The 72089-nt window shown below is 41.0% G+C and overlaps 1 protein-coding gene across 2 annotated transcripts; it reads right to left on the reverse strand.

Annotated features, from left to right (window-relative positions):
* Positions 1-14318: 14318 nt before the first annotated feature.
* On the reverse strand, positions 14319-42380 carry LOC148647047 (cytosolic phospholipase A2 gamma-like). 2 transcript variants are annotated; one of them, XM_088608675.1, is made up of 17 exons: positions 42232-42380; positions 41294-41351; positions 39523-39548; positions 39010-39124; positions 37227-37369; positions 36826-37024; positions 33959-34067; positions 32355-32495; positions 30724-30777; positions 24860-24937; positions 23160-23279; positions 22893-23012; positions 19842-19880; positions 18938-19060; positions 17923-18077; positions 16161-16329; positions 14319-14651 (listed from the first exon to the last, which is right to left on the reverse strand). In XM_088608675.1, the coding sequence occupies exons 1-17, from the start codon at positions 42285-42287 to the stop codon at positions 14464-14466; spliced, it is 1893 nt and encodes a 630-aa protein (XP_088464801.1). In that variant the 5' UTR covers positions 42288-42380; the 3' UTR covers positions 14319-14463. The 2 variants fall into 2 exon arrangements, with proteins under 2 accessions (XP_088464801.1, XP_088464802.1); XM_088608676.1 differs by lacking the exon at positions 39523-39548 and having other exon boundaries at positions 42232-42249.
* Positions 42381-72089: the final 29709 nt, after the last annotated feature.

Genomic DNA, 72089 nt, shown 5'->3' on the forward strand with positions numbered 1-72089 from the left:
CTGATACTCAGTGCTTCCTTGCAACCCCACAGGTTGCTAGCGAGAAATCCCTCCTTGCCCTTCTGCATCCAGCATGAGGCTTAAGCTGCCTTCTTTATCTTTTTCCCAACACCAGCATTACGATTCTGGAGTCCAGCCAAAGAGAGAAAATGCAATGCCACCCTGATAAACCAAGCCAATCATTTCACTCTCGGCACAGGACTTTCAACTTCACACACTGGCCTCGCTAAGGGTAGCTTAGATGAGAATAAAATTTATGTTCACAACATAACCCTCGAGAGTTAGACTGCTTGTCCAATCTTGTTTTACAAAGGTTAGTTTGTGACAGTAAGTAACAGTATTGGGTTCTGAGAATATCGATTCTGACGTATTATGAGGCTTAATAATCAAATGAATTATATGAATTAATCACATTTAGTCACATTAATAAAGTGAAATTTAGTTTACAAATTAAACCATATCAAATGTTATAGTCAGGGGTATGCTAAACCCTCATGTTGTTAATCTCTTTTTCAATTCCTGAGTGAAGGATTAGCCATTAGACTCAAGGCAGGATGATTCATGTACAGTAAATACTGTATCATTACTAGTGTTAACTTCCTATGCATGTTTTGTTATTATAGTAATTAAATTGTATTTTATATACAATATATCCATGCACAGATATTGCTTGTTGTGTTGTCTGACTCTCCAATTGTAGCTACAAAAGTATACTTGTAATTTACTACCATGACCACTGATTAAGATGGCTATATTCCTGAAACAATGTCATTTTTACTAATTATTTCTTTTTAAAGTATGGTGTGTGGTGGAAAACACTAATAGTACTATAGTGGATTATAATTCATTGATTTCTCATGATGCAACCCCTCTGTCTTGCAGTCAATCCATTACTGCTCCCAGTGGTCTGGTAAATACTGTAGGATGTATAGGAACTGAAATGTCTATGTTTTCTTGCCAGAGTTGAACCGCTTTATCTTTCCTCTCAAACTTTGTGCTTGGAGACTCTTCCCAGTGTCATGCCTCCTCATGAGCAAACAGAACCAGCAGCTCCACACAAGGCAAGAAGTCAGAACTCATCCCACATGTTTCATTACTGCAGCAGTGTGTTAGATAAACAGAGTTATAGTTATCACACGCCATGTAAAAATTGATCTTCTAGGCCTTTTCATTTTTCACATAGTTTCTCTTCATCTTGCCTTGCATATTTAACAACAACAACTTGCAAAGAATCATGAGAATTTTTATGAAATTGTAAAGAACAGTGTAAAGTCACCGTTTTTCTCTCATGCTTTGTGGTCCTTTAAAACTTCTTCCAATCATCTTTTACTATGTTTTTTACTAAGTACTATATTTTTCTCAAGGTCTGCGTTTAAAATTATTTTGGAACCTTGGGCTGGTTTAAGGAGTTTTTAATAAAATGGCAAAATGAAATTGCAGTTAGATGCCACTTCATTGTGTCGATTACAGGATGTACAGATGTACATTTCTCTTTTTCTTGCATGACTATTGAAATTATGGACATTTATGCAGTAGTTGTAGCTGAATTATAATATATGGAGAAGGTATTGTCCCCTGCTGGATTTTTCCACATTTTGTTGTGTTACAACCAGAAAACTTGACAGATGTACATATCCTTTCCCCTTTTGATCCATACAACTTCCACTACAGTATCAATGTGTTTGGAGCTAAAAAATAGTTAGATAAAATAAAAACAATAAAACTCTTCATGGGAAAATAATTCACCCATTTGGCACTCCTTAATAATCTCTGCCTCAACCAATTGCCTTCAATATGTTGTTTGGAATCCATCTGTGTGAAATAAAACTGGTTAATCATTCAGATTGAGCACACTTCTCTATGTAAGGTTAAACTGGAACTTACAAAGAAAGCAATATAAAGATATAAAGACCAACCAGCATCTTCAACAACTAAGGAACTAAGGAATTGTGGACAAACAGAAGGTGAGCGATACCAAAGACTTCCTCCAGGTGCTCCATCTTCCAAAGTTCAAAGACAGATTGGAGTTGTTATCAGTGTGTGTGTATTTGTCTGTGTGTGCCCTGTGATGGACTGAAGTCTCGTTCTGGGTGTACCCTGTACTGGATAAAGCAGTTTAGAAGATGGATGATATGTTCACACACTGTTCACAGTGTAACTCTTAAAGCATGCAAATCAGACTACACAGTATTTACAGAAGTATGGTCTGATCCACAGTATCAAGTGCCTTAGAAAAAAAGTATAAAGACAGTGGCATGATGATATTTATGAATACTTATTACATTATCGAATTTCAAGGGTGTTGTGTCACATATATGCATGGAACATAAATCAGATTGTAATAAAATGCAGCTGTTGTCCTAATCTTACAAAGTCAAGATAAATAATATTTTTCAGTACCAGTCAGGGTCTGTCTCATCAGCAGCCTGTTTGCAAAGTGGAAGAAAAACATCAAGAAGTCCAGTCTACTTTTTAAAAGAGACTTCGAAGCAGTGGCTCAGTAGAGCAAATCTGTATATGATCAGCAGGAAGTTTAAGAATAACCAGCAGACACATTCCTGTCAATTAAAAATATCCTCCAATTGAACTGAATTCCAAAATGCTTAGGGATTAGTTTAGAGAATTGAGGGATGGTCAGATAGTATACTCTCCCGTGAAGTGTGTTAAATTGATAGTCTGAGTGTCATCTCTGATGAAAAGTTCATACTCTAAGGAGTGCATGAGGACAGATTGGCACTCTCCTTTGCAAAGTGTGGACACTCAGTTGGGAGGTGTGTAAAACTGCGGGTAGGACAGGCATTCTGTCTTGAAGAATATATTGTAGACTCATTGGCAGAGATGTGTAAAGTCAATGGTCAGACTCTTTGTCTAAATAATGTTCTCTGGTGGACTGTGTCTGAGACTGAAAGTGAAACTATTGTACTCTGTAAAAAAGTATAGGGGGAGGGGGTGTACCTTGGTTGAGATGCTTAAGGTTCATTCCTTTTACAGGAATTCTCAAGAATGTCAATGAACAGGAATGTTCATACACAGATTCTTCTCAAAACCTTTCAAGTCTGCTGGAGATGTACAGTATGCGGCAGACAGTCAGCTCTCATAGACGCTGAGACACACCTATGGCTTTTGTGAGGCCTGCACACATGGAAAATCACGATAGACCAAGAAAATATATATTTTTTAATTTATTTAATAACAAAGAATTACTCTGGAAAAAACACACTTTAAGCCAAAGAGTGGTTCGTATTGGTGCTCACATTTACCAACTCTCTTTAGTCCACTGCCGGTAACCATTTAATAATCTTTTTCCTGGTGTGCACATAGCGTAATTGATGTAGTAATTAAAGAATACTGAGATCTTAATAAAGCATATGTTGCATTATACAGTATATTACTATTTGAAGTAGAATAAATGTCTTCCTGGATATAGGGTGTAAGAGGACCCAGGGAAGGGTCATTTCTAACCAGTATTTCCAGAACGAAACACTGAAAATACTCTATATAGACCTGGGCAAGATGCCCGACAAGGATAACCAGCAGACCCGCTGTTGGAAAAGGCCTATGCAGCGAAACAAGGAAACACAGCTAAACGACATCAGTAAACAGAATATAAATGCCCTAGAAATGGTGAGCCGGCGCAAAAGCCAATAAGGTTAATGCGTTTTGGAGGAAGGAGAGGAATAGGATTGTGCTTGATAGGAATAAGGAATAAGGAATAAGGAAGAAGGAATAAGGAAGAAGGAAGAAGGAAGAACGGACTACGGTTTACGACTACGATTTACAGATTTGGTTACGATACGGATTGGTGTGGACATACGGACTTTGGATTTTGGATTGTTTAAGGAAACTGGAATCGGATTACGGACCAGAATTGAGAAACGTATGGGCAAAGAACGGAGAAGATCAGTGTGGTGTGAGTAACATCCCTTTTACACCTGCTTTTCCCCCAGCGACACCACAAGGGATACAAAAAACCTTCTTTTAATTTCCTGCAAGTTTTGTAGAAAACCCCCCAAAAGTCATTTGGAACAGTTATAACCAGCAAACTACTGCAGCAGAATTGCTGTAGAGTACTTGCTTTCTGGTTCTTATAAACATTTTTTGTTCAACCCAACTTCTGTTATATCTATCTAAATAAATCTAGGGAATGAAAACAATACATTGGGTATACTGATTATATTACTATGGTTTGTATATGCTTCCAGTTTCTCTGACCTCTCTGGTTAGAGGTTTGATACTCAGGAATTTAAGTACTTGTGATATTCTCTTTAAATACTCTGGTAAACACTGTAAATGTTCAGTTTTTTGAAAGATGAATATAGCTATAGAGATATAGTTAAAGATAACTATGAGATGTTTTCCCAAACTTGAATTCTACCATACTGTTTTTGAAATTTCCTTTACTGTTTACACATTCTGTGCTGATCATTGTATTTTGGTAAATTCACAAACGGGACTATTTTCAACTATAATTGAATTTAAATCAATGCTAAAAATTAGGAGACCAATGGTCCTAACCCAGATCCCTGTGGTACCCCATTATTTACACCTTAATTTAAGCATTTGAGCATCCTTATTTGTAATGGTCTTTTAATGCAAGAAGTTGCACATACTAACTTTAAAACACATAATGTAGCTCCAAAGAGGGATTGAAACTTTAAAGTCCTTTGATTTGCCTATTTATTTAAAAAAAAGATACTGTTAGTGTGGATTTTAATGAATGCGATGAGATCCACATATAACAGCAAGCGAGTGTGTATTATGCCAGAAATAGGGCATACTTTCATACAATTGAGGCACAGAGGAAGAGCAAGATCTTATGCCATATAATTTTCTTCTCTAACTTCACTGGAAAACCAAATGATACAAAACAGACTCTACACTACAATGTAAAATAGTGTAACCAAATTCAACAGAACATGCAATTAACTAAATAAGTACCTGCTATAACTAACTACTACTAACTACCTGCTATAATACAATGGGAAACTCCTTAGATTACTTCTTCATTTAAAAAAAATATTGACACAGCTAAGTATTGTGACATGCTAGTTAAAGCTCTTTTTTAAGGAAATGCAATTGTATGCTAATGTTCCTTTTTTTAGGCTACATTTTTAACTCTTGTGATGACATTAAAATATCTGAGACATATTTAATTTTACTCTTTACACAAATGCATGAAAAACCCTGGTATTCAAATGCAAAATTTCCACCACCACCCCTTTGGGTGGGCTGAGAAAGCAAAGTTATTGAAAATACATGATTACTACAAATACTATAAATACTTGTAGATGCTACTTTCAACAGCAAAAACTGGCACATTAATGAATAAGGTTGGTTTCATTGATTGTGCTGTTTGGGGGGGACCAACTTAACAGAGCTATTTTCCTGACATGAATCCCACTCTCTTGAAAATAAAGTAAAAAAAAATCGGTTTTATTCCAGTAAGCAATGCCTGAATCGGGCCAGTTTGCTTTTTGTAAATTTATTTTTGTGAATTGTTGAGTCCCAACCATTTTTAATGTTTCAGGCACATTTTAATCATGTCATATTTTGAACACATCTGATTATTATTTGTAATCTATTTAGTCCTGTTTGGAAAATTCTTAGATAGAGATAATTCCTCAATTCCTTAAGATTGTAAGATGGCGCCGACAGGGAAGGCTGCCGTCCTGCGAGCTCCCATTTGTCCTTGTCTATTTCTTTTTTTTTTTCGTACTGCTAACTGCACATACTGCTTGCTCGGTGATTAGTTATGACCGACAAACACTTATGAACATAAGATCGAATATTGGCACAGTTAAATCTACACCAATAATTACTGCCGACTATATGGACTGTGGTGTCTCACCTGTACCTGTATTGGGAAGAAGACGGCGTCGTAGGAAGAGGAGCAGGCGTTCTGGTAAGATTGAGGCAACGCAGCAATCGCACCCCGCTCCCGAGTATACTTCTTGCTAATGTTCAGTCACTGGACAATAAACTGGATGAACTGAGAGCAAGGCTTGCTTTCCAACGGGACATCAAGAACTGCAACGTACTGGCATTCACTGAAACCTGGCTTGACCCATCTGTTCCGGACTCCGGCTATTCTCCCGGGAGGATTTTCTATTCACCGTCAGGACAGAACAACGGATTTGGGTAAGAGCAAAGGCGGCGGGGTATGCTTCATGGTAAACAATTCCTGGTGTACAGACGTGGAGATTATTTCAACATCTTCCTCTACACATCTTGAACATTTGACAATAAAATGTCGCCCTTTCTACCTCCCGAGGGAGTTCACATCGGTAGTTCTCACAGTGGTGTATATTCCGCCGCAGGCAAATTACTCAAAGGCACTGGATGAACTACACTCTCACCTTAACAGACACGAGAATACACATCCTGAGGGGGCATTAATCATAGCGGGTGATTTCAACGGTGCGAACTTGAAAAAAACAATGCCTAATCTACATCAACACATCGACTGCCCGATGTGCAGAACAAACACATTGGACAATGTTTACACTCCCTTCCGGGATGGTTACAAAGCCCTCCCCCGACCTCCTTTCGGCAAATCTGATCACGCCTCCGTTCTGCTACTTCCCGTTTACAACCAGAAGCTTAAACAGGAGAGGCCAGCGTTAAGAACCATTCAATGTTGGTCGGATGAATCAGATTTTATACTAAATCACTGTTTTGCTACCACTGACTGGCAGATCTTCCGCGAAGCTGCCGAAAATAATATCAATCTGTATACGGACTATGTTACTGGCTACATCAGTAAATGTATTAAAGACGTGGTTCCCAGGATTACTGTTCGCACATATCCAAATCGGAAACCGTGGATAAATGCTGAGATACGCGCCAAACTGAAAGCTAGGACAGCTGCTTTCAATTCTGGCGATATGGGTAAATACAAAAAATCCAGATACGACCTCAGGAAAGCCATCAAAAGAGCTAAATACAACTACAGAGTAAAACTAGAGTCATATTATCACGGCTGCAACACACGGACCATGTGGAGTGGTATACGCACCATTACAGACTACAAAACGCAACCCAGCTATATCGCACAACAGTCTGCCTCTCTTCCTGATGAGCTAAATTCATTCTATGCTCGGTTTGAGGTCAGCAACGCAGATCCAGTCAGGAAGATTCCAGAAATCCAAGACAAAAACCCACTGATCATATCCAGAGCGGATGTGTGTAAAGTTTTTAAAAAGACCAATCCACGCAAGGCTCCTGGCCCTGATGCCATCCCTGGCCGCGTTCTGAAGGCATGTGCAGACCAGCTGGCAGATGTCTTCTCGGACATATTCAATCTCTCCCTAACTCAGTCTATAGTTCCTTCCTGCTTTAAGAAAACCACCATTGTCCCTGTTCCTAAAAAATCCAGAGTCAGCTGCCTAAATGACTGCCCTGTTGCACTCACATCAGTTATCATGAAGTGCTTCGAGCGGTTGGTCAAAGCATACATCACCTCCTCACTGCCTGACACCCTAGACCCACTGCAATTTGCATACCGCCAGAACAGGTCAACAGAAGATGCTATTGCCACTGCCCTCCATACTGCCCTCTGACACCTGGATAAGAAAGGAACATATGTGAGAATGCTGTTTGTTGATTACAGCTCAGCATTCAATACCATAGTGCCCTCAAAGCTCGTCATCAAGCTCCAGGACCTCGGACTGATCACCTCCCTCTGTAATTGGATCCTGGACTGCTTGACTTAAGTTCCTGGGAGCTAACATCTCAGAGGATTTAACCTGGACCCACCACACCAACACCGTGGTCAAGACAGCACGGCAGCGCTTGTTCTTTCTCCGCAGGCTAAAGAAGTTCGGCATGCCATCACATATCCAGGCCAACTTCTACAGGTGCACTATTGAGAGCATCCTGACTGGTTGCATCACTGCCTGGTATGGGAGCTGCTCCGCACGGGATCGCAAAGTATTGCAGAGGGTGGTGAAGTCAGCGCAGCTTATCACCAGCTGTGAGCTACCAAGCATCCAGGAGATCTACTCAGCTAGATGTCTGAAGAAGGCCAGGTCTATTCTCAAGGACCCCAGTCATCCCAGTCACAAACTGTTTTCCCTCCTACCGTCTGGTAAACGGTACCAAAGCATTCGGTCCAAGTCCAACAGACTACGGAACAGCTTCTACCTCCAGGCAATAAGACTGCTAAATAGCCAACCTGTAGCTCCTTAGCAAATCACCTGTAATGGCTACATGGAGACACAATGCTCACTATATTCAGCATAACTGCACTACATGTATATATTGCATACACCATGGACACATAACACCTCTACTCACATTGAGTTTTATTCAATTTAAAAAATGTAACCTCAATTTTGTGATTTTTGTGAATTTTTGTGATTTTTGTGATTCTTGTAATTTTTGTGAGCTCGCAGAAAAAGACTTTTCATTGCCAGCAACTACTGCTGCACGCCATATTGTTGTGCATTTGATAAATAAACTTTGATTTGATTTGAATTCAATCCACCCATCCATCTTCAAACCCCTTTATTCAGTACAGGGTTGCTGGAGAGCAACGGGCACAAGACAGGGAACACCATGGATGTGACACCTGTCCATCGCAGAGCACACAGATTCACAACAGGGCCATTTTATTTCCAGAAACCAAATTACCTACCAGAATGTTTTTGGACTGTGGGAAGAAAATGCAGCACCTAAAGGAAACCCACGTGAACAGGAGGGGAATATTTTGAAACTCTGTAACTATTCCAGAATCCATTTGACAAAACCCATTACAATTTTAGATTCCATTCAACATTCAGAGTTGAATGCCAGTTTCTATATACTGTATGCTGTACATACGTACAGACAAACGTAAGGTCAATTAGCTTGTTCTGAAGAACAAAAAATAGAAGATACCTTCGCCCATGATTGTCATAGCCTATTAATGTACAGTATTAGGAAATATACACTCTGGACATTGCAGGACACACACAAACGCACTCATACTCACAGTATAGCCAATTTACAGTAAAAACAAGAAAACAATGAAGATGCAGATAAAATGTATATCCAAATACCCCACACACATTATACATTTTACAGACTGGTGAGATATCTATCACAAAAGGGCATAATAAAAATGAGATAACAGTACATTTACCACAGATATTCTAGTTGTTCTGTTTACTTAATGTCACGACTGCCAACCTGCCCAGACCAGCCCCCAAGAGAGCTAACCAGTGCCAGCAGCTGGGCAATAATTACAAGTGCCGCCGCACATGTTAACTCGGCACCAGATGCCCAACTGTGTGGCAGGCTGCAGTATTTAAGCCATTCAAACCTGCTTCTTGTTGCTCGGTATTGAGTCTACTCTTTGAGAGCTCTACCTGGCGTTTATTCTGTATTTCGCATTCTCCTGGATACTGGACTCCCTTTTTGCCTCTTGACCTTGGACCTTGCCTTTCGATTTGGATTGTTTGCCTCTATTTGTACTTCATGGATTTCAAACCACCTTTCTCCTTCTGACCACGATCCCGCCTGACATTCCAGATTGTTTGCCTGCCTTGACATTACCTACTCCTGTGTCTGCACAGGATCCACATATCTCTTCATTGGGATCTCCTTACAGAATACTAAGCCTCAAGATGGATCCCGCAGACGCTCAAGCTTTTCGCTCCCTCCTCCATCCTCACTTCCAAGCCCTCTCCCAGCTTCAATTGTCAGTACAGCACCTCACTAACCACGTCCCCTGGCTTTTGTCTCCACCTGTATCCCCGGCTCCCATACCGACTCCTTCAATGTCTGTCTCCCAAGCCTCTGCCCTGCCCTCCACGGCCCCGCCCACCTCTCCCCCAACCTTACTGTTGGTTCTCCCCGAGAAATATGATGGTAATCCTACGGGCTGCAGAGGTTTTATTGCTCAGTGCTACCTGGCATTTCAGTTGCATCCTGAGCGTTTTCCTGCTCCTCGGGAGCAGATCAGATTGCTCATGGGCAAGGCATTGGATTGAGCAGCAGTCCTGCTTGCCAGAGGAGACTCTCAATTCTCCGAATTTCATCTTTTTGCAGACCGGCTCCAGGCGAGCTTTTCGCAAAATAACCTGGACTTGACTCACCTTCAGCTGTCTGCGCTTCACCAGGGCAACAGACCACTACAAGATTACATGGTCGAATTTCAAACCCTTGCCGCTGAGCCTGCCTGGAACTCGGAGGCTCTGGTCTGCCTCTTCTGTAAGGGTCTGTTGGAGGACTTGAATGACCATCTGGTACTCACCCCTGTTGACACCCAGTCCCTGGAAGTGGCGAACGCTCAAGGTAGTCGAATTGGACACCCACATTAAGATTTGAAGAGCAGAGAGATACTTTGGAAGCAGACCTGTACGTCCTGAGGGATCTCTCCCTTCACTGCCTGCTCTGCCACATGCCCCTCTTTCCTCACAAGAAAAGGAAGGAGCCGTTGGGAGGGACGATGCCTTTATTGCGCTGCATCAGATCATCTACTCACTGCCTGTCCTTCAAGACCACCATATCCACCTCGATCACTCCCGCAGCCCACAGCTAATGTCAGTAGCGCCGTTTTTAATCAGGCCTCTTCTGGGTCTTTTTTCCCGGCGGAGCTGTCATGGTCGGATATTCGCCTACCTCTGTCTGTTTTTGTCGACTCAGGTGCTGAAAGGATGCCTCTTTTGCTAAAAAATTGAATATTCCTCTGGCGTCCGTGTCACCCCCAGTCAAGATTCAAGCATTGTACGGTTCTCCTCTCACTCCTGGTCAGATTATCTGGCAAACCATCCCCCTTTCTCTCATGGTCGGGGCCATGCATGCGGAGAATATTTCATTTTTACTCCTACCCTCTAATACTGGGCCTTCCCTGGCTCATAAAACATGATCCTCACATCTCCTGGGCCAGGAATGAGATAATTGCTTGGAGCCACGCCTGCCATAACAATTGTTGTCACCCCCCTGTTAAGGTTTCTGCTGCAGTACTTCCCATGGAAGGGTAATCTACCATTCCGCCCCATTATGTGCACCTGAAACAGGCCTTTGATAAACAGAAGGCTCTTTCTCTCCCCCTCCCCTGACCTGTGATTGCGCAACAGAATTGTTGACAGGAACCCTCCCACCCAAGGGTCACATTTACCCTCTAACTCAGACAGAGAATCAGGCCATGCAAGACTATATTAAGGAAGCCCTGGACTCAGGCTTTATTCTCTCCTCCTCATCCCCAGCCTGTGCCGGGTTTTTTTTCACTGGGAAGAAGGATGGCTCCTTGCGGCCTTGTATTGACTACAGGGGGTTGAACTCCCTTACGGTTAAACATCACTACCCCCTGCCTCTAATTCCATCGGCTTTGGAGTTCTTGCGGGGAGCCTCCATCTTTTTGAAACAAGATCTGTGGGGGCTTACAATCTAATCAGGATACGTGAAGGGGATGAGTGGAAGACGGCCTTTATGACCACGCATGGCCATCATGAATACCAAGTCATGCCCTTTGGCCTCGTTAATGCCCCAGCGGTCTTCCAGTCCTTCATGAATGACATTTTTAGGGACATTATTGGTAACTTTGTTTTGGTTTATCTGGACGACATTCTGATTTTTTCCACCAACCCTCAGGATCATGTCCGCCACGTCCAGGAGGTGTTGTCCAGACTGATTGACAATAAACTCTACGCTAAGCTTGAGAAGTGTGTTTTCATGTCTCGAAGATATGCTTCCTGGGCTACATTATTTCTCCCCTGGCAGTGGAGATGGACTCAACTAAGGTTGCGGCCATGAATGACTGGCCTGTCCCTTGGGATCTGAAACAGATCCAACACTTTCTGGGTTTTGCCAATTTTTACAGGCGCTTCATTATGAACTTTAGCTCCGTCACAGCACCCATCACAGCCTTGACCCATAACAGACCTGGCCTGGGTAAATGGAACCCGGAGGCTAACAAGGCATTCCTACGCCTGAAGTATATCTTTGGTTCAGCTCCACTCCTCCATCACCTGGATCCCTCCAGGCCTTTTGTGGTGGAGGTTAATGGCTCTGCCTATGGGGTTGGTGCGGTCCTCTCCCAGCGCCATGGAAAAGGGCACATTCTACATCCATATGCCTTTTTCTCTAAGAAGCTCTCTCCTGCCTAAATTAATTACGACATGGGTAATCGTGAACTTTTCGCTATCAAGCTTGCCCTCGAGAAATGGAGACATTGGTTGGAAGGGGCTCAACACCCCTTTGTTATTATCACGGACCACAAGAACCTGGCCTACATCCAATCTGCCAAATGCCTCAACTCGTAACAGGCTCGTCGGTCTCTTTTCTTTTCCCGTTTCTTTTTTGTTATCACCTCTTTGCCCGGATCCAAGAATGGAAGGGCTGACGCACGTTTCCGGCTCCATGACCCCCAGACCTGGACTACACACCGGAACCTATCGTCTCGCCCAACCATGTTGTTGCAGCGATTCGCTGCTTCATTGAAGCCCAAGTCAGACGTGCCCTGGACAGAACTACGGTTCCTCTCTGTTGTCCCTTGGATAAACTCTTTGTTGTGGATAATTTGCTTTCGGCAGTGTTGCAGTGGGGTCATGACTCCTGGTTCGCGGGCCACCCTGGTATCAGACGTACTCTGGACCTCCTGACCACGGACTTCTGGTGGCCTACCATGAGAGCTGATTATATTCGGGCATGTCCGATCTGTGCCAGAACCAAGACCCTCGGGCCAGGAAAACTGGTCTCCTTCACCACCTTCCGGTCCCCTGCTGCCCTTGGTCTCATATCGCGGTGGACTTCATCACGGATCTCCCCAACAGTCAAGGCAATATGGTAATCATGGTGGTCTCCGAACGCTTTTCCAAATCTGCCCATTTTGTCCCCCTCCCAGAATTACCCACACCCCATGAAATGGCAGCATTGTTGGTTCAGCAGGTCTTTCAGATACACGGTTTACCCAGGGATGTGGTCTCCGACAGGGGCCCCCAATTTGTCTCTGTCTTTTGGAAAGCCTTCTGTCAAGCTCTGGGGGCTCATGTGTCTCTAACTTCTGGATATCACCCTGAAGCCAATGGGCAGGTAGAAAGAACTAACCAAAGCCTCCTTTCCTTTCTAAGAGCCTTCACCTCCTCTTCATAGGATGACTGGTCGTCGCTGCTTCCCTGGACAGAGTATGCCACAACTCCCTTACATCCTCCTCCACAGGACTCTCTCCCTTCCTATGTTCTTTAGGATATCAACCCTCTCTCATTCCCGACACCCCTCCGGTTGAGAGGGTAGTCAACCCAGCGCCAAGACACTTTCGCCAACCGGAATCGCAGACCAGCCCCTCATTTTCAGAGAGGACAGTTTGTCTGGTTAGCCACTAAGAACCTACCTCCACGCCTGTTCTCCAAGAAGCTAGGTCCTAGATACATCGGTCCTTTCTGGATCCTATCCAGGGTCACCTATCGTCTCGCACTTCCCCCCACCCTCAAAATCCATGTGTCCTTCCACGTCTCCCTCTTGAAACCGTTCCACCACTCACCCCTCGTGGCTCCCCAACCTTGTCCACCACCCCTGCGTACTATTCAGGGGCGTCTGGTGTATGCAGTCCACAAGATCTTCGACTTAAGATGGCACCGTGGTACCCTCCAGTATCTTGTGGACTGGGAGGGTTATGGCCCAGAAGAGAGATCTTGGGTTCCGGAGAGGGATATTTTGGACCCGGCACTCATCAACGCCTTTCACAGTGACTTTCCCCAGCGGCCGTCTCGTGCGTCAGAAGCTGCCCATTGGGGGGGGGGGGGTACTGTCACGACCGCCAACCTGCCCAGACCAGCCCCAATAGAGTTAACCAGTGCCAGGAGTGGGGCGATAATTACAAGTGTTGTCGCACGTGTTAACTCAGCACCAGATGCCCCACAGTGCGGCAGGCTGCAGTATTTAAACCATTCAAACCCGCTTCTTGTTGCTCGGTATTGAGTCTACTCTTTGAGAGCTCTACCTGGCGTTTATTCTGTATTTCGCATTCTCCTGGATACTGGACTCCCCTTTTGCCTCTCGACCTTGGACCTTGCCTTTCGATTCAGATTGTTTGCCTCTATTTGTACTTCCTGGATTTTGAACCACCTTTCTCCTTTTGACCACAATCTCGCCTGACATTCTGGATTGTTTGCGTTGACATTACCTACTCCTGTGTCTGCACAGGATCCACATATCTTTTCATTGGGATCTCCTTACACTTAGTTATTCCATCTCTGTGTGGCACCAGCTTGAGTGTCTCTTTCTCTACGACACGGTCCAGAAACCATTTCTGTTTTTTTATAATTTTTTGTGTGCAAAAAGGTTATTTTCTGGTATCTGTGTCTTTTAAAAATCTTTTGAATATTTCCTATCTGCTGTGTTTTGCAGTGATGTCTTTATTGCTCGAAAAAATATCACAGTTTTAAAAAATAATGATTGAGTGACTGACATGTTATGATACCATACAGCATGTTGAACATCCCCCAGCACCCCAGCCTCTTCTAGACTACTGGTTCAAGTGAATCACTGAATCACTGGTTGTTTCTTTTTCCTTTCGGTATCCACAGCGTTTTGCATCTTGGCAGTGATCTTATCTCTGTTGATCCTGACATTCTCCTTAGCTGCTTTCAGGAGGTCCTGGAGCTCCTGTTTGCTGTAGGATGTATTGCTGGTTGTGTAGGTCTTCCTCATCTCTTTGACCTTTTCCTCACCTGTGAGAAGAATGTTGATGGTTAGAAGACTGAGGATCTTCTATCTTGACCCATAAGTTACACACAGACACCATTGCTCTGTAGTCTAATTTGACAGTCTGCACTGATTGTAGAAGCTTAGCAGATCATTAGTTAAGACAGGTCTTTTTTCCTGTTTCTTCAGGGCTGTGGACAAGTTTGGAAGGTAGTCTCAATAGAATGATAGAATGGTGTTGTCCTGTTTGCTGTCATTCAATATTTACGTGAAGGTGAAAGTCATACCTTAAGTGTATCAAGTCTTTGACACTGCTTTTATATATTTTAACCCATGGCAATCAATGGTGAATGAATGTCTATATATAATGGATTAAGTGTTTGTAGCATATTAATTTCCAAAACAAAAGCATGACCATTTCTTGGGAATATGGGTATATGTGCGTATTACTTTGTTGCACAATTTGTTATTGCAGTTATTGCACTCTGTGATAAGTGGACAAGTTTGGAGGATAGTCTGAGACTAAGAGCGCTTTGCTTTTTAATAACACCTATCTACTGAAGGAATGGACAGGAGGGCTGGTGATTGTGAGGATTACTGAAACAGCTGGAGATGGGATTGAAAGTTTGGAAGTTTGTGGAGCTGCGGTTTGTTTCTCTGCTGTTTATAGATGTTGTTGCCTCCTCTGCTGCTCACAGGTGAGGGAAGAAGAGATTGTGAGTGGCTCACAAGTTAAGTGGCTGCAATAATGCAGTGGCAAAAGGAAGCCAAGGTTTTGCAGAAACCTGTCAGTTTTTCAGTCAATCTGGCCATGTCTTCATCTGTGGATGATCTTTGGGAATACAGTATATTGGAAGTGACCAGAAGAATAACATCATGGTTACAAGCAGCAGAAATGAGGTTTCTCTGTAGGGCTGTTGGACTTACTCTCTGTTACAGGGTGAGTAGTATCTAGTGAGGATGTTGTCCCCAGAGTACCTCCTGCTGGAGACATACCAAGCATGGTTCATTGGGATGAGACTCCAGGGCAGACCTCAGATACACAGGTGAGATTATATCTCTCAGAGGTCCTGGGAGCACCAGGAGGACCTGGAGACTGTTGCCGGGGAAAGGGAAGTCTGGTCTGCCCTGCTCAGCCTGTCACCACCACAACCCTCAGTTAGAAAATGAAATGAGAAAATGAGATGAGGTGGAGACTGGCTGAGAGTCTGCTGAGATTGACTCCTGATCCAATGATCTTGCAAAGGCTCTGAGTGTCAGTATCTAAGAGTTCTTCAGTCATTTCACAGAAATTTGGACAGCATTGCCGGTTCCTTACATCACGTAATTCCCAAAACATCTAAGCGAGTGCAGTCGGACTCCAGACTCAAGCTACTTTTCTTTGGTAGCTCTCAGTGCCCATCTTGAGTAGTCTAAATGAACCATATGTAAACCCACAGTACCACCTTGCCAGCGCCTTGCATTCTTCACCAGCCAAAGGTGACATGAATCCTGTAGCTAAAATCTAAAATGCCTGCTGGCTGTGGTTCACTTGCCTCCACAGTTGTTCTTGTTGAAGAGAGGGAAGTGCATAACAGTGGGGGTGTTTTCACCCTGGAAGATGTAGCAGCTTGAGGGACAATTCTTCTCCTCCTTACTCACTGGTGGGATGGGTGGGAAGGGAATATTGTTCTTCTCACAGTACTCAGCTGTCTCAGTGACAGTCTGAGATGGGAGTGGAAAGGTGAAGAGAACAGAAAAAAATTAAAGTCCACCCTCATTGTCCTCAACCTATCACTCTACAGTATCTGTTTTTATCATTACATGCTAATAAAAATGAAAAAAAAACAATTTCTCACTCATTATCCTGGCAAATAGTGGAAATGCTCCTGAAATAATATGAATGCAAAGACCCAATGCTAAGTTACCATAAGGAATGTACTGTACAGTATGTACTGCATTAACAAATATACAAATATATATGATATATACTCATGTTTATCAGAGATTGATGTTTAAATGTGTATCTGGCAAAAACTTAAAAGATGGGTGTTATTTTCACAGGGCGTGTTTCACCTAGAAGTCATATTGCATCTGGTGGTCTGGTTATGTAAGTCCTGCTTAGTTTCTGCTCAGAAATTCGGGACTGTGTCACTTACAAACCACCATAGTTCTCAGCAGAGTTCTTCTTGCTTTCTTCCTGTTCCTTTTCTGCCTGAATCCCTCATGTAGCCTGTTTGATACTGCTCCCCTGCCTGTCTGGATTTCCTGCTTTGCTTGCCTGCTTCCTGACCTGCCTGGATTGTACTGTCTGATGTTGTGCTCCCCTGATCTGATCCTGAATGTAGAAGTGTTGTCATGTCTCAAGATGGTGGCGGCTCCACATTTCTCTGTGGGTTTGGTTTGGCGGCTGCCCTCAATTTACACTTCTGTCCCCTGACACACACTTCAGTTCCCCTGGTGTTGCATCAGACCCACAGTCCTGGTGTGATGCTGTTGTTGTCTGTGGGCCCGATAGCTGAGATATTCAGCCCTGCAAGCAGGATTACAGAACATCCTATGGTCCTGGTGATTCTTCATTCCTTCAGCCCTGTTTTCTGCCTGCATTTTAGCCCTTTTACCCACCAACCCACCAACCCGCTTACCACATGGACACTACCTTTTGGTCTCTGCCTCAGCCTGCCAGCCCCTCCATCTGTCTTTGTCCTAACCTGCCTTTGGAACTTTGCACTGATTCTAATCTTCAGTGTGCACACAGATTAGCCCAGTCCCAGGCACACTTTCTTCAGTCCTCCTTGATAGCATGCTCTTAGCACAGTCCTGATATCGCTTGCCCAGTTCAGCCTATTCCTGGTGCACCCAACCCAGTCTTGTCCCTGAATCTCCTCCCTGCACTCCTTCCAGCAACTCAGAGTCCCTTCTGGAGAATGCTGGCTACTACCCCTACATGGAATTGTGACGCTCTTGCTCTAGGGCCCGTATCTCCTCCTTGCCCGCCCTCGCCATTCATGTGGGCAGCACAGTTTAGCAATAGGTACTTCAGTATCCCAGTTTTTTTTTTTTTTTTTATTCCTATTTAAAGCAATGTGACATACAGATCTGGCATTGGCCCACTTCACTGAGGGAATAGCTCTGTAGACCACAGGAGCTCCTACTAAGCAGTCTGAGCCTGACCCATGGGTGTGTGATCCCCTTTGAAGGAAGTTACTATAACACCAACCAAATGCTTGCATATGCAGGTAATAGTGCACAATTTAAATACATGCTAATATCATGCAATGCACTGGCTAGACTTCACCGTAGTTTTATGTACTTTACCAAGAATGGGTCTCTAGCGCTGAAATCAAAGGACAAAATGAGCTGCACTCCCCTGTCTCTTCTCAGGACCAGTGGGTAGGCGCTGTTGATGGACAGACCAGCATCTAGGAGGTAGATTGTGTCCTCACTGAGCAATTCACTGGGGAGGCCGTTATCTGGGGAATGTGTAAAGAAGAAAGTTTTCAGGAGATGGCAAGAAGGAATCACATGCTCTGTTATAATGACACAAGACGTTATTCAATTCAAAACCACACAGACAAAAAAAACAGATACAGAGTGAAGGATCTCACACTTTGAAAAACAGAAAAGGTTACTATAAAGACAATTTATTAAAAAAAACAGTTTAACACTATTCGGTATAATGTAGCAAGTTGGTCTGTTATTTTATTTGTGTTGAGTTCTCTTACTTTACCACCCTATGATGAACAACATTTCCCTGCTAAATTTTATAGTAACTGAATGACAGTCCTGGATAAATGCACCGTCATACTACATTTTCATATTCCACAATAATAATCATAATACTGTATCATATTATGGGGTGTTAAATATATATATTATTCAGCTCAGGGTTTCAGCCATCAGCTCCTCTCCAATGGGTTGAAAAAAGATCAATGGATAAGCTCCTCTAACATGTCCATCCCTTGGGGCCATTCACTAATTTTACTAGTTTTCCACAGTGCCTTACAGGAGAGTTTGAGCTGATGGGAGGAGAAGAGTTTCTCTGTGAGGTGCCTTGTAGGTCTTGAATAGCTGTTGAGCCAAAGACAAACGGAAACCCAATGGAAACCTAAACCAACTAGTCTAGCCAACTTCATGGGCCCCTTGAATTGAATTGGCCAGTTGTGTCCTGCTGTCACCGCTTCTCTAATCCTGAATCACTGGATCAAAGGGGACTGAGTGAACACTATTAAAGGTACAGAGCCTTAGGAGGCCAACAAGTTAACATCTACTTTATATTGGACTCTTACAGGTATTGCATCGTCTGTGCAGCTGCACTGTACTGGACTCTCACCTGTGTTGGGGTGCTTGTACAGGAAGTTGTACCTGGATCCCCAGGTCCAGGAAAAAGAGGCCTGTAATAGTTTAGCATGTGCATTGAAATTGAAGGATGGGAGCACCATAGATTCAGGATTAGCTGGAAGAAGAGAAAAAAAATGTGAGTGCCTTAATCCAGTACTCAATATTGTTGTGGTTACCAATTACTATTCCCAAAGGAATTCTTAATCTCTTGGTCTTTTTATCTTCTTAATGTCTGGTTTTGGCATTAAAGCCCTGGTTTCCTGTTACATGTAGGTGCAACCAATAATGACCTCTAACCTGCAGCCTATCTCTGTGAGTAAAATGCAGACTTCACACAAATTTCCCATTTGCCCTTACCAATCATGGCCTCCTAATAATCCCCATCTTAAATTGGCTTCATTACTCTGGTCTCCTCCCCACTGATAGCTGGTGTGCGGTGAGCATTCTGGCACACTATGGCTGCCAACGCATCATCCAGGTGGGGCTGCACATTGGTGGTGGTGGAGGGGATCCCCATTACCTGTAAAGCACTTTGAGTGGAGCGTCCAGAAAAGTGCTATATAAGTGTAAGCAATAATAATAATAACCCATAAGGGCAATTGGCATTGCAGCTAATAAAGTATATGACTGCCTCGCTGAAAATTGACCTTGAAATTAACTCATACAACACCTTACCTGTCTTAACTGTGTTTCCTCATTGCATGATAGACATGTTGAAACTGTTTCTGTATGAAAACTCTTTGAGACACACGGCCATTTTGTCAAATAAACATCATCAGAGCCTCTTTCTCAGCCAGAATGTCCTGCACCTCAAACTTTACCGATGCAAGCTAAACCGAAATACTCCAGTCCATTTGGGAGTGTATACATGATAAACTCTCTGTGGAATGACTTACATTGCAGAGTTATTCCCTCCAAATGTGTATCAGCAGTTTCTTGAAAAAAGCAGAAAAAATATGTTGATTTTGATTCTGAAAATGGACTTTCTGCAACAGACCTCTGGAAACACCAAAGGGAAATATCAGTGTAATTTCAAAATCTAACGTTTTGAAAACAAAAAATTAACTGCTGTGCTACTTTTCATACAAACATATGATTGCGAACTGAAAGTTGTTTTTAACAGCAAAATGTACAGCAAAAAGTATACACTGCTGAAATGAAAACCTGAAAAATATTACATTCAATAATTGATAACAAAAACACAAAAAATCCTAAATAATGGCATTTTAATTATTGAAATTTGGAACCAACTGTATATACATAGTATATGTACTGTATTTACCTGTATACTGTATATGCATAAACGTGGCATTTTAACAAAGTGACTAAACATGTTGCTGCATATGTGTCCATGTGAGACTGAATTATTGATTTCCTGGAGCAGGGAGAGTGGAACACATTATGTGATGGAAACAGTCCAGAGAAGAGTAACCAGATGCAGGTCCAGACCTTAAAGGAATGACTTGTACAGGCAGGCTGAAGAATGTGGACCTCTTTAGTCTTGAGCACATGAGAATTTAAAGGGAACTTGGATCAAGTGTTCAGAATTTTTAAAGGGCAAAGTCAACTCATTGGATTTCTTCAGAATCAACAGTGACCAGGGGACACAAGTGGAACCAAATTGCTGAATCTGTACTAGGACCACTATTCTTCCTAATTCCTTTCAATGATATAGATACCAGCATATTTATCAAAGTGGTTAAGTTATTAAAATAAGAGGGTTAGCAAATGCTTTAGAAGAAATAAATGAAATGTCAAAATACTGTATGTAAATTAAACTCATGGGCAAACATGTAAAGAAATGCAGTTGGGATTATTCATGACTTGTTTTCTGATTTCTGAATGTCAGCTGTGTGCAAAATATCTATCTGTATAGATAATTGTATTTTAGCTGTTGAGGTTCAATTCTTCATATGTTAAAGTGTCTTTTGGTAGCTCCATGGAGATTTTCAAAGGTCATAAGATTTGTTTCTCCTGGGTGATCCAACTGTCTGCAATAGGAAATATTAAAATAATGAAATAAGAACTTGTTTCTCTTAATGTCTCTTTTCTTAGTTTTATCTGAAATCATAAGAGGGGTAAAACTATATATATTTGATGTATAAGGAAATGGAAGAGAATGTTTTTTTAATCTCTTTTGCACATTTGTGTGTTTTTTGGGACTTATGTGCTCAATGTGGCAAAGTATTGTACATGACATATTCTATTTTATAATGAATAACAAAAACTCAACCTGATTTCTCCGTGGGAGACTAGTTTCATGTGATCTCCACTAACACCAACTCAGAATATAGATGTGAAATACAGGTGTGAAAGGGTTATACAATGATTTACAGTGCTGAGAAAACGTTTGTGAACCCCAAAGATGAATATGTAAAATTGCCATAATAGCCTTCTTGAATTGAAATCCCCCACAGTCTTAAAATATCCAATAGGGATTATATTAACCAGTTCTGTGCCTTTTGAAACAGAATGATGTATGACTTGAGCAAACAATGAATACATAAAGTACAGGGGATGTGAAAAAGTAAGTGAACTCCTATTTTCAGTGGCTGAATTAAGAGAATAATAGAATCAGGTGCCTGTATACAGACCTACAGTATATAATTCGATCTTGGGGACTGAGTCTCGAAGATTCCAACTTAAGTAAAATTCAGAAAAGTTATGAGTTTGGTCTTCACCATACACCAATCTAAGCAAATCTCTGAGAACCTCACAAAAAGAGTTGTTGATGCTCATCGGCCTGGAAAAGAGTTATAAAACCATTTCAAAGGATTTGCGTCTCCACTCATCCAATGTCAAGCAGATACTCTATAAATGGAGAAAGACCAAAGGCGGTGCGGTGGCTCTTTGGCTAACAATCTGTGCCAGTGGCTGGAAGGTTTCTGGTTCATATCCCCTTGGCCTACTCCGTTGGAACCCTGAGCAAAGCCCTTAACCCCAAGTGCTTCAGGGGCACCGTATAAATGACTGACCCTGCACTCTGACCCGAAGCTTCTCTCCCTGTCTGTGTGTCTCATGGAGAGCAAGCTGGGGTATGTGAAATGACAAATTTCTAATACAAGAAATTGTATATGGCCAATAAAGTGATCTTATCTTAAGACCATCATCACCCTACCCATCCTTTCAAATCTCTTCAAGAACAAACCAGAAAATCAACAAGGAAGTCACAAAGAACCCCAGAGTAACAACAAAGAAACTGCAGGCCATTTACAGCTGGAGAAAACCACCAGCTCTCCAAAAAGAACACTGTTGTCCAAGTTCATCAAAGATTATATAGACCCAAGGCATCTGAAACAATGTTCTCCAGACAAACGAGTCAAAGATAGAACATTTTGGCCTTAAAGAGAAATATTAGGTTCTGCAGAAGAAGAAATTCCACTTTGTGTCAGAATCTGAAATTATCTGTCTATGCAAGGCAACCCTCAAATGTAACAGAATTAAAGGAGTTCGGTAAGGAGGAATGGGACAAATTCTGATGTGAGAGACTGAACTACATTTACAGGAAAAAAATAGACACAGTCATTGCTGCTCAAGAGGGTGCCACCAGTTACTGAATCTAAAGGTTCACATCCTTTATTGGGTATTGAATGTTACATACCGTAGTTTGAGAAATAAGAAAGAATATCTTATTTTGCATCATTTGTTTCATCAGGTTAACTTTATCTGTTACTTAGATTCAGAGACCTAATAACACTAAGCGCTTTCAAATACGTGAAATACATGAAAATACCCTCTATGGGTTTGCTTGTGTCATTTAGAAATGACAGAAGCAAAAGTGCACTTTAAAGAAAAAAAAAAACACATTCAAATAATTACTCTCATAGAGGGTTAAGGAATTTACATGCGTTTACTCAGCACTGTACCTTCTAAAAAACATTTTGTGATTCAGAACTCTGACAGTGTTACAGAAACTGGAATCTGTATTTCCAGTGAGATCGAATTACCTTGGAAAAGTTGAAGGATAATATCTGAAAGAGCTGAAATCTTCATCTCCTGGACATCCTTTTCGTCAGTGTCCCATGTATCGTACAACTGCGAGATCAACTCGTATACCACCTTTTCATCTGGGAGGCAGAGAAATCAAGATGAAACAAGAGGTAAGAGCCAAGCATACTGTAAGAGTCAGATGGAGGAAAAGATTCCCTTCGATTTGTAATCCTCCTTATATTCTGAAGTTGCAGTATTTCACATGTACGAATGGCTTATTGTACCTTTAAAAATGATCTTCAGAGAGTTGAGAATGGGTTTGCAGTCTTTGTCACAGTAGAGGTTTTCATGGAGGTCTAGCAGGCAAAGCAGGGTACTGCACCTTTTACAATTACACTGTTCACCTGTGAATGAGACCCACCGTCCAGGACAAAAAGCTACAATTTTAGAATGGAAACAGAAAAGGTCACATTTTGTGTACTTTCCTGGAGAGCTAAAAAGTGACTAGTTAAAAAAGAAATGTCAGTGTTCTGCCTACCTACACATAGGCCTGACAATTTCAAAGCTAATAATGAAATTTTGAAATGTGCAAGCAATTGCAAATTATCACAATTTAAATTAAATCTGTCAGTTCATTACTTATGTTTAGAAATTTGGTTATAAGAAGCAGCAAATGCATTAATTCCCTATGGAGTTGCATTAGAGTGTCTTCTATCTCTTACTGCTGACTTCATTGCTTGACTACTGTCACTCTCGCTGTTTCCAACATGTTACACATTACCAGAGAGCTATTGGGCATGTACTGAGGAGGTAGCTGAGGTGGCTAAAAAGATTGCAATTGTTTAGGGTAAGCAGAACAAAATATTATTTGCAAGGGAAATACAGTATTACTAGGGAGATTGAGTTTAAGTTACAGTTATATTAGATACAGCAGACCTATTCTCAAATAAATTAGCCTTGAAGTGGTAAAAAAACCCAGAAAGATTTGGGAACAGGTTAGGGCCTGCAAATTATGAAGTACAGATCTGTCCCAGAGAAAACACAATATTAATGGGGTGTTTGGAGAAGACCGGGCATCTGTGAACCCTGATAGTGGCTTCTTCTCTTGTAGGTTGATTTCTAAACAAATTCCAGCAAAACAACTGTGGGGTTCTGGAATTTTGTGGATTGTTGGTTTGGACAGTGAAAGTTACTTAAGCTTCTTCGGTGAATTATCATGTTTGTCCCAGTTGGTCAATGGAAATAAAAAAACAGCAAATTATTTTAAAAACCTTACATTATACCCACATCACATCACCAAATGCATTTCTTCACTCCTGGACTGGGAAAGAAACAGGGGAGTCCCAATATTCTAAAAATACTGTTCAGAATAGCTTTAATAGCACTGTAGCCTCACTGGCATTCTTTCTTGTTCCACAGAACATCATTACAGGGCCCTTAGGATTCTAGGTAACCTAGAAACTCCAGTCTTCAAAGCAGCAGAATTGATCAGTAGCTGATCCAGGTGTGAAGACTTCAGTGCAGGAGACCAGGAATAGGAACCACTGAGCCAACATGTAGATCTCAGGATTCAGGGACAGGTTGAGCAATCAGAATCCAGAAGAATATACTTTTAATTTAGGATTGTTTGGGCCTGGCAGTGGGTGGATTTACATTTTGTAAGGATATTAGGTCAAACCTTGTACCAGTTTAGATTCTGTCTTTATTGGCTAGTATTGACCCTGCTGGACAGACAAGAGTGGGAGCCACTGCTAAGGAGTCTTGTCTTGAATGAGAGAGGCTTGGTGAAGGATTGCTCAGGATTATCTGAAGACCTTCCCCTAAACAACCACACCTACACTAAGCCCCCTTTACCTGGAGCACGGTCATCCTCATTTCCCTCCACATCACTGAATACCTACTGTAACTCCAACACCTGCTGCAATATGTAAAGGCTATCAGGCCACTGATTGTGGAAAAGAAACAGAAAATAAGAGCATCTCACCTGCAGGAATCTCTGTGTTTCTTGTACGTGCCATCGCCCTGGTTTCAGAATGGAAGGATAAGATACTGAATATTGTATCTGGAACAAAAAGAGCTTCTGATTAGAGTTTAAGGTCTGATCCAGTGTTCAAGATGTTTCCAGTTTCCACCAGGTCTGTGTCGTCTGCCACGTATGACCAGGACTTCCTTGAGCTTTACTGGAAAATCAAATCAGATACTTGAAGGACTAAGTGAATTTACTAGGTTAGCCTCAGCTTGCTCTATTTTATAATAATAATAATTGCTTACACTTATATAGCACTTTTCTGGATGCTCCACTCAAAGCGCTTTACAAATAACGGGGACTCCCCTCCACCACCAATCTGCAGCCCCACCTGGGTGATGTAACTGCAGCCATAGTGCGCCAGAACGCTCACCACACATCAGCTATTAGTGGAGAGGAGAACAGAGTAATAAAGCCAATTCATAGATGGGGATTATTAAGAGGCCATGATTGGTAAGGGCCAATGGGAAATTTGGCCAGGACGCCAGGGTAACACCCCTACTCTTTTTGAGAAATGCCCTGGGATTTTTAATGACCACAGAGAGTCAGGACCTCGGTTTTATATCTCAGCCACAGGTCGGCACATATTTTTTTACAGTACAGTGTCCCCATCACTATAATGGGGCATTAGGACCCACATACAGATGCAGCCATTCAAAACGAGCAGGCGATACCGCATTATTTTGCAGTGCGCTTTATGCAATCTACCGCGAGTTACCGTAAATTCTTGTATAGTACCTAATGTAAAATAATAGTATCCGGAATTTCCGCAAGGTGGAGCTAATAAAGCTCAACCTCTCATGTTTGAGCTGTCGCCATCAAAGTCTTTAACGAAGATATTACTAATAGTATTAATAATGAATGACCTTGGATAAGCTGTAAACTCAAAGTATTGCCCTGGTCCACATTCTTTTTTTCATTGACCATCTTTGTAAAAGTAACACCACAGCATTTCGCAATCACGCATTTGTTTCCAATCATGCAAAGTACGGTCATATTTGGGAATCCCCGATTCACCATGCCTTTCACATGCTTATAAAAGAGATTGATTTAGGAACATAAACATATTACTGTATGCAAACTGTACTGTATACAGTATGCATATTTAATGTCTTTACTGTGCCCGTTTTAGTATTGAAAATTTATATGGAATTTTACCACTGAAGGGAAATCTTAGCAGCCAAGCATAAAAAGAATAGGAGCATACTGCAACGCGTGTGAAGGCCATAAACGATATTAATTTTGAAACATAAACATACAGTATATGGCTGGTCTCGGTACTTTTAAGAAAAAATACACACCAGTATTCCATTTCTCCCTAAATATTTTAAGCATCGAAGTCTTTAACTAACATGATACCGGAGTCAACAAGCATACGTTTAGAATTTGATTAAAAGGGAATATAATATGGAATCGCGTATCTAAAGAAATGAATAACGATATAATTATATTCAAGCACCGCAACACAAGAATAGTTCATGCTGTACAATGTCTGCTGATACTGTTTCTCTAGGGCTTTTTCAACAGTCCTTATATGACCTTGCCAGTGGTGCTGTGGGTTAGGTTCCTAACTCACATATCATACGTTGGGTGTTTGAATCCAGCCAGAGCTGTGACTTTTTTTTAACAAACATTTCTTTGAAAAAATAAAACTTTTCCCTAGGTCAAAGATTAAATAAATTTTGATTCACAATCAGACAAATGCAACATAAATTGATATCTTTGTCTTCTAGGTATCTTAATAAACTTTCAGCATAGCTTTCTCCCCGTTTAGATTTATTTTTCTTGGGATCTTGGGATCAAACGTGGAAAGATTAGATTGTAATCGTTTTTATTTTTTAAATACATTTTAGAAAAGTGTAATCTATACTAAAAAGCTGTACACCACCTGCTATAAAGATACATATTGAAATACTTTCGGGTTCGGATAGGACGGACACAAGAACTCAGACTTGTGGAGTTAAAGCAAGTTAAAGCCTTGATTTTATATATCACTTTTAAAAGTGGCATCTCAAAGCAATACAGTAGATGTAAAAACAGTTAAAAGGACCACAGATTACAAAGTAAATAACCAACACTGATTGTACCCATCTGACATGCTAATAAAGCACCTTGAATAGAATTGAGAGAGAGAGAGAGAGAGAGAGAGAGAGGAGGGCGAGCGAGAGAGCACAGCCAGGACAGACAAATAAGATACACTCCACAGACATTCACAACAGCGACATATCATAAAACTTTTGCACATATTGTTAAATTATTACTTGTTTTTCAGGAAGTTAAAGAAACACTTGAATTACTTATCCAGTCTCTCGAAATAAAATTATTTTTCAAGCAATGCAACTAACGTCGGGCAACGTATTTTTTTTAATCCAACATTGACAGCCACATCCTAAATCTTGTCAGTCAGCTCTTTTTTCTGTATTTGAATTGTGGCGATTCAAACAACTTGGGATAACAAGTGGTCTCAAAGTCACCGAGCTCACAGAGCTTTAACAACAGATGACAACTTCCTTAGTCCCTCCTTAGTCTTCCTGAAATTGTCAGATTATGAGTGAATAAAAGCATTTTATTAAAAACACGTTTGCGTTTGTTTGGGAGCTATATTATGTATTTTTCATATGTAAGATATAATGATGTGTTCCTGCTTACACATCGCACGACATTAAAAGCTAGAAAAACAGGTTACAGTAAACAGGTCCGTTACAGTAAAAGAAAATGCCTGACAAAGTAGGGCTTGGACAGATTCCAAGTGAATTTTTGCAATTTACGTTGCATTGTGCATTGTGCTGCTGTAATACAGTTGAAAATAATTAAAAGTCTAAACAGTATCAGCTTTATTTATGGGTTGCAATTTAAAAAAAGTCAAAAACCGCACTCAAAATGCAATATAGAGCTTTCTGGCAAGAGGAGACACCCAAATTAATAATGTAACATGCCACTGTTTGTGCATGAATAAGGTTATACTGCTATTTCCTTAGATACGCGATTCCATGGGATTTTTTTTTAATCCCCGGCGGAACCGGGCATCCATAAGAATCAAGTAATAGGTTTATTCCATACTGAAAAAAGAAAAAAGAAAACACATTCCATAAGAATCGGCGCTTTTATATAGCACCTTTAAAGGTGGCTTCTCAAAACGCTTTACAGGATAAAAACAACAATAACAACAACAACAATATTGTATTTCATTGCACTTTGACAGATCGTCCTTAAATCAATTGTTGACTCTTCTCTCTTTACTACTTGTATTGAGCGACTGAGCTCCGCTCTGTACCACACAATGATCCCCCCAGAGTCTCTGCCCCGAGTGATTTGGGTTTTTTTGACAGAGGGCAAAAAACTCTCTCTCTCTCTCCCCCCTGTGTATTGTCTGTTTAGGGTTCTGTAGCATTCCACATGGCTGGACAGCTTGTTACCCCCTCCCACCCCTTACTGTGTACAGTAGAGCCTCCTGTCCTGACAGGTGGAGCTCATACAGCTGTGTAAAAAGACATTTAATTAAACACGGGTTTGCGATTTTAATGGAAATGGGGGTAATGGGAACTCTTAATCTAAATAAAAATAAAATAAATAAAACAGGTTTCGATTGTTAATAGCCACTTTTCATGCGTGAAACACCTGGTTACCCAGAGAGGACAGGCTGTGCTCCCACTGCCAGCAAGCAGGGAGAAATAGAGACAGAGGTGCACTTCCTACTTCACTGTGACAGGACACGGGAGAAATGGAATACTGGTGTGTATTTTTTCTGTGAAATACGGTACCAAGACCAGTATTCAGGGTTGTCCCTATACCAGAGATTATGGTAGGCTTCAGAATGGTGATTGGCTGACACCATCTGAAACCCCTCTTAATGGGGAAAAAAGACCTGCTGATCTGTTCTACATACCAGGAAGAGGATTACTTTCTATTCGAAACGTGTATTTTAAACGTTTAATTAAGACGGAATCTTAACGGGGAGAAAGCTATGCTGAAAGTTTATTAAGATACTTAGGAGACAAAGATATCAATTTATGTTGCATTTGTCTGATTGTGAATCACAAAACACATATATTTAAAGGTGATATATAAAATCAAGGCTTTAACTTGCTATAACTCCGCAAGTCTGAGTTCTTGTGTCCGTCCTATCCGAACCCGAAAGTATTACAATATGTATCTTTATAGCAGGTGGTGTACAGCTTTTTAGTATAGATTACACTTTTCTAAAATGTATTTAAAAAATAAAAACGATTACAATCTAATCTTTCCACGTTTGATCCCAAGATCCCAAGAAAAATAAATTTAAACGGGGAGAAAGTATGCTGAAAGTTTATTAAGATACTTAGAAGACAAAGGTATCAATTTATGTTGCATTTGTCTGATTGTCAATCAAAAAACACATATATTTAAACACGCGTTTGCAATTTAAATCAAAACACGATTTAAATCAATATAAATGTTTATATTGTAACGCATAGGTGACTATTCATTGTTATTAAAATGACTTAAATTCGATCATGTTGTGATATTTAGAAATATACATTTGTTTGGTGCGAGTGAAGTTTTATTTAATCTCTGACCCAGGGAAAAGTTTTATTTTTTCAAAGAAATGTTTGTAAAAAAAAATCATGGCTCCGGCTGGATTCAAACACCCAACGTGTGATGTGGAAGTCGGGAACCTAACCCACAGCGGCACTGGCAAGGTCACATGAGGAGTGTTGAAAAAGCCCTAGAGAAACAGTTGACTCAAAACAGTTGCTTGTTGACTCCGGTATCACGTTAGTTAAAGACTTCAATGCTTAAAATGTTTAGGGAGAAATGGAATACTGGTGTGTATTTTTTCTTTAAAGTACCGAGACCAGCCATATACTGTATGTTTATGTTCCAAAATTAATATCATTGATGGCCTTCACACACGTTACAGTATGCTCCTATTCTTTTTATGCTCAGCTACTAAGATTTCCCTTCAGTGGTAAAATTCCATATAAATATTCAATACTAAAACAGGCACAGTAAAGACATTTAAATCTTTCTACAACTGACCAACACACCACAAGTGCCCCTGTCAGTCAACCACTCATGTACCACAGTATTTTGCATCACAATGCATGAGGCCATAGCCAATTACCCACAGTACATGTCTGTGTTACATACTTTGAATGGCTGCATCTCTAGGCAGCAGGGAGAGCCCCTGCTGGCCCCACTAACACCTCTTCCAGCAGCAACCTTAGGTTTTCCTAGGAGGTCTCCCATCCTGGTACTGACCAGGCTCACACATGCTTCACTTCAGTGGGTTGCCAGTTGTAAGTTGCAGGATGATATAGCAGAGTACTAAAATTTGCCTAGTATCTGAAAGTTTGCAGTGTTCTGTTCTAAATGATTCAGCGTTCTCATCCAGCTGTTTCCTTAGGGAATCTGGGGTACAGGCCTCCACAACATTGCTATTCAGGAAGTATGGAGTGAGGTATCAGCCATGGTGTTGAAGCTGATACCCTGTCTTTTTTCAAGAAAAAGCTGGATGAGATTCCTGGATTATATACTATACTGTAGCTACTAACTGCCAAATAGGCTAGAGGGGCCAAGTTGCCTCTACTGTAGCTGTTTTTGTGCTCTTAATTGAGAGCATCACCACCGCTCCTGTCACACCCTGTGCATCACTGTGGAGTGGAGTGGACACTGGGGTGTGTAATACATGTATGTCCTCACAGTGGGGCCCACTGTCCCTCTTTCCACTGTGCTGCTACCAGGGATTTAGAAGCCTGACTAACATGTGAAAATTACAAATTGGGTGGTCATTAAACAAACCATGGATTTTTGCTTAATAAAATGCACAAAAATGAAAATACCTTTAACAAACTTTATGTTCTTCTCCATATCGCCTATTGCACTGCCACACAATCCTGAAAAAAACAGAGAACAGTATGAACTGAGCGACAAAGATGGTTTGGAGTTGAACTAACTTCGACTTCCTCACCCCACATGAATGCTAGCAATCCGTGACGGTCAGCAGTGACTTGTTTTGAAGCTGTCACTCAATTACACCTGTAAAGTCCTTCCTAAAGAAATACTTGGATTTGTTCACATCCTTTTTCACACTTTTCAGTTTTATTAGCTATATCATTTCATAGGTTTTTCCCATGAGAAATGTGTCACTTACTGTATATTTACTGATATATTACTATTTATAAAGCAGTAAACACGTCTATATTCTAATCTTCCTTACACATCAGGCCACTTTACATACATAATGAGGAAATGTATTTAACCACCAATCAATAAATCCCAGGATTTCCATTTGATGCAGCAAATGAAAAGGTCCAGAACAGATTTCAAATATAGAAAAACTCTTTAAATTATTCATTCTTATTGTGTGTATCTGTCACATTTTTAAATAATAGTGTTAGTATCAGCTTTTAATATAAAAATATGGATAATAACTATAAATATGCATCATATAGATGTCATTATACCTGGCATCCTATACAAAAAAACATTCTGAAAATAGGTCACATAAATAATGTAAGATAAGATCACTTTATTGGCTATATACAATTTCTTGCATTAGGAATTTGTCTCTTCACATACCCCCAATCTGCTCTCCATGAGACACACAGAGAAGCTTGGGGTTAGAGCACAGGGTCAGGCATTTATACATCGCACAGGATATGAACCGGCAACCTTCCAGCCACAGGCGCAGATCCTTAGCTACAGAGCCACCCAAAAGCAACTATTCTGGCCCGTACGGGGATCGAACCCACAACGTTGGCATTACTAGCACCATGCTCTAACCAACGTAGATAACCAATAAGAGAGAGAGAGAGAGATGAATATGTACAGTATTAAAGTATAATACTGGTGTGACACATCTAACTAAGGGAATGGCAGTCTGTCTGGGGGCTGGATAGGTTACCCAAACCCCCTCACTATTCAAGAGAGCTAAGGAGTTTACTGCAAGGGTGTAAGATAAGATAAGATAATTCTTGCATTAGGAATTTGTCCTTTTGCATACCCCAGCCCACTCTCCATGAGACACAGACAGGGAGAGAAGCTTTGGGGTCAGAGCGCAGGGTCAGCCATTGTACAGCGCCCCTGGAACAGTTGGGGTTAAGGGCCTTGCTCAGGGGTTTCCTCTGCCAGCCATGGTATATGAACCAGCAACCTTCCAGCCACAGCAGCAGATCCTTAGCCACAGAGCTGCCGCTTCAATATAATCCTCTCTACACACACACCAGAAGCACTTTCCTGACAGACGGAACATGCCCTGTAAACCATGATATTGAAACGGAACAGCAGTCTCGAAGGTGGAGATTCTCTCTAGAGCCCTAAAGTGAAACACAGTTTACATCTGTTTGGCATGACACTGCTCTGTCTAAACCTTTCTCAGAATCAGCTGCCCGACAGTAAGATCTCTGTCCCTAAATCTCACAGATGAACTGTTTGAGAGGACACAGTGTTTCAAGAAGGAAGAGACAGAGACCTTGCAAGTATAGAATGTCCATCTCATCTTTGTGCTTTATCTTGTTTCCTCCACTGAACTGACTCCCAAGGACACTGGTGTCCACGAAGGCTCCATACTCAGGGTACCCTGCTTCATGACGGGTTATTTCAAACCAAATCCCTGCAAAGGGAAGAGACAGGGAGGAAAGGAAGACAGAGAAACAGAATTAGAGAAACTCCTTAGAATTGTTATGACCAAGCACCCCCCCCCAGGAAACGAGGGATGATGCGGAGGTGTAATGGACCCAAGAGCAAGGGCATCACAGTTCAGGGGGAGTGGCCGGTCACTGCACCTTGGGTGGTAGACAGGCTCACGCAGAGCAGTGACAGTCTGATGTGGATCTGTTGCTAGCGACCAGGCTCCAGGAGCAGGGACCACCCGACTCATCGGAGACTCTACACTGTCCGGATTCCTAACAGCTAGGCTCCAGGAGCAGGGATTGCTCGGATATCGAATAGTCCATTGGGACTGCCCAGGAAGTGGGATGAAACTTGACGTAGGACAGGAGTGTAGGGAAAGCAGGTGCAGGAAGGCCACCAGATCCTGGAACTGTTCTTTGTTCCAGGGCACAATGCAGATCTAAGGGGTCCAACCCTTGGGCTGGGTAGGATATTCCCAGTCAGGGAGGACACAAGGCTGATTGCTGGGCTGACCAGGACACACACACTCTTTCGGGCTCTTCTCCAGAGTCCAGGCCAGCGCATGCTGTCAGGCTGGGCCAAGGGTCACCTGCTGAGGTCCAGTACAAAGCTGGGTCAAGACCACTGTTCCACAGTCAGCAGCCAGGAGGAGCCCTGGACAGGATAGCTGTGAGCAGAGCTCCCAAGCAGAGCCCAAGAGAATTGGAAATTATGAACAGGAAGGGCTCCAACTGGGAAGCTGGAAGATAACTCAGGAGTGAACTGTTGAAAAGGTCAGTGCTGATTGCCAAGGAGAGACAGAAAAGGTTGTAATGGCTCAGAGCACCTGGTACCATGTGACTTCTCACTGCAGCTTGGTGCTCTGCACTATCCTGTCTCTTCAGCATTCCAGGCAGAGCGGAGATGTGGCTACAAAATGCCCTGCTGTATTGCAGTGGGTCAGACGAAACTAGAATAGTTCTAAAGGTAGACATCACCAGTCCACTGCAATCTTCTCACTCTGTGTAAAGTTACACCACTTCCTCTAATCCAAAAAATCTGTTGGCTGTTTTGTAGTGAATTCAAAACTATCCACCTTCTTGCCCAAACACAAAAACAGCTTATTTCACTGCTGCTGCTTCTGAAGCACTGGCTACTAACACTTCTATAAGCACTACCAGGGAAGCGTAGTTTAGTGCTCTGGAATTCTCTCAGGGAGACTGGGAGTTCAGATCCTAACTGAGTCACTGCAGCTGTGTCTTTAATAAGATAGTTTACTCAGGTTTCTTCAGTGCCTTGCTGTATTAGCACAAAATGTTATGGAAAACAATTTACTATTGATTTTATGTCTCGCTACTGCTATTGTCGCTTCTAATTTACAACTTAGATTAATCCTAATACAATATCATAATTCTATAAAATATACAGTATTACAGAATTATGGCCTCTAGAACAAATATGTGCCTTTGTTGTGTTTTTCCTTTTTCATTTGTGACTTGTCCACAGCTGCGTAGATGGGGTAGGGGTTGGTCATGTCCACATCTTCTTCCTTTGAAAGTTTGCGGTCATCCATCTGGGAAGAGACGAGCATGTGTGAATAAACATTGAAGTCCATAGATGAGCCACAAGACATGTCCCAGGTCTGAAGATCAGTTATGATAAAAGCCTGAAGGAGCTACAGAGGACTAACACTACAAATATGTAGCATACGCTTTCTGAGAAATTAGATTTTAATGGTGGTATGGAGACATAAACACACAAATGCCAATGAAGGTGGAGACCAATATGCTCAGTGTGAGCTGGGTGACGTGGTTTATCAGCTGGCTATCACACCTCTCTAATAAAACACAAACACCAGCTACACTATCAAAACAAGAGTCTCAAAAGGCTTACATCCTATAGACCCAGAAACACATTCCACATGTTGCTGACAATGGGTGATAAAAATCTGGATTTAACCGCCTGTAAGGGTGCTGTCTGTCCTGGAGAACTAGAATCAACTTTGCAACAAGGTGCCACGTGACCTGACTGGGATTAGGAGACAATGTGTTTTGAAACTCCTAGAGATGAAGACCGCTGTACAGTGAAAGGAGACTGATGTAAAAACACACCAGGCCTTTCTCCTTTTTGCTCCTCTCAGGAGCTCCAAGTAACACTACTTCCTCATCACCATACTCATTGTTTCAGACAAGTCAGAGTAACATTCCCTTCCTCTTGCAGATAGCACCCCAGGTCCAGAACTGAACCCAGCACCCCAGCATTGCAAAACTGCAAAACACCATGCCATTATATTAGGTTTGTCGCTCTTTTAATTGTAATAATAATAATAATAATAATAATAATAATAATAATAATAATAATAATAATAATAAAAAATGCCTGTTACTGTATTGTGTTTTGGTTCCTGACAGTGACAGGTACTTCAAAATGATGGCTGCTTGGGTTGGTTTTGGCACAATATTAATAATTCTCAAAACATCTCACAGTTCACAGTTTGAGTAGTATTTTTCTCAAACTACACAAGGCATGTGTGATCCTAAAACACAGAAGAAGTTGCAAGCATCCCAGCATTAAACTATATGTTATGTAATGGTTATATATGCACATTGCATTCTTTTTTTTCTTACTGTTTTTTCTAAAACTTTGGAAAACTTAAAGACCGCTGAAGATAGTTATTAACGAAACAATGTGTTAATAGAAAGCTTTGTTCTTAAAATAACATCAAAGTAAATGTCATTTTACAGTATTTGTGTGTCTTGGTCTCATTCTGTCCTCAAGAATATACGGAAGGGATAAAAGGTTGTCCTGTCCAATTTTGTTTTTCCTGTTGCTATAGCTTAGTGCAGCTGCTTCCTATCTGTGTTGTCTACACGCTCAGAACAGAAAGACGGTACCCGACACTGGCTGTGTGCCCAGGGACATGACTGGGTCACTGTGCCTTGTACTCATCCTCCTAGCTAACCGAAGGAACTTTAGCATAAAGGCAGCTTGTCATCAATTACATGGGAGGTGTACTGAATATCCCGCATTACAGAACTTTGCATAGAAGCTTCACACAATAAGACCTTACATAGCCATACTTTAAGTAGTAGGAGTGCCTTTTAACTTGTTTTGATTACACTGTATAAAAGATCACCTTTGTGCTGTTTTTCTTTGAGTCTGGCTTGCAAGAGCTTGGCTCCCATATGTTTATGTAACAAAGAAGACTACTGCTACATGGACACCCGAATTGCTGTCATTTTGTTTGGCACGACAACACTGTAACTGCATTTAAACCAGATGAAGTTCTCAAAGCACAATGCTGCAGGTGTTGGCCTGGCTTGGGCACACATTCAAGGAGGTGAACAGCGATGACAGTGAGGTTGAAGAGAATCTTAACTCATTAATTAAGTGCAAGAAATGCAACTCAAATTTAGCATCCATCCAATGAATGGATGTTACAGCTTTAAAATGTGTGAGCTGTGATTGTTAATACAATAATAGCAATTGTACACTAGCAGTTTCCTGAACAATAACTGTCTCTAACAGAAAATGAGTTTTGTATTTTTTTCTTAGTTGTTGATCTGCATTAACGGGAATATATATTTTTACCAGTATTTCCAGTTGTGTATTTTGCAATCAGTGTCTACTGTAAAAGTAAAGCAGATATGAGCATTTTCATGACAAGATGCATATGAAAAACCTAATGTTATTGCTGTAGACGATTTCTGGTATCTGTAGGGTAGCTGGGATTCTCACACTTCAAATTCAGCTGAAGAGATCCCCTTTTGCTAGATTACAGGTAGGTCATCTGTTTAAGGTGTAAATGAGGGATACAAAACTGCAATTTTTCAATCCAGCTTCCCTGCAAGCCAAATCTCTCTTGAATGATTAACTCTCTAGAATCTCATCTACACAGAACTGTCTCATGCTAACAACTAGTGACTATTCTGGTTTACTGCACTCTCTTGTACTAAACACCCTTTCCCTCATTGTCCAAATGTCTTACTTTGCTGCAGTGTTTTATAGAATCATCATGTTTTCATTGTTATTTTATCATTAATGATATTTTATTTAGTTCATTTTATCTCCAAACACATGAAATTGAATACTTAATCAATCCCTTCCCCTCACAGACAAATTTGTGAATTATGGCTCTTGTTTTAGGAAAAAGAAGTATTGATGAAGTAGAGATAGGCAATAGACTCCTACAACAAGTTGTATTACCTAAGGACTTCTGTAAAACCAGTTCACAAACACAAACAGCCAGATACAAAGAGACACTGAGGAATGAGAAAAGAAAGAGAGCTGGACTCACATACAGACCGATACACACAAGAAGCAATGCTGACCTCTTTCACAATTTTGTAAACAACACCTGCAGCCCATACATCTGTTAAGGAAAACTTCTCATCCTCTGTTGATTCGTTGATTTTTTGCCTCATTTTTAAAAAGCTGAAATTGTCCATGTTGAGTGTTTCCACCATCTTTGTCTCTGCCTCCTCCACGTGAGAGGACCACTGTGGGTCATGGTACAGAGAGGACATACACCTGCAGAGTTAAACACACAAGGACACAGATCAGGAAAGAAACTGAAAACATTTCACCAAGGTATTCACTCTGTGCAGCTAATTCTATGGTTCTCTTTAAACATTCTGGATTACCTTCTGAATATCCAGGGTTACATTACACTAAATCTGAGCTGAATTCACAGGCTCACAGCTGATCTCGCAGCCCAGTGTCTCAGACTCACCAGGTGGATCCTGACACTCCACACAGGTACATGATGGTGTCCAGCAGGTTCTGAGCCCCCAGCTCAGTTAAAGTCCCCATGAGAGCCACCATGGCACGCAGACCCCCCCCAGAGCCCAGCACGGCGATGGGGGGGACACGGTCCTGATTGAGGAAGAGAGGAGAAGACAGAATCTAACACGGGGGAGTCATGTGGACCAGGATAGTGACTGCTCCTTTGCTAGTTACTCGCTCTTTCAGTTTGAGGTTTTCAGATATAGCAGCCCATTGTGATTCTTACAGATGCTTTGTGTTAAAATACTGATAATTAAAAATATATATTGTAAACCTTAAAATCTGATTTCTCTTTATCTTTTTTTTTTCTCCAGAAAACACTTCTACTGGGAGAAACTCTGGTTATTTCTGAAGTCTTATTGTTCTGCTTCAGTGTGCCACTATATCCCGCACAGGCAGTGTGCAGCAGTAAAGTCTCTGGTCTTGCAAACAGAGGGTTGTGTGATCACTGCCCCATTACTGCACTGTCCTGCTGCTATGTGTGAACAGGGCACTTCACCTGTACTGCTCCAGTCCTCCCAGCTGTATAAATGGGTGCAGCATTGCTGAGGGTGACCCTTCGGCAGACTGGCCTCCAGTCCAGGAGGAAAACCTTCAGACCTTCTATCAGTCTGGATACCAGGGGGAGTTTGAGGCTGAGCAGGTGTTAGACTAATGTGGGGACTTTATCTCACTGCAGTTTAGGGTGGTGTAGTGTAGAGGGTAAGCCCCTTAGATTGATTACTGACAGGTTGTGGGTTTGAATCCTCTATGCAGACACTGCTGTTGTACATTCACTCTGAGCACTGAACTGCTGTGGGTAACATCCCACAGCTGACCCTCCCTGTAGGGGAGTCATGTAGTTTCTAGTCCACATGATGCTATAGAAAGCAGGATGAGAACTGGTCCAGTGAGCTGCTGTGGCTCTGGGATGGACTGTCTCTTTTACATTTATTCAGTTAACACACAGAGTGCTTACATTGTCTAAAGACAGAATTTGTACATTCTGGAGTGAATAAAGAAGCAAATATTGTAAAATGATGTTTAGAGATGCAGCGAGGTGCATCCTTATTTTCTTAAACTGCTCATTTGACTACTTTGAGCATAGTTAAGGCAGTATTCTATTTGGGCTGATATGACTGAAGTTCAGGTTGTATCCTGTTTGGAGTAATGTGTAACGTTTTGTAGTATCATTGTGGTTTGTAATGTAGCTGTACCATATTGCAGATTATAATTAATAAAGGGCCTCAGTATCTTTATTAGTAATATATACGTATATATTTGTTGGTATTTTTCAACAACATTCTCATAAATCATTTATTTCAAATGCCAAAAAAAACAATTGATTAGGAGTTCAAATTAATCAGCTACATGTATCTGTATGTTACTTGTACAGTATGTTGACAGTAATTCCTGTACATTCTTCTTTAGCTTCTATACCAGCCTGACTCCCACAATACCCATCTATGACATTTCGTGACAATGAACTCAATTAGAATCTGTCAAGTCATCTTAATTGAAATATTATTAGAATTTTAATACTGTATAGGAATAAATATACAGTAGGTTAATTCCATATTGAAAAAACATACCATTCCTGCTTTTGCACTTCAAGATATTGTGAGACTAATAACTATATATGAGATTATGTCAAGTCATTACACATCTCAATTTAAATCATTGTACAACAGAAGTACTGTACAATACAGATAAAAAAAAACCTATCACAATGGAATATCAGAACTCCTTACCCCATCACAAGTAATCTGTAGGCTGCTCAGGGCTTTCTGAATTTTGAGTTTTCTCTTTTCAATGGCTTTGCTCTCCCCCTCACAGAGAGTGTGAGCAACTCGGATGTAAGAAGCACTGAAAGAATGAGCGAAGTGACAGTGAGAAGATACTGTGGAAACATGACTGTCACATTTGTGACACACAAACCCCCCTTTCACCTCACTGTTGATATACTGTAATGGACACAATGACATCTCTGTGATATACTGTACAGCACTACACACACAGTGTCATTACAGTTATATACAGCACTGAACATAAACAAAGTGACATCACTGTGATAGACTACACACACAGGGACATTGCACTGATACACTGCACACACACAGTGACATTACTGTGATAGCCTGCACACACACAGTGACATCACTGTGATAGTCTCCACACACACACAGTGACCAAATTGATACATATAAGTGCCCTACTGCCAGGTAACAGTTTCCCATATTTTAGCTAAATTTAAAGAAACTTACTTTTCAATAGGTGTGGTTTCCATTGCCTGTAATGGTACACAAATAAAGAAGCAGTTCTTATTATTCCATATTATTATTCCCAGATTGGGGCGGTGCGGTGTCTCTGTGGCTAAGGATCTGCACCTGTGGCTGGGAAGTTGCTGGTTCATATCCTGTGGCCGGCAGAGGAATCCTACTCTGTTGGACCCCTGACCCTGTCTGTGTGTCTCATGGAGAGTAAGTTGAGGTATGTGAAAAGACAATTTCCTAATAGAAGAACTTGTATATGGGCAATAAAGTGATCTTATCTTATTATTACAGTTCTTAATCTTATTTCCAGACCTCAGTGGAGAGTTAAGGTGTTCTACTTTCTGCAGTTTCTATATTTATTAAATATTCTTTTTTTGGAAAAAAAATGTATATGGTTATGTATATTTTTATTTTTTCTCCCCCTCCTGTGTTGATTGACAGTTACGTCTGACTTTCGTGATTCAACCTCTGTTTCACACTGGGAAAATGAGAACCTGCAGACTCACTGTTCTGACTTGTCCACTTGTCAGAGGTATTTCACACCCTGCTTACAGGTAGGGTGTCAAAAAGATTTGACAATCACAGGTTAGTACCAGTTATAAGAGCAGAGAGTCTTTTATTGACACAAGATAAGGTTAGAAATCAGAGGAGTCAAGCCCATCTACCATGTCTTAGTCAGTAGTTCTTTGATTGGGGGATCTTATTCTGCCGTTTCTCAAATGAAGTCAGACTATTGGCCTCAAATACATGGATCTGTAGTTAGTCCCATACTCACTTTGTGTACAGAAGTGACTCCTGTTCTCAATTTTAAATGTATATAATTCTGTGTAGTTTTCACTTATGACTGACTATAACAAACTAAATTCAGAGAGCAAAACATACAGTTGTGTGTGTGGAATCTTAATTGTGCCTGTGTATTAAAAGGATAGGAGAGAAATGAGTGCATAACATTGCATAGTTTTTATTTCCACAAAAAAAACAGCTTTTCTGCAGTCCTGTTGTTCTGCTGATTGAGTGTGGATGGATATACTGTACATCCACACTCAATCAGTGGAGTGGAGTGTTCATGGATATGCTGTACATTTACTTTATATCCTGCATCCGATGCCATTTTTCATTGCTTTTGGTTTTCCTTTTTGATATGTGATCCTTATACTGCAGTGAATTTTTAAAAGTTAACTTAAAAAAATAAAACTCTTTTAAGGCAGGTTGGATGCAGGGAGTTCAGCACTGCTAGGTCAGAGGGAGAGTTGTGGTTAATTTTGTGTGTCTTTCACTGTGTGTTTGTACTGTACACATTACCAGACCCTATTATTATTATTATTATTATTATTATTATTATTATTATTATTATTATTATTATTATTAGACCCTGTTATCACAGTGTCTGAGTGGCTCTGGAAGGTGCCAGTGCTTTTCAGAATCGCTGGTTTTTGTTTGCTTTCATCGGACTGTCCAAGAAAACAAAATGACCCCAAACACATTACCAAGACACTCTTATCAGCCTTCAAGTTTGAGTTGTATCATGTTACTCACTTTTCAAAAGCAAATAACATCCTTGCTTGTGTGCAAAGCCTAATTAAAGGGCACTTCTGGGAATTTCTAAAAAAGCAAAAGTACATACCAGTGTAGAAGGCTGAGGCATCAGGTAATAATTTTAATATCACATTCTAAGCCTCAAAAGTAAGTTGATCCCTTGCTTTTTTGCTAGATCTTTTCCAATATTAACTTTTAGTAATTAAGATGATAAATACTAATGTACCGTGAGGAGTTCCATATTGTTCTTGAAGAAAGTGTGCTGTTTGCTTGCTTCACTGGATCTGCCAAAGAAAAAATTCAACTTGTCAGGAGACGACTCTGTACATCTAGAGGACACTGGGATACAAGTACCCAAGAACAGGCTGGTTTAGATCAGAATAAAGAGAGGCATAGGCTTCCTGACACTGATTTTCAACCACATACAGTACTTCCCAGTGCCTCATAATTAAAAGATGAGCCTTCATGTCATATTCTTTCGCTTTCAGTCTGGACTGAACATGGTGCAGGAAAAGTGTCTCCTGGCAATTTGACTTCTTTTCACAAAAAAATGATGTTTTGATTTACATCTCTGAAGTGTAATGCAGTTTATCAATTAATGATATTAACGATAAACCAGTAACTTCAATCACCAGATGCATTCATTTCTGAAATTTACTCCCTAGTTCTCTGTGTCAGTTTTTAAAAAGATCATTTTCTCATTATAAATATTTAAAAAAATATTGCTTGACAACAAAAGAAATGCCATCTTGCAATTTCAGAAGTATTTAATAATTGCATTTATTTAAATTTATATTTGGTATATTTACATTGTTACTGTGAATTACATTTAAAGACACATTAGAATGTCACTTCTGAATCAGTTTCCCTAAAACCCTGTGCAATATTTTTAATATATTCCACTAAGATATCTAACATGAATTATTGCACATTGGAAAAATGATCTTGAACCAGACAGTATTTAACACCCAACTTTTACCTGAACATTATTGCTTTTAATTTCCAAGAGGATTCATCAGTAAGTTAAAGACCTAGAACTATAGAAATTACATACAGAGTATAGTAGTACAGTCATAGACAATCTCAGAAATGTTGCTCCAGTAGGTTCATATGTGATCAGTTTTACAGTAGCAGGTTATAATAATGTGTCCAGTACATACTCACCTGTCTCTGATGTACCTGAGGAGCGAGATGTAGTCCAGCTGTTCCACACAGATCATTTATACTCATCTGGAGGTTGAAACATTCCCAGCTGTGGCGTCAATGTGTCACGAGATACAAGGCTGAAGTCCTGAGCTGGAAGCCAGTTTATGATTTGCACCATAACCTTTAAATCTTTATTTAATCACAATGTGTGACAAATAAGGCAAGCCCAGACAGAAAAGTAGTTTCTGGTTTCATCCCTGAACACACCTTGGTCTCACCCTTTCTTTTAATCTTTTTCTTAGCTTTGTTCTAACCTGAGTAGTCAATTCAAAACGTATTATTATTTTATCATTTAGGTACAAATATATTTTTGAGGTCATGCACAGTTGATTCTTCAAAATCTTAGCATTAAAGATAGTTGTCACAGTTCCTAGCTGGAGGTATTACAATCATACTGTTAATGAAACAATTAGATCAATTATGCAACTCAGAGCTCAGTAGGCAAAATGTAGGACTTGGTAGGTAATACATATTAATTCTTACAATTTCTTATTTCTGGAAAATGGCAAGTGAAGTGAACAAAGTGCTGAATGCTCCCATCAAGGGAGGTTGAATTTTTTGTTCATGATGCCTGGAGATGAAAGTAATTATGGTTGATGTGATTCTTCATACTGACGTTCGCTGTTTTGGCAGGATTCTGTGATTTGATTAAAAAAATACAATTCTTCCATAATGAGTTGTAAATATATATATCTAACACCACGCTCATTCGGGGCCCCTCAGGGCAATTCCAGATCACCCAGAAGGCATCCTGTACCTCCAGCAACCTCATTAATGTATCTCTTGCAATAAATGCCTATCTACGCCTATCTAAAAAGCTATCTATGTTGGGGAACCTAGAAGGAGACTAGGAGACTGCTTCAGAGAACATGTAAGGGCTGTGAAGATTAAAAATTTCTCCAAGCCCATAGTTTCTCATTTCACCTCAGATAGCCATGATCACACTGATCCCTCTGTCTGTTCTCAAAGAAGAGTTTCTCAACTCCCACAGCAGAAAGACAACAGAAACTAAACTCATCCTGAAACTAGGTTCACATCTTCCCCATTCTCTCAATGAAAGACTTATTTTCGTGTAATCTCCTCTATTCTCATGTAGGTTTTGACTTCACACCTTTCTTCACCCTTCTCCACTTTGCACTTCCTGAGTGACCTCTCTGCCTCTCCTCTCTCCCTCCACTTTTCCAGCTTTTGTTCTCCTGTGCTATTTAATCTTTGCCAACTACCCTGTCTTTCTCACACCTGAAGAAACCTCCTCAGCCAAAACGTTGTGTTTCCTTTCTTTTCAGTATATAAAAAAACTTTTACCTGTTCCTTTGCAGCCTACACATGCTGACGCAGCTACCTACTTGAACTATGTAGCAGCAATGCTTGTTAATAAGACAGAATTAAGCGTTGCTGTGCTTTCCTAAATGAGGCGCCATCTCTCTCTCTTCATCTCTGTGGTGCAGCCACAGAGAAGCTATTCATGCAGTCTGATTTAAGGTGTTTTCTTTCTGATAAGGAGCAGCTCCCAAATGGGGATGCACTTAGCTATGCCTGGCCATCATGACCAATGGTCATCCCTAGGGACATCTGGATTGCTGTCCTAGGTGTTAGGGGTCATTGACTCATCTCTCACCTTTGTCAACCAATCAGGGACTTGCAGGGTGTGGTAACCCCACGTAGGTCTCCAATTTCCACTAAACTCTAAACCAATAGCACATCTGTGTTTGGTTAAAACACTGGCACAAGCTCAGGTCTTTGTTCTCCTCGGCCATTTTTGCGTAATCTCAGGGACAATCACGTGACAACCGGTGTTGTCTGCTCTGGGACTTGGACTTTGTTCTAAGTGCGAGGCCAAGAATTCTGCAACGACCAACGTGAATGCTCCCCTTGATCAACCACAGCCTACAATTGGACGCTCGTCGACAACCTGAATAGTTTATTCAGAAGCAGTGCTGGACCGGGAACAAACCAGTTTTCTTCCCGTGTAAAAGAGTGACTAGCGAGGACCCGCAAGTCTGTGCATAGAGACTTTCTACTAGTCAGCCGGAGAAACGACTAGTAGACCCCTGTGAGAAACGACTGCACTACGTACCGCAGTTAGATTCCTCCGTCCGTCCTACTCTGAGCTGCACCTCGACTGGTCGACCAGTTGCCAGAGGACGCCGGGACGACGCCTATTGGACGACCGCTGGGACAGAGTTTGCAACAGAGCCTGTCAGCTGGTTTTGGTGCTCATGCTGGGAAATCCAAACCCATACACAGTGGATAAGTAAACCCCATGTTCTACATTGCGTCTCGAGAGTTTAATTGTTACCTCAACACAAGTTGTTATCAATTTAATCCATGAGTCATGTATTTACCTCCGAGTCTAGTGTAACAGTGGGTAATGACACCGATCTTTGAGATTATATACCTTATATTTTTGATAACCCTCACCTGTATCCAGGCATACTGATATACTGTATGTTTGGTGCACAATTTATGTTTAAAAAATGTATCTCGTGTATTGAATCCGTGTGTGTGTGCATGCTAGTTGTTCTGACGATTAATTGTCTAAAAGCCATAACGAATCACCTCATGATTACTGATACAATTAATAATTGTCTCAGTAAATTCACAAAACTCCTACAGCTACTTCAACCAAATATTATTAAGTAATAATAATAATAATTCCTTACACTTATTTAGCGCTTTCCTGGACACTCCACTCAAAACGTTGGATGATGCTACAGCAGCAATAGTGCATACAGCACACTCAATACACACCAGCTATCAGTGAGGAGGAGAACAGAGTGATGAAGGCAGTTAAGAGATGAGGATTATCAGGAGGCCATGATTGGAAAAAGCCAAAATATGGCCAGGATATCAGGGTAACACCCCTACTCTTTTCAAGAAACACCCTGGTCTTCGGAATGACCACAGAGAGTCAGGACCTCGGTTTTACATCTCATCTGAAAGCGGTGACTTTTTTCAGAATAGTGTATAGGGCATTAGGGCCGACACAGACTGCAGGGTGAGCACCCCCTACTGGCCCCACAAACTCCTCTTCCAGTAGCAACCTTAGTTTTTCCCCAGGAGGTCTCCTATCCAGGTACTGACCAGGCTCACACCTGCTTAGCTGCAGTGGGGTGCCAGTTGTTAGTTGCAGGGTGATATAGCTGCTGGCAATTATGCAACTGAGAGCTAAGGTGGCAAAAAAGTAGGACATGTTAGGTCTTACAGGAATTGAGTCTGAGACTCCTGACTTTGGCCATACATATCCACCACAGGACAGATGGCCATCTTATCTGCCCATATTTGTTAATCAGCACTTATAACTTGACTGTAATAGTACTCCACTCATGAAATGTAAGATTAAACAATTCCCCTCCCTCTGGTGATCACCTGGGTGGGGACTCTTCAGGGCTCATAGTGCAAAATCAAGCAGATGGGTCCCACAGTGCATTGTTCTTCATAGCAGTGGCAGCTTCATTGAAAATTAGTGGATGAGTAGAAAAATAATAATTACCAGTCACAGACACAAATTCTATGTATAATCAAAACAGGTTTAACCTGATTTCAGTGAAAGTGCACCTGTCAAGTTTCCCACAGATTTATATCATAGATCGTAGATCATAAATCATAGCAGTGGCTTTGTGAAATGCAAATTGCTTGAAGTAATAAAAGAAAAAAAATAGTGTAGCTGAAGCATTTCATTTTTTTCTCAGATAAACAGAGAGAAGGAATGTGGAAACACGAACATAACGCTAAAGGAGAAGGAAGACATCTAAAGCCGCAGGATACCCACTGACTAAACCGGAGACAGGACACTGGACAGACCTGTGGGTGAGGAGATGGCATTGAGCTGGGGGGAAGACCCGGGGAAGAACTGGAAGCTGGGATAGTGTAATCAAAGGATGGGATGAGGTAGGATGGGATGCTGAACAGACATGGGGCCAAGAAGACAGCATCAGGGGTAACAGGGCCAGGAGGGGGAATCCTGAGGCTTAGATGGACACTGTGGAACAGACGCAGAAGAGAGCAACAACCGACATTTTAAGTATGAAAAAGCAAGGCGAATGTGAAACAAAACATGTTTTTGTCTCTTTACTGTTTGAAGCACATATAGAAAGCAAAAAAGGTGCCAGGAATGCAAAAAACAAATGCAAAAAAAATGGTTTTACTGTGCTTTAGCTTCCCAGCTTGTTTGGAACAAAGTCCACCTATAGCAGCAAGGCGATAAAAAGTGAGGTGATAAGAATCACTTCTGAGCCAAACTGATTTATCTGCTAAAACTGCTTTCACTCTCTAGTTTTGATTGCATGGTGGAGGGGAATGGGGTGCAATAGCAAGCAATGTATTCGAAACTTTCCATTTGAGCATGCAAGTGCAGAATATATTAAATAAATATTTTAAAAATACTTATTTCAAAAAATGCCCTGAACCCACCTCCAGTGCCTTTACAGAACATTATCCTAGAGGTTTTCTGATTTCTTCTTGTTCCTTATAGTACACTCTTTATTTTGAGACACACAACCTAGCAGAGGAGACCTAGAAGATTATTTTATTCTGAAATCTTCAGAATCACTACAGTTGGGCTCTGGTAGAGCAAGTTGGAACAAGCTATGCATTGTCTGACTCTTACACACCTGTTATTTTGCAATAGGAAACAGTGTTAAATTATGTCTTAAATTTGCTTTTCTGGTGGGTTGGTACTCTTTTGGTGTCACTGTCCACTTTCTGGCTACTTTCCATCCATGGGTTTTGAATAATAATATTCTAAAATTCTCTCTAATATACTTAAGAGGGCTGTGGAGTTCCCCGTCTGCTCCTCACTGCTGAGGTTGAAAATGCATGTATTGTAAATCTCCCCCCTTTCAGTTCAGGTGCAATTCTGATTCTGAGGGAAAAGTATATTCCTAACACATAACATAAAAAGTGAATACATAAAGTAAGTGACATGTCTAGACAGATATGCTTCATACTTGTGGATATATCATATTTAAAACTTAAGGATTTTTGTTAGTCATCAAATGTATGTTTAATGAGCCTAACTGCCAAATACATTTATTTTCTGAGTGAAAAAGACACGGCTTACAACCTGCATTCTTTCACCCATACACATTTGTTTCCAGAAGCTATACCACAATCTTCCATCTTTAACAACTGTACCAGTCCCTCTGGGAGGGTTAGACTCTTCCACACTTCCAACACTCAGTCAGCCTGACCTACACCCCCTCAGAGTCTGCTTCTGTCTGATCCCACACTCTCCCAGTCTTTCCATTTAGTTTTAATTCTCTTCTTTCCAGCTCCCCTTTGCATCTGTTTTTGGAGATCTGGCTGCTCTCCATCCACCTCTTTAGATCAGAACTTGTCTTCCTTTGTCTAATCGAATAGAAGGCTGTGAAATTGATTTTATTTGGCCACAATTATTCTCAGATTATCTTTACTGCCAAGCTTGTAAGTGAATGTCTTAGGGGACTGGTTTTCCATTTGAATATTTTTTTTTTATCTAGATGAATTTATATTGTGAGGGAAAGTGTTCATATGATACAGAGCTGTGTGTGTTTAATATACCTCCTCAAGTCAAAGCAGTGAGTTGACCAAGTTGAGGACTGCAGTGGCATGTTCTGCCTATTCTACACTGTACCCGTATATGTTTTCTTCAAATCTAATTTATAAGTTGATAAGCACACAAGGCGAATGTTAGAAAGAGGAACAGAATCACCACTGAATGAAAAGACAGAGAGTGTTTGGAATAATCAGTCAACTCTAAAAACAAGTGATCATTCATTGTCCCTGTGAAGTCAGGCATGTTGAGTCATGACTTGTTTGTTTCTCTGGCAAAGGTTAAAATGCAGGTTCTGAAAGATATTTCCTCAGGAGCACAGGGTGTATCATAGAAAAAATTACAGATTAGCATTCTTTTACATGATAATATTCTGTTACAGTACATCTGGGTTGAATATCTTAATCTTGGGGTTGAATATCTGGTAAAGATTAAGGTCTCATTTTTCTGATTGAAAGGGACAGATTCCAGCCTGGAACGAGGCTGGACAATATCATCAAAGTTTAATCCATATTGCCGTGCAGCTCAAACTTGTACAAAGTACTGTACATTGTCTACAAATATACCTAAATAATTACTAAACAGTCCTGGGTTATCTACTCCTTGACAGTGTAAAAGAACTAAGGTGAAATAGAGCAGATTTGTAATTATTTCATTTCAAAGGTCCTACTGCAGAAGGGAAATGTACAAAGAAATGAGACTAATATTCTAAAGTTAAGCTCTTAATTATGAAAGACTCCCTACAGGCAGAGTTTTCATCTCCTATAAACCAATATGGGAACAATATACGTGATATTAAGCTCTGATCACTAGTGGATCATTTTAAGTTTACGGCTTTTTAATACAGAGTCTGTCTGCAGTCTGACTCTAATCCTCTTCCCTTTGGCTGTATGTATCAAAGTGAGGGACAGAGGACAGATAGTATATTTCATTTTAACTTAAGTAAGAAAATTAGTGTACCCTGGTCCAGGATTTAATAACTCCACTGTGTTGGCACACTTGCACACTAGCGGACAGAGCTAAAAGAACTAAATTGTCACACCTTCATCCCACCACATTCTCACACGGAAGCACACTCGCACTAATCACACCCAAGCCCTGAGCACTTCTGCTAAACGACACCACTACTGCCAATCAGCCAACCACGACACTCCATCAATCAGCGCACCTCCTCCCTCGCACAACACTTAAACCCTCCAGAAGCCCCTGTTCATTGCTGGGTATTGGTTGTTTGTTCACCTACAGATGCAGCCATTCAAAATGTGCGGGCGATACCGCATTATTTTGCGGTACGCTGTACGCAGTCTACCGCAAGCTACCGGTAAATACCGTGAGTAACCGTAAGTTCTCCTATAATACGACAAGCAAAATAATAGTATCTGGAATTTCCGCAAGGTGGAGCTAATAAAGCTCAACCTCTCATGTTTGAGCTGTGGCCATCAAAGTCTTTAACGAAGATATTACTAATAGTATTAATAATGAATGACCTTGGACAAGCTGTAAGAGTAAACTCAAAGTATTGCCCTGGTCAACATTCTTTTTTTCATTGACCGTCTTTGTAAAAGTAACACCACAGCATTTCGCAATCACGCATTTCTTTCCAATCATGCAAAGTACAGTCATTTTTGAGAACTCCGATTCACCATGCCTTTCACATGCTCATAAAAGAGATTGATTTAGGAACATAAACATATTACTGTATGCAAACTGTACTGTATACAGTATGTATATGTATATTTAATGTCTTTACTGTGCCCGTTTAAGTATTGAAGATTTATATGGAATTTTACCACTGAAGGGAAATCTTAGTAGCTGAGCATAAAAAGAATAGGAGCATACTGCAACGCGTGTGAAGGCCATAAACGATATTAATTTTGGAACATAAACATACAGTATATGGCTGGTCTCGGTACTTTAAAGAAAACATACATGAAACATGGTTTCATTATGACCAGAATCAGTCTTGAGATATTTTTAACTTGATTTACAGTATTTGAGAGGTATGTCTTAACACTGATACTACAGTGCTTAAGAACTGCTCACGTATATGTTTCTAGGTTTATATTATGCATTTCATACGGTCAAATTACTTGCGTTTTAGTTTCGTTTTGTGCTGGGACCCGTGGATTGATTAGAGATATCAAGTACATACAAGTCATTTTTTAAATGTTGTAGTTCGTCTTGAAAAAATGTTACGAGTACATCATCTATCAACAATTACACAGGTTCTGTTTCCATATTGCGGATTTTGGTTACGTAATATTATTTTCTAGATTTCGCGTTGTGAATATATGATTTGGGCAAACAGAGCCGCAAAGAAGTACATTATGGGTTGTTGTTTTTTTTTTTGCAGTTTTATCTAGAACAAGCGATGCTTAAACCTTTGTCTGATTCTTGTGAAACTATCCACACGACAGTTACAGTACCTAGGAGTTGACTTCAGTGATGTCACTGATGGGATGTTTCTAAAAATCCATCCTCTGTAAAACGTCTTCTCTAGTTGTCCTGCATATGTATTCGCTAATGAAGCTGTGTGTTCTGAGCCTGGATCTCTACATTTCTGTATGAACCAGCTTAGAGGGCTAAAGACAGCTTGTGTTTAAATTGAGTGTAAGGCAATTTATGCTTCTAAAGTCATGGTCAGCATTTATTATTGTACTGTGCTGTAAACTTGTTCTGTGCCAAGTCACATTATTTTATAGCGTTTTTATAGCGTTATCAAATCCCGTGGCGCTGTGTGTTAGTTTCCTGACTCCCATGTCACATGGTCTGTGATTGAAACCTGTGAAACCGGTTTAATTCGTCACAGCCAGCACTCCGGTTGTAAAGCAGAAGCAGGTGAGATTTCCAGCGAAAAACACCTCCCCCTTCTTCAGGTGTGAGGGTCTTCTGCTCAGAATGAAACGCTAAAATGTAATGTAGGCTCTGAATGGGTTCAATTATGATTTGGGCTTGATTAAGGTCGCTGCCTTTCATCTAAAACCCTACTTGAATCCTAAAAAACTAAAAATCAGTGTTAGTGAGTTCTAAATAAAGAGGTATCCAGGTAACAGTGAAACGGGCGGACAGTCTGGGGAGATCGCCCGTTTTCCATGTAAATAGTTCCCTGGTTCCGCACCCCTTGGTGTTTCTCTCGCTCTCTCTCGGGTCACCTGATCATTAGCTCGAAAGATTTGAGTGCTTTGTGTATATTCTAATGGTAGTGGGGGCAGGGTGTGTGGGAACAGGTTTGGTTGAAATTGCATTGGAGATCTATGTTCTTCACACCTGAAACATTTTCTCTGAAAGCATTTTCTTCGCAGTTTAACCAATCTTTTTACAGCATGTTACAGTTTACTATTATTAACCATATTAATTTTAAGTGCTTAATGTAAAGTCTTGTAAAAATATATTTTCATTGTTCAAATATACATTAAGTCTGACTATCATATAATAAGTTAAATACAAAACTAAAGAAAAAATAGGGTTAAATATAATTCAAAATATTTTGCTAACAATGTTAACTGTTTATGAATAATAAAATGTATTAACTAAGGAGTAGGATGGCACAGTTGTTAGTATGTTTTTTGTTAAGTTTCTTTTTCATAAATACAACAGTAGTACCTGATGTCTCAGTGGCTTTCAAAATTAAATTATGCATGCAAACCTGTGAACTAGAAAGATAACTAAGATATCCATCCATTTATAATGGTGGCGAAGTGGTTAGCATTGCTATCTTGCAGCACTGGGGTCCTAGGTTCAATTCCTGCCATCCTGTGTGTGTGGGGTTTGCATGTTCTCTCTGGGTTACATGGTTTTTCTCCATATGTGTGATATGACTCCCTCTCGCACTCCAAAACATACTGGTAAGTTAATTGGTTTATGGGAAAACTGGCCCTGGTGTGTGTGTGTTTGTGTCTGTCTGTCCTGTGATGGACTGGCGCTATGTCCAGGGTGTATTCTGCCTTGTGTCCGTTGGTTACTGGGATAGGCTCCAAATCCTCTGTACTGGATAAAGAGATTAGAAATGGAAGTAAAGGCACTGTGTGGATGGAACTATACACAGTGTTAGAAACCCACTATGAAATGGCAGCATCTCACTGAGAATAAAATATTTTATAGTGCTGGCTTAAGGAAACAGCCTTTCCACCTCTCTTGCACATCAGTATCCATACCTAGTTATTTAAACAAATTGCCTCTAATTATAAACATCTTAATATGCTGGCTCTGTGGATCCGCATCAGCTATGTTTGCCCATTCCTTCAATTCATGTGCATCCAACACACAGTTCAATGCCAGCAACTACACATAATCTAAAATACAATCCTTATTTCAGTATCTATGTAAACATATGGTCTGTTAACTTCATCGTCTTCATCAAAAGTATGCCTAACCCCATTAGGAAGTGTTCTTGTTATAAGTGTATTCCTCAGCTTTCCCCAAATTATCTTCTTCTTGCCAACATCTCTAGTCTTTTATCCTGCAATAACTCAGCCAACACTTAAATCTCCAAAAGCTGCTTGTGTTAATTTCTTTAAATCACAAATATCATGTGTAAATACTGGCCATGTAATACTCTGCATTGTGGAATAATAGTTTATTTTAAAGGGAACTAGAGAAACTAAGAACTAGAGAAATCAAGAAAGGCTTTTTTTCTAGAATTAATAAATGCACATCCTGTTCACTGGGGAAATTAAATCCACACTGAGCAATCTTCAATATGTTCAGAATATGACAGCAAGAATCCTATCAGGGATGCATTACACCTGTTTTCAAGTCCTTGCACTGGTTACCTATCAGATTTCGAGTCAACTTCAAAATCCTTATCCTCCTTATATACTGTCCTACAACTGTTATTATTGATCACCGAATTATTGTACTTGACATGACTTCATTCAGCCTTTCCTGAACGTCTATGACAGGCAGAGAGAGTGCTGTTTCTGGTGTGATCTTTTGCAGCTGACATTTCACCGTTTTAAACGAACAAGAAATTAGATTGCTCATAAATCACTTATTCTATATAAACACAGCATAATTGCCCTCCGAAAATCCTTTTTCTTGTTCGTTTTAGAGACCTTGATCGAAACTGATTTTAGATGTCAGAAAGGATTTATTTTCTCTGTATTTCCTACATTGCTTTGTCGAGATTTTAACTTTATATCTAACTTTATATCTAGGCTCAGATTTCAACTATAAATCGTACAGTAATTAATAGCAGTAAATACTGATGTTTTGCGCCCTCCTACCACAAAAATATATGTTTAAAAAAATGTCATGTTCCCATAAAAAAGTCATGCCTTGGAGTATAGACCCCCAAAGGAATGCCATAGACTCAAACTGCAAAATAAACATACAGAAAGAAAGTATTTGTATTGTAATTGCAAATCCTGGTACTGTATGAGTGATTGGTATGACTTTCCTCATTACAAATCTCTTATTAGAATTTAAATTTCTCTGTAACTCCAGGTCAGAACAGAGAAAATGTAACTGCCTTAAGGAGTTTACGATTATGAAAAATAGAAGGATAAGCATGATACGTATGTCTTCTGTCATTTTCTAAGTCATGTTACTGAGCACCAAATCTTATTGAGAATATGAATCCATTTAAGGTTTATACCATTAAAGTAACGGTTTATTCCATGCTGAAAATGTTTGTACCAGACTTTTTTGACGCCTGTTTAATTGTCTGAAGTCTGATGTTGTAAATTTTATTGTTAAAAAGATCCATGAAAATGTCACTACTAAAGTTAGCTGGTACTGTTGGTATTGTAAGTGGCAAGTAGAGCTCATATTTTAGATTTTGTGTAGTTGCTAGCGTTGAACTGTGTGTTGGATGCACATGAATTGAAGGAATGGGCAAACATAGCTGATGCGGATCCACAGAGCCAGCATATTAAGATGTTTATAATTAGAGGCAATTTGTTTAAATAACTAGGTATGGATACTGATGTGCAAGAGAGGTGGAAAGGCTGTTTCCTTAAGCCAGCACTATAAAATGTTTTATTCTCAGTGAGATGCTGCCATTTCATAGTGGGTTTCTAACACTGTGTATAGTTCCATCCACACAGTGCCTTTACTTCCATCCATTTCTAATCTCTTTATCCAGTACAGAGGATTTGGAGCCTATCCCAGTAAGCAACGGACACAAGACAGAATACACCCTGGACATAGCGCCAGTCCATCACAGGACAGGCAGACACAAACACACACACACCAGGGCCAGTTTAAATCTAACCTCAGAACCTTTCTTTTCAGAAGACTTAGTGTCTGTATCTGCTTCATTTTCTAATTTTGGTAGCACCTCTAACTGCTTGTCTTTCTTATATGCATTTACTTTGTAATCTGTGGTCCTTTTATCTGTTTTTACATCTACTGTATTGCTTTGAGATGCCACCTTTAATGGTGATATATCAAATAAAGTTTTTTATTATTGTTATAGGGAAACATGATCAGATTATCCCTGGTTCAGAAAAAAAGATCTAAAGTATACTAGTTTGTCACTCTTCTCATTCCCTTTGCTAAATGACTTTTCATACTAATCTGATCAATCTAACTGCCAGTTTTCTGTGCTTTCTCTATCCTGCTAGATTTGCAATTATTCTGAAAATTTTCATCTTGAAATAACTCATTTCTAAATACCTTTTTCACTGTTAACATCTTGCAGCAACTCTGCGACAAAATATACACTCTGACAGTTCATCCTGCTACCAACATTAAATAAAACAAATCTTAAGATTTCTATATTTATGTCTTTATTTAGTGGTTTCATTAGTGACAAAGGCTAAACTTTCTTGGAAAAATGTCTTTTATGTGTTGCGGAAAAAACTGACTTGCTTTAACAAAATATGTTTACAAATCCTTTCACCTGGCATTTTCGTAGTTAGAAATTATGGAACGCTCTGTTAAAAGCAAGGGAGTTTTTATGTCCGTTGCAGTTCTTCTGCAACATGAATATAATTATATCGTTATTAATTTCTTGAGATACGCGATTCCATATTATATTCCCTTTTAATCAAATTCTAAAAGTATGCTTGTTGACTCCGGTATCGCGTTAGTTAAAGACTTCGATGCTTAAAATGTTTAGGGAGAAATGGAATACTGGTGTGTATGTTTTCTTTAAAGTACCGAGACCAGCCATATACTGTATGTTTAAGTTCCAAAATTAATATCGTTTATGGACTTCACACGCGTTGCAGTATGCTCCTATTCTTTTTATGCTCAGGCACTAAGTAAAAGGAGATGCTTCATATTGCTTGACTTATTTTAAAAACTAAGTTATAAATGCAGACGCTCCCTCGGTGCGCTGCTCTGGTGCGCCGGCTCTTACACAGTGCCTGTCTGCCGTAAGCGTTACAATATACATACCCAACACTGCTTGTACCCATCTGTCATGCAAATAAAACACCTTGAATTGAATTGAATTGAGGGGAGAGGGGGGGAATACTAAAGCCAATACTGGCTCAATACCCTCAATGGGCTTTGACGTGCTAATGCGTTGGTTTAACAGTCCGGGTGTGGCAGGCTTCCAATGTCAACTCGACTCGATTGGAAGACAATGAACGTATTTTAGCCCTAAATGAATTAATAGCAAACATGGTTTACATAAAATACATTTTTCCAAGAAAGTTTATAATAATACGATCTATAGTTGAAATCTGAGCCCACTTTAAAAATAAAGGAAAAGCATTTTCAGAGAGCAATCACGCTGTGTTTATGTAGAAAAAGCGATTAGGTTTATGAGCAATCTAATTACCTATTCGCTTAAAACGCTATATAAAATAAAGTTTATTTAGAGATGAATGATCAGTGTCGCAGTTTAAATAATGGGAGTCAGGAAACTAACACACAGCGCCACCGGATTTAATAACGCAATAAAAACGCTATAAAATAATGTGACTAGGCACAGAAAAAGTTTACAGCACAGTACAATAATAAATGCTGACCATGACTTTAGAAGCATAAATTACCTTACACTCAATTTAAACACAAGCTGTCTTTCTGTATGAACCTCTAAGCTGGTTCATACAGAAAATGTAGAAATGCATTAGCCTGATTATGATTAAAAAACACATATAATTAATCACGCGTTTGCGATTTAAATCAGAACACGATTTAAATCAATATAAATGTTTATATTGTAACGCATACTGTCCAGGCTCCATTTCTCTATAAAAATTTACTCTGTTGCACACACACACACAATAGAAGCAGGAACCGCTGTCAGAAGGGAAGATATGTTCAAAATATCACAAATATCGATCATGTTGCGATATTTTGAAATATAAAAGTCAATTGATTGTCCATAATATCGCTTTGTTATGTTTGTTAAAAGAAAAGTCCAGCACCAGTTGGATTCGAACACACAACCTGCCAGTTGGTAGTCACACACCTAGACCAGTCAGCTACAAGACAGCTCGCATGAACAGGCAGGCGAAACAGCCCTACACAGCCCTGTCGCAGCACACGAATACCGTTATTAAATTCTTTAGATACGCGATTCCATATTATATTCCCTTTTAATCAAATTCTAAAAGTATGCTTGTTGACTCCGGTATCACGTTAGTTAAAGACTTCGAAGCTTACAATGTTTAGGGAGAAATGGAATACTGGTGTGTATTTTTTTCTTTAAAGTACCAAGACCAGCCATATACTGTATGTTTATGTTCCAAAATTAATATCGTTTATGGCCTTCACACGCGTTACAGTATGCTCCTATTCTTTTTATGCTCAGCTACTAAGATTTCCTTTCAGTGGTAAAATTCAATATCTACAACGGGCACAGTAAAGACGTTTACAGTAAGTCTTTCTACGACAGACCAACGGACCACGAGTGCCCCTGTCGGTCAACCAATCACGCACCGTGGTACCCCGTGTCATCTCACCTGCGGTACGTGTCTGTACCGCTCACTTTGAATGGCTGCATCTGTACCTTGCCTTAGATTCTCTTTTCCTTCTTGCTCTCTGTTACTAACCACGGAAGGGGTCAAGAAGAGCTACTTCCTCGTAGTGATTCCTGGGCAACGTTTCTGACGGCAAAAAGCTCTTCAGATTGAACTTACCATGCAATGCTTACCAGTAATGAATTGTACTCCGCAAGAAGAAAATAACCTAAGGGTCTTTCAAGAACCTACAGGTCCGTGTATCCTGCAAATCAATGTGGAAGGCCTAACTAGAGCCAAATGCGTGGTCATCAACCACCTGGCTCAAGAACACAACGCTCAAGTGATCCTTCTTAAGGAGACTCACACCAAATACGACAGCAATATCAAGATATATGGCTGAGTACTGCTCTCCTGCCTGGCACAACAGCAGCCACACGAAGAAGGTAGACATAGCCCTGAACAACAGTATGCGCATTATCACCGGGTGCATTAGACCTACACCCACTGAACTGCTACCGATTCTCAGTGGCATCTCTCCACCAAATATTCACAGAGAAGCACGTTGCATCAACCTTGCGCTGAAAGCCTCGGATGACCCCAACCACCTGCTGCACGATGCCATCTGCAACCGGAACCCCACGATCCTCCGACTAGAAAACCGGCACTCACCTCCTAACACAATGAGGCGCCTCATGAAAGAAGCAAACAACGACAATGGCACCAAATGGGCTAACAAAAAGTGGCAAGATGCGTGGAATAATAACAACCACAGACTGAAACAGTTATCAACAAAGTATCTCACAAACCCGCTGGAAATGACCTACCCAGACAAGCCTGGGTCAAGCTGAACCGACTAAGAACCGGACATGGCCATTTCCGGGCCACCCTACACAAGTGGGGTCTCACTGATGACCCAATTTGCGAATGCGGCTGCGGCAAGGAGCAGACGGACGATCACATTCTATACCCCTGCCCTCGCTTCAGGTGCCCCGGCAACTTCACCGATTTGGATGATGCAAGCCGCGACTGGCTGAAGCACCTTACTGTGACAATATAACTATGTAACTTCTGCATGTTAAGCTCATATGAATAATAATACTAACCATGGAACTCTCTTTTGACTACGTCTAATGTCTTGCCCCTTCAGATTTGGAAGCCTATTCGTTAACCTTTTTACTCCTGGATCTGCCTTCTCGACTATGACTTCAGCCTTGCCCTTCTCTGGATTGGAAACCTTCTCTCCTGCCTTTTCCTATGATCCTCAGAACCCGACTCTGACTTTGCCTCTCGCCTAGCCCCTAAGTACCGCATAGGGTCCATCCTCCTGTTTTCTCATGGTGGTGTGCAGATATGTAACTGCCCATTCATATCTCCTTTGATCTTCATTCACATTACTAAACCCCGCAAGGTCAACATGCTCATAAACATAGTTTGAGGTTTATATCCTGTTCTGTGGAAGAGGTACACCTAAAGTAAAAAAACAATGCAAAAATCAGTGTGTCTATCAAATGCCTACCACAGGACATAGAAATAAAACTTCACATATGTGTTTTTTTTTTATAAGTACTTGAGTGTACGACCTGAAAATGATGGGAAACAATAGAATTAAGTTATACATAGAGAATGTGCAAACTTAAACCGAGATATACTTCACTGATACAGATCAAGGTGTCTGTAAATTCAGTTACAGAAACACTTTGAATGGACTCAGGACAAGATTTCATCCAAGTCCTGATCAAAACAGAGTAGCTAAAGATAAGCTATAAACTAAGATGTGATGAAGGAAAAGGTGCCTGTGAGTGTGTTCCACCTTTGTACAAACCAAATCTCCAGTTCGGGCAGGCTATTTGAGGACCACAATGTGTTTGGGCATGTACAAAAGTATAATTAGAAACAAAAAGCTGAGTTTTTTATTTTATTTCTGAGGGATGATGTATTTCCTTGAATTACCTGACTGACAGAGTTTGTATGTTTGTGGTATATCTCGAAATTAGATAACACTCTCTCAACAAAGACAACAGAGTATACACACTTGATCAAACTTGTTAGGGGCGTGTACTTGGAATATACATTGAGAAATAGTTACACTTCCTCAAACTGATTTGCATATTTGAAATCATTGAGTCAATCAATATTTCTGTCGTGAAATAACACTACAAATATTTGTTTTTATATAAGTACATGTGAAAATGCCCTAAAAGTTAGAGGTAGGGGAATTAAGTCACATGAAGAGCAGGTTTGTTTTACGTGCCTGTGCAAACACACACTCAGATATGTTACTGAGACATTACTGAGAAACATACCAAAACAGCATATATTCTTACTTACAGTAATCTTAAATAATTGTATTATCTGGGAACGTATAAACTAACTTGGACAAGAACTTTCAAATACACTTCAAAATAAGTATGTCTCAATGTTTGTCTTGCATTCCATACATACAAAGAAAAAATATATTTAGCTGAGTCCTATCTATGACATCTTTTATGTCATTAATGTCTAAGTTCAAGTTTGATGTGAAAAAAAGATTGAAATGGTGTGAGAACAAGGTAAAGATGAATGCAGATAAACATTTAAAAGACATGTCATAGACAGGACTCAACTAAAGATATAAATTTGTCATTGTACAGTACGTATGGAATACCAAATAAACACTGAAACATGCACTTACTGTATGTTGAAGTGTATTTGAATGTTCTTGTACAAGCTAGTTTATCTTGCATTCTTCATTCTTTGGTGAACATTGCTCTTAACAAGACATTAAAAATTGGTTATGTTGAGAAATGCCAAATGTTGGAGGCCTCATTGAAAAGCTGTTACTGTGTTTAAAAATGTTTGTAAAATAACTATCATATACAAATATATCCAAAGGATTTGTAACAACTACAGAAGATTAAGTTCACTTGGATTTTAATTTAGTCTAAATAAAAAAATAATAATTAGTGCATTTTGTCTGTCTTTCTGACAATTTCTATAGCAGCATACAAAATGTGAGCATGAGAGTGAGTCACTTACTTGATTGTCCCAGATGAGAAATTTGCATTGCTTGCAGGTAAAGACCTAACACATCACACAATACCATTACACAACATGAACCCATTAACAAATAAAAGACATACAGTACATGTATGATGAGAAATTAAATTAAGGTATATAAATAGAGTAAAATATACAGTCAATTGTCCAAACTGAACAGGTTAATAGCTGTGGGAATAAATAATGACTTAGTTATATTGCTCTTGAATCTAAGCAGTCTAAATCGATGCCCAGATGGAAGGAGGTCAGATTCTCTGTGCAAGGGGTGGTCTTGAAATTAATGATTATAATGGCCTTCTGCACTACAGTGTTTGGACGTACAGTAGATGTCTGAAAGCTGTAGTCTCTGTGCACCAATAATTTTTCTGGCTACCTTCTCAATCTTGCTCAGTCTGCTTTTATTGCATGTACAATATTAAGGTTACCAAACCAGGATATTGCAGTGAATATGAGAACGGATTCAATGAAAGTTCTAAAGAATAAAGTCATTGTTGCTGTACACACATTAAAAGAGCAGAGTTTTCTTAAGCAGAACAATTACTGTTGCCTCTTCTTGCATGTGGCATATGTGTTTTCCTCGAAGGTTAATTTATAATCGACAACGGTGCCAAGATGTTTGTAACTGGTGACAATTTCAATTTCTTGCACCTCAGTGACTGTTGGTTTTGCAACTGGAGGTTGTTTACTATAGTCAATGATCATGTCTTTGGTTTTTGCTGATGGAAGGAGTTCTTACACAAATCAGCAAATAAATTCCACTACAGGTCCATGATTAGTGTTGTTGTAACAGAAAGAATAAGGTTCTTGATCCCGAGATGAAGTAAAACAGATGAGTTTATTGCATGCAAGGAACAATAAAGCCGAAGTCTTGTTTCCCGCAAGAAACAACAAAACTGAAGTATTGTTCGATGTGCCGGTACAAACTTTTAGGTTATATAGTCCTTCCTTGCTGTTTCGGACGTCATTCGGTGTTATGGTAAGGGGGGGGGGGGTGATGGTATTTGGCCAGTTAAGAGACCCTGGCCAAATGGTCAGTTTAAGATTATGCCCCCAGGGGGTTCCTTGCTCACATCTGGAATCCTTATCAGTTAACCCCCTTTCCTGCCATAAACCCCTGTTGCTTAGAAGTCTAATTTTCAGGCAGAATTGACTTAAGTTAACCCTTTTTACATCTTGTCTCTTACTTCATTCCCCCCTTATAAAATATGGCATACGCAGGACTGCCTATTTTTACACATACAATGTCAGGGCAGATCTTTCCTTTTTAGATATACAGGCATGCATTACCATGACATTGTGCGTTCCACGGTTACAACAAGATGTTATTGATGTTTTTGTACAAGTGATAGTTACAATTATACATATAAAACAATCCTAATCCTACAAATACATAAAGTCCTACCCCAGGACCCAAACGCTGACCTCAGCCATGTGGAGATCTATCGTCAGGATCTTGTAATAGCAATATTGACCCAACTCCGATTATAATTTTTTTTGGCTGATAGATATGCCAACACCCGGAAAGTATTGATACCATATCCCCAGTAATACTCCTCAGGCCTAACAAGCACACTGTTGGTCTTAGGAAGCATCAGACACAGAAACAGTAACAACATCCTTCTTTCTGTTCACTCAGTCTCTGGTGCCATGGGTCGGTGAAAGTGCGATGCGCGGATCCAGCGATCTCATCCTGTCACTCAGATGGCACAATCAGTAGTTAGTGGCACTTGATATGGTCCCTCCCAGCAGGATTGCAACGTCTGGCAGGGTATCTCTTCTTCACCTACACCCACTCGCCAGGTATCCGTTCGTGTCTCCCCTCTACTGGAGGTCCCCAAGCGTCCGGCACCTGTTCACGAGCCCTGTGCACCGCTTCAGTTAACAAACCTACGATACTTTAATAGAGAGTTAGTGAATTCATCAGTGCGTTAGCCAAACTTGGCCTCCAGGGAGTTTCTTTGGCTGCCCGTGATGATCTCAAATGGGCTCAGTCTCACAGTTCTGTCTGCTCCAGCCCGCAAACCGCACAGGACTGCAGGTAGAGCATCTACCCACGGTGTTCCTTCAGTTGATATTTCCTTAGTTGGTCCTTCAGACTGTGGGTGATGGGGGCAATGTGACTTCCAACTTACCCCTAGTGAGGCAATTACAGCCTGGCACACCTTCCCAGTGTAGTATGCCCCTAGATCAGTATCCAAGGGGCAGGGCAGTCCGTACCACGGGATCATCTTTGTCATACACTTGGGTATGCGCCAGCCCACATCCCATCATTATACCACCCCACATTCTTTACACATCTTTTCTAACCACCATTAAACATCTATTAAAGGCCTCAACCTGAATTCTCCCTTTTCCCCAATAGAGGTTTCACAGGGGTCTCAGACTCCCGCTCTCCCAGTGCCGCTCGTCTGGCATCTGCATCTGCATGGTTGTTACCTTGAGTTACTGGAATTCTTTATTTATTGTGTTATTTACACCTTACTCAAGCTGCTTCTTTCGGCAGCTGTAAAACTACAAATCAGTTCAGAGACAAGCCCAGTATTCTTAACTGGAGTCCCTGCCGTTGTGAGAGAATCCTATTTCTCCATAGCCATCCAGAATTGTGGCCTACATGCAACAAATACATACATTATATACGTATACAGTAACCCTTTAACATCTTTCTTTTTACAATCTCCCATCAGTGCTCTTAACTGGCTTGCTGCGCTGAGGCAGTGGAGGGGCATTTTTCCAATTGTTAGCACCTTGAATTCTGTTGTAACAGCTCAGCCTGTTCTCCGTTCTCCCTCATGCATCAGAGAGGACCCATCAGTAAACAGTATTACATTTTCTTAAATTTTCACGGTCCCCCACCCTTTGGCTACAGTATCTAATGGTTTAATAGTGCCTACCTCCATGCTCCTGCGTCAGCACAGCTGCCCAGAACCCTTTGTCCACACTTACATACAAAGGGATGGTTGATCCATCTGAGGAAACCCCAGTCTCAGCACCTGTAAGAGAGCTTGTTTCAAATTATTACAGGCGGCTTTTGCTGCGGGAACCAAGGCAATCTTGTCCTTGTACTGCACTCCCCCCTTAAGCAGATCTGTTAAGAGTTGTGCTCACCCCGTAAAAACATTGCACCCAGGCCCTGTTAAAATTACACAATGCTAGACACAAAAGGGCCTTATCATAACTGCTTCTATTAGACACTCTAAAGCTGAAGCAACTCAGACTTGTGGGTTTCCTCATCAGGGGAAGCACTCAGAATACCATCAACATACTGATTATCACAGTCAGTTGAAGCCACGTGATACCCTGTTCTGGATAGTCATTCTTTGTAATGCGTAATATTCCAACCCAATAGATCTGGGATAAAACCACCCATTAAAATCTGGTACTCGGCAAGTAAAGCTTGCTGCCCCAATACTCCTGTGGCTTCCTGCCGTCTTCCCATATACATTACTCTGTAGCACACTGTTGAACAGAGGAGTGAAACAAGCATGACAGTAGTGCTCCAATATCCCCTAACAGAGAAACCAACACTCCATTAACAGTACATTTTTATCCACTGGACTGGAACAGACTTAGGGAGGCTACAAGGGATTTACAGGATCTAATCGTTAGGTAAACAGATCTTCTCACAAGACGTTATTCTCCCCAGTCTCGATTCTAAACCTACAGCGTTTCAGCATGTCTGGTTTCGAGACATTCGAATAAATCCAAATTGTTTCCACTATTGCAACTAATTGTATAAAAATACAAAATCTGTTTATCTAACTACTTTTACGTCCACCTGTACTGTACTTATACGTTTCAGATGCTCTTATATTTTCCAATCTCCTTAAGTTGATTTTCGTCAAGTCTCTTTAGTTACGTCTCTAGCCAGTCCCGCTGGCTAAACACACTCACACCGTCATTTAGTATACCAAAACTCACAGTTACACACATACATGCCGGCACACGAATTCATAAAACACACATACACATCGAGAATATATTTTTCTCTTCGTACTACAATGTGCTGTATTCTTATTTTACTTCTACATTAATCCTTTTAATTCCTGAAGCGCACTCCAGGTTCGCTGCATTCTTAATTTCGGGTGCGGTACTTTAGCCCACCGGTCAATATCTTCCGGTTTTGGATTTGATCGTATGGGGGAATCAGGGAAGGTAGGTCCGAGTGCGGACCCCCTCGACGGGGTGTGAGACAGTTAGAGTGTTGTGTCATCAACAGCGCCATGCCCCACTACATCAAGTCCTTTCCTACTTCGGGTGAGAATACAGGTCTGCGGGCGCCCTCCCTTTAAGAGGGGAGTCCCTGTTCCGTCTCTATCACACTCGTACCAGGTGTCATCCCACTCAGACCCCCCGTCTCCATATGGCCAATGTGGGAATTGATCCCAATTATTTTCATTTCCTGCCTGTCTGTTCCCCTATGGGAGAGCAGGATATAACACATTAACTAGTGCAGTGCGACCAGGAACTAATTCTTCTTTTAGTTTCCGATTCTCCTGCACTGCCTCTTTTCGCTTTTGTTCATACTCTTTCGTAGCGAGTAAAGTATCTTTTCTTCCGGGTTTTGTTTTCCCCATAAACACACTTTTAAGAAGTCACATCCCAATTTCTTTTTTTTTTTTCCTCATGTATCTGCCACCACTGGTGCCGGCCGTGCACCAGGGTGGGAGCTACATGCTTGTGCTTTTGCCAATCAATACGCATATGCTTTCTTTACAGGCGTCTTCGCCCCAAACTCCCTCTGACAAACTCAGCTGTTCGTATATTTTTCTCCTTTTTTTCCGTCAACTTACACTTTTCCGATATATAAACGGACCCTTCCACCACTTTCTCAAACCATCAGTTAGTACACATCTTCGGTCTCTTTTACTTTTGTCGTGTGTGAGGTAACAGCTCATACAGTAAGGGGATGCTTTCACTTGAAAAACCTGTGCATTCCTGCACTGCATTCAGCCAAGGGCGTCTGTTACCTCCAGATCTAAATGCCTCTTAGAGACTTTAGAGAGGACTTACACCGCACTGTTCACAGGTAAGGAACGAGACCTCGAAAACCCCCTTTCTTGATCAGTAATTCACCATCCCCAGAACGCCAGCATTGCTGCCTTTGCCCCGGGGTGGACTTACACACTGAGCTCAATCAGGGCGATTCTCGGGTCTCAACATCCTTTAAATCCTGCTTAATGCTTTGCTCTTTTATTATGAGGTGTGTTTATGTTAGTGTCGTGCGTGTGTATATGTATTTCACAAACAAGGAAAACACCAAAAACATACATATATATATCTCCTACTTCTGTTTCCTTTAAAACAAAAAACCACGCCACGCCAATCCGTGCACGATCAAGGCGTAGCTAATCTCAGGACCCCGGGCGCAATTAAGGCCCACACCAATCCTAGATTATACGTGCATTTAATGCACCACTCAGCTCCAGAACCCCGGGCGCAATTAAGGCCCACACCGATCCTGAATTCCGTGCATTTAATCCACCACTTGCTCCAGAACCCCGGGCGCAATTAAGGCCCAAATCAGTACTGAACTTCAGAACTCCGGGCGCAATTAAGGCCCACACCAGTCCTGAACTTCGCGGTAAAGGTCCAAAACCCGTTCAAAAACTCCACGCGCAATTAAGGCATACACCAGCTTCGAACGCCTGTACACAATACCGCGGACCGCCTGCCAGACCAAATTCTGGGCTTACAGCAAACAACCCATTACATACACCGGTGTCTTCCCTGGGCCAGAGGAATTCAGGAACTCATGTTTACTCTGTCATCTTGGGCGATTCTCGCAGGGAGCAGAGACTTCCCAATCGGTCAGAGAGAGTCGGGACTTTTTTTTTAAAAAAGAGGAGTCCTTACCTCTTAGTAATGTGAGCGCTGACCGTCTCTCCTGCCGATGGGAAGTTCTGCGCCTTCTGGAGCATCCGCCGACTACGCCAAATTTGTTGTAACAGAAAGAATAAGGTTCTTGATCCCGAGATGAAGTAAAACAGATGAGTTTATTGCATGCAAGGAACAATAAAGCCGAAGTCTTGTTTCCCGCAAGAAACAACAAAACCAAAGTATTGTTCGATGTGCCGGTACAAACTTTTAGGTTATATAGTCCTTCCTTGCTGCTTCGGACGTCATTCGGTGTTATGGTGGGGGGGGGATGGTATTTGGCCAGTTAAGAGGCCCTGGCCAAATGGTCAGTTTAAGATTATGCCCCCAGGGGGTTCCTTGCTCGCATCTGGAATCCTTATCAGTTAACCCCCTTTCCTGCCATAAACCCCTGTTGCTTAGAAGTCTAATTTTCAGGCAGAACTGACTTAAGTTAACCCTTTTTACATCTTGTCTCTTACTTCAGTGTCTATGTCTTAGAGGAGGCCCATAAGTTAAATTTCACATTTATTTGTCTGCGGCGCATGTGACAGGGCATCCAGACCATTACTGATTACAGGACTACCCCAAGTGTGTTACGGTGATGCCTCCCTCCCAGATGTGCTGAACAACTTCTATGCACGATTTAAAGCAATGAACGTTGTGCCTGCGAGGAAAACTAAACTTCCTTCCAACAATCAGGTGCTTTGCCTGTCTGCAGATGATGTAAGGAGGACACTAGCCAAAGTTAATCCACGTAAGGCAGCTGGACCCAATAATATACCTGGTCACGTGCTCAAGGAATGTGCAATACAGCTAGCTGACGTCCTCACAGATATTTTTAATATCTCCTTGTGCCAGGCGGTCATCCCCGTATGCTTCAAATCCACCACTATCATACCAGTGCCAAAGAAGTCAGCTGTGTCCTGACTCAATGACCATTGCCCCGTGGCACTCACACCAATTATCATGAAGTGCTTCGAGAGGGCAGCCATGAGTCACATCAAGTCCAGACTCCCTATCCCTTTGGACCCCCTTCAGTTTGCATACCAACCCAACCGGTCTACTGATGATACTGTATCTCTTGCCCTTCACCTGGCTCTGTCCCACCTGGACAAGAAAGACACTTCTGTAAGAATGCTGTTCATTGACTTCAACTCAGCATTCAATACAATCATCCCCCAGAAGCTGATAGGAAAATTGAGGTTGCTGAATCTCAATGCCTCCCCTCTGTAACTGGATTCTGGACTTTCTGACCGAGCGACCTCAGACAGTCTGGATTGGAAAGAACATCTCCAGCACCATCACAATGAGCACTGGAACTGTGTGCTCAGTCCACTGCTGTTCATATTGATGACTCATGACTGTACTGCCAAGCACAGTCCAAACTGCATCATCAAGTTTGCTGATGACACGACAGTGGTGGGCCTCGTTAGCAACAATGATGAGGCACCATACAGAGAGGAGGTGGAGCAACTAGTGAACTGGTGCACAAACAACAACCTATCTCTTAACATAAACAAAACAAAAGAGATAATCATTGACTTCAGGACGGTCCATGCTGATATGCTTGCAATAATTGGTGTCTTAAGGATTATCAACTTGTACACCAGGCAATACATTTGGGCAAAAATTGTACCTGATGTGGTTTTCTTAGCCAGGCTGGAAAGAGTTTATTACTATTCCTATCAACTTAATTTAATCACTGGTTATTCTATTCTATTGGTAAATTCAAAACCTTTACGAATCTGGTGTCGAAATGGCAGTAAGATTTTGAACTTTGAAGGTGAAGGAACAATAAAAAGAATGACATTTATAAGAGCTGGTCTGAAAAGCCATCTAGGTAAATAGAATAACCAGTGATTAAACTGGTGTTGACAGAAAGCTGCAAACTATGACAAGCATCATAGTGAGTGGCTTCAGAGAGGTTTGGTGCATAGGAGGAGAAACTTGCTAAAGCACTATATTCCATGAACCAGAGGTCAGAGAAGCTCCATAAAGTCAGGAAGGAGCTAAAAACCCTTAAATGTCAGTTCAAGAGTGCGAATGAGGAGCAGTATGCAGCCTTGGCTGAGTTACGGAGCATTCTGGGGGAAAGGCTCCTAGTGCTGAGGCGAGCAGAATGGTGTCCTCTGTGCTCAAAACAAGGAACCATGGAGCACATCCTGAGCAGTTGCTCTAAGGCTCTAGGAGAGGTGCCATGACCAAGTTCTGAAGGAAATTGTAGAAGCAGTTAGCATAAGGATACATGAAACCATCCCTATGCTAACTGCTATTACACAAGCCATCACATTTATAAGAGCTAGAGAACACCCTAAACCCTCAACAAACTCATCAGTAGGGATCTTGGCTTCTGTCGGGGACTGGCAGTTGTTGACAGACCTGGAGAAACAGCTTAAATTCCTCCAACACAATGCAAACACCACCTCGAGACCAGACATCGTGCTGGTCTTGGAGATCTTTATCTTCCTGGAGCTCTTCCTGGAGCTCATTCCCTTGGGAAGATTATTTGGAGGAGGCCTTTGAAAGGAAATTCACCAAGCACGTAGGGCTGGAACGTAAGGTGCATGCCAGCCAAGGTTAGATTTAGAGGTTTTGCAGCTTGATCACTGTTTAGGATTCTCAGTGCACCAGGCATTGTGGTGAGAGAGAAGGAGATGAGTCATCCATAAACCTGAAGCTGCAGAAAGAGCCTCAAGATGGCTCTGGCTTAAGAGTGGAGATTCTTGAGGTTAAGTTTAGTGATCAGACACAAGCTGAGATCTGATCAGCCTCACCTGCAGGGGGTTGTATGATGTTGAAAGACCTGAAACACCCCGTGAACCCAGGAATGTCACTGATAATGTGTCTAGGTGCATCAGTAGATGTATTAATTAAGTGGTTTGGTCAACTAAAAATTTACTAAAACAACTTACTTCTAGCCAACTAAAACTGAAATACAGTTAAAAGTATATGTAGTCATATGAAGTATATGTAGTCAAATAAAGATTTAACCAAATCTGGTTGTGTTGTGTTTGGAATATTAAGAAAATTACGTTTTGTCCTTTTTTACTGAATGGTTCTAATTTTAAAGCATTTAAATCTACATTTAGCAGATTTCAAGATATGTGACAAATAATGCATGATAATGCAGTATACATACAAACATTGCAACACATTTTTGAAATAATCTGGTGCAGGACTGCTTGTGGAAGTTGGGCTTTCAAGCAAAAACACCTTGTTTAGAATCCCTGTCAATACTCAGCCCCGTGGGGACAACCTTTTTCCAGTTACAGAATTTTATTAACATACTGTTGTAGCGGTGAGGCTTATTAATAAGGCAGAATTAAGTGTTTCTGAGCTTTCCCAAATTAGGCCTAATTTCTCTGTTCATCTCTGTGGTGCAGCCACAGAGAAAGAATTCATGCAAGCTGATTTAAGATGTTTTCTTGTGATAAGAAACCAGCTCCCAAAGGGGGATGCACTTAGCTAAGCCTGGCTATCATGATCAATGGTCATCCATTGGCGCCTATCTGTCTAGGGAGTGCGAGTTGGACATCTGGATTGCATTCCTAAGTGTCAGGAGTAAGTGACTCATATCTCACCTTGATCAACCAATCAGGGACTGGTAGGGCCGAGTAACCCACGTGGGACTCTGATGCCCATGGAACTTTCAGCCAATCAATGAGCTGAAGTTCCTCCAGGTAAAAACAGGCAACACAGAGATTCAACAAGATTCTGAAGGGATTCTGGAGAGGATTCTGTGGACTGTTCTAAAGGGAATTCAAAGGAGAATTCCAGGGCAGGACGGCCCAGGAGCAGAAGGCTCCCAAGGGCAGGACATCCTCGCAGCGTGCCTCCTGACCATCCTGAGACTCAGCCCGGACAACCACGGAACGGCCAGTGTGTCCGAGTGCCAGAACTTTCCTTTGTTCTAAGAGTCTAGAGTGGAGGTTGCCAGAGAGTAACCAGCAGCAGGCCTCGTGAACAGGTCGGAATTGTGGACAGCTGAATCACTATTCAGAACTAGCTCTTCATTAGGAACGAACCGGTCCTCTTCCTGACTTGCTGGGACCCACAGTCATCTTTTCTCCTGTGCACAAACTTTGCTAGTTAAAGCCAACACTAACTAGCCGGTCAGTGAGCATCAGCAGCGCACCGTCGCAAGCCGCACAGCACAGCCTGGCACCGAGCCAGAGAGCGCGGATTGGACAGCAACAGCCTGCAACTGTTTCTTTGTGCCCGCAGGAGATCTGAATCCCCAAAGATTGGATGAGTATTCAACTTCAATGCATTACAGCTCGAGAATTCAATTGTTATCCCAACCAGTTGATATCAATTTAATTCCTAAGAGTTATGTACTTGTTTCGAGTATCTAATGTAGAAGTTATAACCAAGTTCATTTATGAAACGGTCTTAATGAATGATATACTGAACGTATGTCCTCTTGATATATGTAACACTTCGTAACTGATTGAATATATATCTTTTGTATTCTGATAACCCTCTCGATAAGATCTGTTAGTTTAAGGCATATTCTATGTATTAATAAATGTATCCTCGTGTATTAGTACCTGTGTGTGTGCGTTGTTTGAGTTATGTCGCATGGTTGGACTCTAAAGCCATCAAAAGAATCAACTTTGTGATTTACTGCTACAATTAATAATTGTCTCAGTAAATGCCCAAACCCTACAGAACTGGTGCCTTCAGAGAGCCACTACATTACATTTTGGCTATGGCAACGTTACATATTTGGCGTCCCTGAACCGGTTTTCCCTACACTGTTTTGACTTTAGATTTTAGATTGCATATTACATTATATTCAATACTATATTAAATTATTAGTTTTTGGCAGCAGCTCGTTGTCTGACCGAATTGGGACACAGGGGGTGCTCAGGTCAACCCAGTCCGTTATTGAAGTACCGCTCCTCTCTATTGAGGACTTTTTACAACTCACTGCCTCAGGAAGGCTGGGAGTATTGCTAAGGATTACAGTCATCCTGGTTTCTCATTTTTCTCTCCACTGCCCTCTGGTAAGCATTATACTGAAGGAGCATAAAGGCATGTACCTCCAGATTCAGAGACAGCTTCTTCCCACAACCTGTCAGACTATCGAATTCTACCTCTACCACTGACTAACACTGATGTTATTTAACTTTATTGTGACAGCTGTTGTTCTGTGTTTAGGTTTAATGTTAGGTTAGTGTCTTTGTTTTCGGGCATACATGCAAACAAGCACTTTTTTTGTGTGTACGACAAATAACCTGAACTAAAGGGAGTTTCCATGAGTTATATGGAACATGTTCAAGTTCACCGATAACACTGTTCTCACAGGGCATATCACAAACAATGATGAGACTGTACGAAGGAATGAAGTAGTTAAATTAGGTTTACTGAAACTAAATTTCAGTAAAACCAAAAACTGGTCATGGACTTTATGCAAGGCTAAGGAGCAATCTCACCACTGTACATCAGTGGTCAGACTGTAGAGGTGGTGGAGAATTTGAAGCTCTTTGGCATCACCATCTCCCACACTTTAAAAGGGAGGTCAACGCGTCCATCATGGTGAAGAAAGCTCAACAGAGGCTGTTCTTCCTGAGACAGTTAAAGATGTTTGGAGTGTGTGGGATGGAAACACTTCAGCCCAGGAGAAGAAGCAGCTAGAGACAGTAGTGTACTGTGTAGTGTGCTCTCACGAGGCACCAGTTCTGTAGGGGTTTGGGCATTTACTGGGACAATTATTAATTGTAGCAGTAAATCACGAAATTGATTCTTTTAATGGCCTTAGAATCCAACCATGCGATAAAACTCAAACAACGCACACACACAGGTACTAATACATGAGGATACATTTATTAATACATAGAATATGCATATAAACCTAACAGATCTTATCGAGAGGGTTATCAGAATACAAAAGGTATATATTCAGTCAGTTACGAAGAGTTACATATATCAAGAGGACATACGTTCAGTATATCATTCATTTAGACCGTTTCGTAATTGAACTTGGTTACAACTTCTACATTAGATACTCAAAACAAGTACATAACTCTTAGGAATTAAATTGATATCAACTGGTTGGGATAACAATTGAATTCTCAAGCTGTAATGCATTGAAGTTGAATACTCATCCAATCTCTGGGGATTCAGAACTCCTGCGGGCTCTCTGGCTCCGTGCCAGGCTGTGCTGTGCGGCTTGCGACGGTGCGCTGCTGATGCTTGCGACGGTGCGCTGCTGATGCTCACTGACCGGCTAGTTAGTGTTGGCTTTAACTAGCAAAGTTTGTGCACAGGAGGAAAGATGACTGTGGGTCCCAGCAAGTCAGGAAGAGGACCGGTTCGTTCCTGATGAAGCGCTAGTTCTGAATAGTGATTCAGCTGTCCACAGTTCCGACCTGTTCATGAGGCTTGCTGCTGGTGCTAACCTCGGGTGGATCCTCTGGTTACTCTCTGGCAATCTCCGCTCTAGACTCTTAGAACAGAGGAAAGTTCTGGCATTCGGACACACTGGCCGTTTCGTGGTTGTCTGGGCTGAGTCTCAGGATGGTCAG

Source organism: Lepisosteus platostomus, chromosome 16 (genome assembly GCF_059453375.1).
Source record: "Lepisosteus platostomus isolate fLepPlt1 chromosome 16, fLepPlt1.hap1, whole genome shotgun sequence".
Lineage (NCBI taxonomy): Eukaryota > Metazoa > Chordata > Actinopteri > Semionotiformes > Lepisosteidae > Lepisosteus > Lepisosteus platostomus.

Coding starts and splice junctions, on each gene's coding strand:
- LOC148647047 (XM_088608675.1), bottom strand. CDS start 42,287: ATGATCTGTGTGGAACAGCTGGACTACATCTCGCTCCTCAGGTACATC. Junction 30,778..32,354: donor GGACATTCTATACTTGCAAG/GTCTCTGTCTCT, acceptor TGTTTTTTTCAG/GATTGTGTGGCAGTGCAATA. Junction 23,280..24,859: donor AAACACAGAGATTCCTGCAG/GTGAGATGCTCT, acceptor TCTCATTCACAG/GTGAACAGTGTAATTGTAAA.